General features: G+C 31.4%; 4 protein-coding genes and 3 non-coding genes across 7 annotated transcripts in view; 3 read left to right on the plus strand and 4 right to left on the minus strand.

Moving 5' to 3' along the window:
* Positions 1-4,446: 4,446 nt before the first annotated feature.
* Positions 4,447-4,519, minus strand: Trnar-ccu. Its single transcript has one exon. It is a non-coding gene; the product is annotated as a tRNA-Arg (tRNA).
* A 1,669-nt stretch (positions 4,520-6,188) lies between these two features.
* Positions 6,189-43,222, minus strand: LOC108904104. Its single transcript, XM_018706522.1, has 7 exons — positions 43,121-43,222; positions 30,389-30,634; positions 26,211-26,472; positions 23,595-23,785; positions 17,725-17,978; positions 17,418-17,589; positions 6,189-6,490 (listed from the first exon to the last, which is right to left on the minus strand). Exons 2-7 carry the CDS (start codon positions 30,618-30,620, stop codon positions 6,189-6,191), a joined length of 1,413 nt encoding a protein of 470 aa, XP_018562038.1. The 5' UTR covers positions 30,621-30,634; positions 43,121-43,222.
* Trnav-aac lies at positions 6,669-6,741 on the minus strand. Its single transcript has one exon. It is a non-coding gene; the product is annotated as a tRNA-Val (tRNA).
* Positions 43,223-49,898: 6,676 nt separating the features above from the next.
* Positions 49,899-54,805, minus strand: LOC108904103 (heme transporter hrg1-B-like). Its single transcript, XM_018706521.1, has 3 exons — positions 54,522-54,805; positions 51,617-51,790; positions 49,899-50,277 (listed from the first exon to the last, which is right to left on the minus strand). The coding sequence occupies exons 1-3, from the start codon at positions 54,634-54,636 to the stop codon at positions 50,072-50,074; spliced, it is 495 nt and encodes a 164-aa protein (XP_018562037.1). The 5' UTR covers positions 54,637-54,805; the 3' UTR covers positions 49,899-50,071.
* On the plus strand, positions 54,382-54,454 carry Trnak-cuu. The gene has a single exon. It is a non-coding gene; the product is annotated as a tRNA-Lys (tRNA).
* Positions 54,806-56,439: 1,634 nt separating the features above from the next.
* Positions 56,440-57,648, plus strand: LOC108904101 (proteasome subunit beta type-4). The gene is made up of 4 exons (XM_018706519.1): positions 56,440-56,648; positions 56,722-56,928; positions 57,037-57,172; positions 57,288-57,648. Exons 1-4 carry the CDS (start codon positions 56,533-56,535, stop codon positions 57,591-57,593), a joined length of 765 nt encoding a protein of 254 aa, XP_018562035.1. The 5' UTR covers positions 56,440-56,532; the 3' UTR covers positions 57,594-57,648.
* Positions 57,649-58,218: 570 nt separating this feature from the next.
* LOC108904113 (CLIP-associating protein 1-A) overlaps positions 58,219-72,089 on the plus strand; it is a 100,611-nt gene continuing 86,740 nt past the window's right edge. Inside the window, exons 1-2 of the mRNA XM_018706547.1 lie at positions 58,219-58,363; positions 64,501-64,702. Of these exons, the coding sequence (XP_018562063.1) occupies positions 64,511-64,702 (192 nt within the window). The 5' untranslated portion in view covers positions 58,219-58,363; positions 64,501-64,510. The remainder of the gene's footprint in view (positions 58,364-64,500; positions 64,703-72,089) is intronic.

Here is a 72,089-nt window from a genome sequence, read left to right on the forward strand (position 1 = left end):
CACCCCGTATATTCGTATAATTTATGCTATTTTTCCGTAATTATTTCATCGCTTTGCGACTATCTGCAAAAGTTTTTAATTTACTTGAATTTATTTATGTACCTACATCTTCTTTTTTTGGGTAGGCTGCTTTGACTACTTGGATATACATATTGTATTTTATGGGACATCGGTTCATGATACGTTATCAAAGCGGTCTACGAGCGAGTTACATTTAAAATGGCGCTAGTTTGCAAGAAGAAATATTATTCGATATATTGGACGTTAAAGAAAACGCGTATCTGAAATTAATATCTAGTGAATTATGCTGCCATTAAAACGATAAACGGTGGTGGTAGCTGATGAGGCTATTAGTATCTTTTATTTTTAAATAATTAAAAACCAGATAACACCTTATTAGTATCCTATACTTACCGAAAGATTTACGTCCAATAGTACACAATGTGGTGTGTGCGTACATGTTTAGGTTGATATTTAAAATTCTTGTAACTTACATTTCCCAATTTTTGGAAAACTGGAGCAGAAAACTTCAAAGGTATAAATAATTATAGAATTCACAAAAATATTATGAGAAAACCATGTACATTTTTTAAAAATATTTCTTTGAATAGATAAAGGGCGCTGGAGTTCCGAATAAATTTGGAATTTTTCGAAACACTTCTCAACATCGAGAAGCTTGAAATTTATTATACTGTCGTGGCATCGCATAGGTCTCCTGTTCGCTTGGAAACATAGCCCTACATAGAGCGCCGTATCGCGGATTTACTAAGGTTAGTATTCTTCACTTCTGTCGTGGTACCTCGTTGGGCGCCAGGACGCGAATTTTGCTCTGTTTGGTTAACTCTCGGTTTAGTTGATCTTCCTTCAGCAACATTTCCCAGCGTGACATATATACCATAACACACTAGTATCATAAATAACTATTATTCATTTCGGAAAAAAATATTTTTCTAATTTTCTCGTAATGTATTCCGGTTTTCAGTTTTCCATTTATTATAACATAATGCTGCATGAACAAAAAAAATGTTTTTTAAAGCGTAGAAATTAATTGTTATTCGGAACTTCAGTGCCCTTATCTCTATGAAGAACTTTCGAACAAAATTTTATATGGCTTATCCGCATCATTTCTACCCTGTATGTCCTCAAAGAATGTTTACTTTATATAGAGAACTCATGGATGTCACACTTTTAAAAAATAAATAAGTTCCCACAATTGATACCCTTCAGGTAAACTATCTAAATCCAGTAATAAATCAAATTATACGATACAACCGAAGGTAAAAATTTAAATTTATAATTATTACAATTAGCTCCGTACGACCTTCTACAGAGATACAAAATTTAATAACTGATGTGCCGTTTCCTCCAATTCTTGAGAAGATTACTTATCAATAATTATTTCAATTGATCATCAAAGTCACAGGAAATCGCGCTGAGGTTTTCATTGTTGCGCTCTGGGAATTTTGGAGTTAATGAACCATGTCTCGCAAGTCATTTCAATGCAAATTAGAAGCTAAAATTATAGAACGGGGTCTGGGTGAGAACTCCTTATACTTAAATGGGATTAAACGATAATTAAATACTTCTTTTTATTGGTCATAGGAATACGGTACTATGATATTCAATACTTACTTTATAATATGTAACGGAAAACAAAGAGATATTTGCATTAGTAAAATTTGCACATTGAAGATGCAACCAGTTATATGGCAATTGAAGATATTAAATAATTTTGTAGTACGTGGAATAACTAATATTTCCCAGCAAAAATAAAAGAATAGCAAACTTTTCATGAGATCAGGTCTTGTGACCCATTATACAAGCCACTAGTAGTCAAATTTAAAACAATTTAAAACTCATATCATGAGGTGACAGAAATGTCCTTGGGTAGGTATTTGTGTTCTCGTCTTCCAGCCTGCTCGACAATCCTTATGTTGTTTTTACCAACCATACTGATATTGCTGTTTGTGTCGGTCCATGGACTTTTATAAGAAACCTGATATATCCGCCATTCTTCCGTTTATTGAACTTCGATCCAATTATCATTGGATCATGTTAAATAGCATAACCATAACCATTTCTGCTCCCATAAATTGACTGAGTGCTATCTAGCCAACATGTTGATCATTTTTAATGATACAATGATAAAATAATCTATTTGTCCATCGGTTGTGTGTGTGCGCTGCTTTTGTGTTTAACCTTTCTACTTTGGTTTTGTTCTGGATAATATTACATTTATTAATTGTTACAATGCATCTTCAATATCTTCAACTACGTCTCCAACAGTTTTTGCAATATCCTAGTCCTAGAATCAAATAATAGTAACTTAATTTTAGATCATAGCATGACATTCTAAACTATTCTTATCATGTCTGATGCTATATAGTTATATACTATTGTTGTAATTGTGCTGTCCAGAGGTATCTTGATGTACTTTGCTTGCTGTACTTGAGTTTATACCATAGTTGTGTTGGCCTAAGCTTTTCTGAAGTAGCAAAATACATGAGAAGGAAAGAGGTTTGAGTTGGAATTGTTCCAGTTGTTGTGTTTTAGGACAAAATATTAATGACCTAAGGCTGTTTTTTCAAGCTACAATCCGAATTTTCTGAGTTAGCTTCAATGAGTTTCTGCAGGAATTTGAAGAGAATCAATTAAAAAAATCTAACGTCATATTCCTTAGAGTTTCTGAGGAAAATTCCCGACCAGATAAAATTTCTAGACTTAATAACGAGGAAATTAAAATCTCTAATTTACTCAGGCTAATTTATCCAACTATGAAACTCTCCAAAGAATTTAAAGTATTACGCCTGAAAAAATGTGATGCTTCAAAGGAAAAACCTCGTTCCATCAGTGTTGAAGAAAGAAGTGTTGCTTCGTGATGTAATTCGTAAATATAAAGTAGCTAAATCCGGCAGTAGTTAGCTTTAACAATTTTATGTTTCTTTTGATTGTATACACAAACAATTAAATTATATATAAAGTTAAATCGGAATTAAGGATAAACTTAAAAATTCCCTGAAATCATCTCTTTAAACTAAAACAGTTCAACTGTGCAGTAAACTTGAATTTTCGTTATTCGAAATGCTAGAACCTAAACACTAAATTAGACATGCTAATCTCACTTTGCTTAACCGAAACATTAGTTGACTACTGGTATATCTAGTGTTGAGCTATTCCCTGACAACTTTAACTTTTTGGAGTTCTAATGGAGTTCATGAAGTAGTGGAGTTCTAATTGTTAGTAAAACTAATATTTCTACAACGGCTATTGATTTTTCTGAATTTAGGACAAGTTTTGGTACAGTTGACATTGTTGGTGCCAAGTACTACTTTCATCAGTGTATCTTTTATTTATTTGTATTCTATATTCATTACTCATTATACATATTCAATTATATTCATGTGTTTGAGATGTTTTTGATCAATTTGCACAATGCATTTGTAATTACGATAATTTTATTATTGTGTGAGATTTTAATACACCTGGTATCACGATTTTCTTGGATGATTTCCAAGAGTAGGACTTTGCATAGCTTTATTAACCATTTATCAGTTGAACAATATAACACGGTTGACAATCTACTCAATTCTTGGACCTTGGCTTACGTAGAAAACTTGTAATGTTTCTCGTTGTTGAATATTGTTATCATCCTGCCCTTGTTTTTACAACATACATACATAATTAAATATCAACAACATTGCAGTTAATTCAGGGCCGGATTAAGGGAGGATTAGCCCCGGCCAAACGAGATCGGGAGGCTTTGGCAAGATCTGGCAATTTTTTTTTAGAATCAATTTAGAATCAAACCAAAAAGTGCTTAGGTTTTGAAATTTTATATCGACAAGTTGCTAATTGCGTGGCCTTTTTTTAGAATCAAAGAAAAACCTGTTGAATACTTATCGCTTTTTTTTAAAAAAAAGAGGGCCTGCGTAGAGCTTGTAGCCCCGGTTCTAACCAAAGGTTAATCCAGCCCTGAGTTAATTTATTTACAAAATCTTATAATTTTAGGAAAACATATAATTTTTACTCTCTTTATGATTCAATGATTGTTGTTGATTGGTCATTCTTATAAGCTTTTATACCAAAATATACATTGCAACGCCCGTGTTCCACAATATATACATAAAAAGCATAAATATTCTGTGTGGCATAGCTACGAACGAGATTATGAACTTAATTAATTAAATAAGATATTAAAATGAAAACTATCACAAATCTAAATACAATACCTTCATTCATTGATGCTAACCTGCCCACAATCGATATTAAATACTTATTTAATGAGGAAATAATATGTTCTACTAAGAAATTTAACTTTCTTGTGCCAATCCATTTTTTTAAATTCCTGAATGTACTTTAGATATAAAAATTTCATACTTGTAGAATCAAGAAATAAAATATCCGTCGTAGGAATGGAAAAGAAAGTGTACCGGATTAAAAAAAATGTACCCCTGGTGGGACTCGAACCCACAGTCCCCGGCTTAGGAGGCCGATGCCTTATCCATTAGGCCACAGGGGCTGTTGCTACGTGTTCGCATATTGTTTATAACTCATTAGAATGCTTGTAAAATTAAAAAATGAATGCATGAAAAATAAAATTAGATGTATTTATAAAACGTTTATTTAAAAAAAATAATATCCATATCACAACGCCTACAAAATATAAAAAAATGTCTAATATTCTTATCAATTTATTAAAATATACCTCATTGTAGATATACTTAATAAAAATATTAAACATCTACCATCACCCCCTTGTACCTTCCCCAGTAACAGTAACAGTTATTTAAAATAATTTCGGTTACTTTAAGTTAAAAATATATATAATTAATGTCGATATATTTTTAAAGTGCCCCTAGCAGAAATACTTTCGTAAATTCTCAATGCATGCAAAATATATTGAAAAAATTTTCACAAAATTAAAATGTAATGCTTTAAAAAGGGTACATGTTTTCATGTGGGTATAAACTGTTTTATTTACTTGCATTTAGTTTTCACTAGGCTCTTTAAAAATATATTAGGTCACTTTAGATTAACACTTTTTTTTTAATTTAATACACGATAGAAATATTTCGAGTAGCACTAAATTCAAATAGTGCGTATTCAAATTATATTACTTCGAGATTATTTTACAAGAATAGAGAAAATGAACGATTCTTATAACTTGGCAAAAAGACGATTTATTCTTGGATTGGCATAATGACATGCAAGTGAATAAGAATAGAGTTGTTGTTTTACAAGTGAAATTGAATCATATAGTAACAATCCTGTAACCTATTTCTTTAAATTATCAGAATTTCAAAAAAAGGTGTCGCTCTAAAGTGCCTTTTGAGTATTATTCAGTCTTTTATGGATAAAGAAAATTACACATACAAATAGGTATGTTTTCTTCTACCTTCATGCAATTGATTTTTGCAAAAGTTTTAATTATTGAAGGTTGCAAAAACTTTTTCGCTAGACTCCGATCGAAGTCAAGTAGTATAGTCAAATCAAGTAAAGTATCATCAGTTTCGTTGTGTAAATAATTTTTGAGTACAGTTGAATTCACGTATTTTTGCTTTGCTAAATAATTTCTGTCTAATAACTGTGGGTTCACAAGAAGTACAGACCCATTATTATAATACATTAGCTTCATCAATATCGATCGAGTTTATGATTTTTTAGAATTATCACAAATCTATTACAATACAGGGTATCTCTAAAATATGGTACCAAACTGTAGTAGAATATAGTAAATGCCATTTTCAGCAAAAAAATTCCTATCAATATAAGTCCGCAAAAGTGAACCGCTATTGCAAATTTATGTATAAAAAAAATATGGTGCTAAAATCCTTGGTGTAAGATAAAGTACATATTATATACTTTTTCATTAGCTACTAATTTTTTTTTTAATTGGTATTATGTATAGAAAATGTATTATAATCAATCCATACATATTAATAGAACATATATTGCTTAATTACATTCACTATCTCCTGTTTCGATTTGGCAAAAACTTTATGAAACACCCTGTATGTAAACGACCAATTTCTTAGCTTACATCTTCAGTCGAATTTGAATTTTTCCTCGAATCAAATTTAAATATTAATTGGCCGATAATTATGAACAGTAAGGAAAAGCCTTAGGCACATACTCGAACAACTATCGCATTTTAGGTGAAACTGGTTTCTCGGCGGTTGTGACCACACTCACAAAATTCTTCCATATTGCATCCCCCTTGAAGTAGAAGCCGATTGTCCAAGGCAAGGGCTGTCGTGCAGCAGTAATTTACTTCCAAAGGCCGATCCTCCGCTGCTACTCGAAAACAGGCTTCTGGTGTAGTAAGCCGCATTACTGCCCTGTCTCTTCGATCGCAAAAGAGAGACCGCCGTTACAACGACGGCAATTAAAAAGATTAGGCCAAGAATACAGAACGCTATCGCCATTTTGTCTGGAGATACACAGAACGTTTTGTCGCCGGGGATATTCGAGAACGGGTACATTATCGGATCTGAAACATCATAAAATTTTAAAGGGTAATTTTCTTCATTTGATTTATTATTCAATTGTTTTCATAATAATAAGCATAGTTTAGATTTACAGAGCCTTATTTATTTTTAAAAGAGTGCAAAATCCCCTTTAACAAAAATAAAATTTGTTTTCAAAATTTTTCGAAAATTAAAAAAGAGTGTTTCCGCCCGGGATCGAACCGGGGACCTTCCGCGTGTTAGGCGGATGTGATAACCACTACACCACGGAAACAACTTATGGAATAGTGTCCTCGTATTGTTGCTATACGACATAGGTATAATAAATATATTTAAAAAAGTACGTTCACATTTAGAGAAAAATAATTGCAGTTACATTTATTGCATTTCAAAAGTTGATTCTCAATACAAAAATCGTTGTAGATTGTTATAATTAAAAATTAGAGCGAATATCAAAATCAATGAATTGTCATTTCTACATAATATGTAGTTATTTGAATTATCAGATTTTATTATTTAATTAATTAATTAGATACTAGCACAAAAAATCTGAAATCAAATAATAGTCGAAGTATAAGAATTTGAAATTTTGTACATTTAAGTTTTTCACTCTGTGCTACATTCTCCTAATAACAATTTGTCGTATCTCACTCAAAATGGGCCTTTTTTATATATAAAAAAGAAATATCTCCAAGGCTTATTGAATCCTAAATGGCCATATTTCAAGTTTAACTTGATTCATCTCATATAAGTGTTGTTGCACCTTATCCGGAGATACTTTTTTATAGATACTTATCTAACGATTATTATTGTATAGTATTTTAAGATCACTTTAGAATGTGTATGAATATAGGTAGATGTAATTTGGAGTAATAAAATCATAATGTACTCATGAACGAATAAATTTGAAATGCTGCTAATATTTTGAATTCGTCGTTGAGTAGACAAATACATAGTACACATATTGTATACATATATACATTATGTGTGGATTTTCATGCACAATTAAATCAAAGATTTTGTATTTCATTTCATTTATATATCTTTTTCTCTTTCCGACGCTTTGCTAACCTCTTTTTTCTCATTTTTCTTATTTTTGTTTCAATTGTTTTTTTTTACTAGTAAATTTTCTTACATTCTTGTTATATTCTTATACCACTTAAACTGTTTCTCTTCGATTTTGTAATTAATCTTTTTGGTTCGCCATATTTCTAAAATTTGATCCTGGCTATGTCTCATTCTGTTTTTTCAATTTCTGCCGTTGATAAAATCTGATGATGTAATTGGATACTTTGTCTTTGTTAAATTTTGCATTACTGTTGATAACATTTGTATTTTACCAGCACTTTATTGGAAAGAAGAATTACTACTTCTGACATTATTACTAAAATGCATTAATCGAGGAAAAATGAATGATTGACTCTTTCAGTGGACTTCATCGACATTTAAGCAACAAGTTATATGCACCAATGATGCACATAGTATCGTTCAACTGAAATAGCATTAAACATACGCTATTTGCTCCATACACTACAGTATAACTAAAATGCTTGAGAGTTGATTGATCTCTTTCTGTGAAAAATTCAGCATTAGGCAGAAGTATGCTCGTTATTCTTCTTTTGGAAGCGATTACAAAAATATGGTAAATATAAGTCATCATGTTATCCATTAACATCAAGAAACTCATGTAAAAAGCAGTTTTCGAGGTTTCAAACCGACTTGAGTAGTCGGTGGTTGGAAAACATTGGATTTTGGTAGTTCATTGCACCATATCCCTATAAACTTAAAACCTAATAACCCCGTAATCTATTATTCAAACGATTTTGATCGTAATTCACTGATTGTACAGTCAAAAATGTACTGTTATGATTTTTCGGTGTAGATAGAAAGAGAAAAACAGCTGGGTTTTAAAACAAATCTGTATGCACCAGATCATGGGTCTACATCAGGAGCTTGTATACCATGGGTTAAGGGATTACGGAGGTACAACAAGATTACAGACTCAATTCCTCGGACTTTCGTGGTATACTCGTATATTCTCGAAATCATGAGTTATAAGGTTACGGGATCATGTAGCTACTGGGTTATGCAATGAGTCAGTTTGAAAATCGCGTCAAAAAAATCAATTTAAATTCGGATTCAGCGAATATTGTGCAGTAAAATAGTAAAAACAAATTACACATGAAACTTTTCTCTTTAAATGCAACTTATTAAATTTCTTATGTAAAACACAAAATAAATGATAAAACACATTTCCTAATGGAAAATATAGGAACTATACTCCGCGGCCGAAATTGTAGAGAGTGATTCATACATAATATAGAAACACTATTACCGTAAAGTGTATAAAACTTAAAATGATTTTTATAACGGTTCAATATTATTTGCTCATGTTAAATGATGTGCCGCTCTCTTTGCACATCGATAGGATCTATAACAGTCATAGACTGAGTTACACTGAACGCGATTTATTTCCTATATCTGTCTATCGCACTTATTACAGATAGGGAAATGCTCTTTTTAGTGGGTGTAAACGGACGTACGTAGAATTCGAGTTAGCCGTAGTTAGAAACGTCAAACTATAAGCGCGCGCGAGGGTTTGCATATTCCGTGACTATAGTAAATTTATAAATTAAAAAAATACAATCGGGACGTTTTAAAACGTAGGAATAATAATTAAAATGGATCAAAGTGCCGGTTGTAGCAAACGGTCTGTTGCTCATAAACGCCCTAACCTATGCGATGCGGAATTAATAATGGTAAAAAACGTGTATAAAGGAATTCGGTCGCGAAATTCTAATACAAGTGTAAGTGAAGCTGTTGATATGTGTAGTTCGTTGACAAAAGTATCCGTTGCTACTGTTTATCGTGCCATAAAAAATAGTGTAGAAGTGAATCCAAAGAAGAAAAAAGTGGAAACACGAGGGAGGAAGAAAATAGAAGTCGACGTTGACGTGAAATACTCCATACGTACGAAAATTCATGCTTTAGAAATGAAATACCAACGATAAAGAAAATTCAAGCTGCAATAGCTGAAGATGAGGATATTCCTAATTTCTCTGATAAGGTTCTTAGAAGAATAATGCGTGACATGAATTTTCGATATTTNTATTTGCTTATGTTAAATGATGTGCCGCTCTCTTTGCACATCGATAGGATCTATAACAGTCATAGACTGAGTTACACTGAACGCGATTTATTTCCTATATCTGTCTATCGCAATTATTACAGATAGGGAAATGCTCTTTTTAGTGGGTGTAAACGGACGTACATAGAATTCGAGTTAGCCGTAGTTAGAAACGTCAAACTATAAGCGCGCGCGAGGGTTTGCATATTCCGTGACTATAGTAAATTTATAGATTAAAAAAAATACAATCGAGACATTTTAAAACGTAGGAATAATAATTAAAATGGATCAAAGTGCCGGTTGTAGCAAACGGTATGTTGCTCATAAACGCCCTAACCTATGCGATGCGGAATTAATAATGGTAAAAAACGTGTATAAAGGAATTCGGTCGCGAAATTCTAATACAAGTGTAAGTGAAGCTCTTGATATGTGTAGTTCGTTGACAAAAGTATCCGTTGCTACTGTTTATCGTTTAAAGTGGAAACACGAGGGAGGAAGAAAATAGAAGTCGACGTTGACGTGAAATACTCCATACGTACGAAAATTCATGCTTTAGAAATGAAATACCAACGATAAATTCAATTCAAGTTGCAATAGCTGAAGATGAGGATATTCTCTGATAAGGTTCTTAGAAGAATAATGCGTGACATGAATTTTCGATATTTGAAACGGAATCGAAATGATATGCTCGATGAAAAAGACGAAATTGTGGTATGGCGAAGAGAATACTTAGAAAAAATAAGAGAACTTCATGCAGATGCATGGAGTTCTCTTATTTTGTAAGAAGATATATTACATGGATGAAACATGGGTAAACGAAGGTCATATACTGGATCAAAAGTTTGGCAGGATGGTAATGTTAAGAGTAAGAGACAAGCATTTTTAGATGGATTTTCTACTGAATTAAAGGCACCTTCTGGAAAAGGACGAAGATTGATTATAACACATATTGGAAGCGATACGGGATTTTTAGAAAATGGTTTACATGTATTTGAGTCACGAAAAACGGGAGATTATCACGAAGATATGTACAGAGACGTGTTTGAAAAATGGTTTGAATATGTTTTATCATATCTGGAGCCAGGAGCAGTTGTTGTGATGGATAACGCACCTTATCATGGTAGAAGAGTTGAAATGTTACCGACATCAGCATGGAGAAAAGGAAATATTATGGACTGGTTACAATCGAAAAATATTGAATATACAGAAACCATGCTAAAAGTACAATTATTAAAAATTGTCCAAAGAGAAAAAGGTCAATACATTAAGTATGTAGTGGATGAGATGGCCAAAGATCGAGGAATTCGTGTACTCCGTTTACCGCCATACCACTGTGAATTAAACCCAATTGAGTTGGTTTGGGCACAAATAAAGAATGAAATCGCACGAAAAAACACCACCTTTAAAATAAACGACGTGAAATTATTATTACAGGATGCTATTAATCACGTCACTGCTGAAACATGGTGTAAGTGTATTGGACATGCACAGAAAGAGGAACAACGTATGTGGGATCTTGATACAACGGTAGAAGTGTTCATAGAACCAGTCATTATTCATTTGGGTGAAGATGATTCTAGTGATAGTGATAGCAACAGTGATATGTGAAATATATAATGTGAATAATGTGATATGTAAGTATTTAAATATATTAATAGTGAAGTGATTATGTGGCAGTGAAGTGAAAGTGTGACAGTGATAATATTCGTGAGATAATTATTATAAAATATGTAAGTACCTACTTAAATAAATATATTAATAGTAAACATTACAATATTTTGCGGCGGCGTAAGCCGGGTGGTGGTGGGTTATCGATGCCCAAGAGGGCATCGTTTTATAGAAAACACTTAAAATTTAAAAACAAAATGTTACTAAAATATTTTTGAAGTTTTCTCGATAAAACCTCTAAAAATAATAGATGTTATGTTTTATTATATTTTTTCCATATTTTCTACATCTTGTTGCCTTTTACGTATACACGCCTATGGATTTTCGATCCCCGCACGCCTCGTCCTCCTTACTAGTCCAAGAGCTAGCGATGAACCACTCTCTATATAATTTCAGCCGCGGAGTATAGATATGTTGACATTATCCTGAATTTTATTAGATCAACCCTCAAACACTCAACAAAATTGGCTTGTCAAACGGTGTCACCCAGTATTGAACTAAAATATGGAATAAATTGTTTTATTTATTGAAAATTATTTTAATCATAACAGTAAGTGATACTTTTTCTAGCAAATACACAAAACTTTCTTGACACATTCGCGTAAATAAATTAATTGTTATCATTCAATTTATTGGAAAATCAATCTTCTTGAAATATTCAACTTGACTATTGTCTGCCATCTTGACCTTTTTCTTTTTCTTCTGTTACTTAGAATTATTATTAGGTAACAAATATACAGGCGCTGCAAATATTTCTAAATACTTGCCGTAAATTACTGACACTGCTTTAGCTGCTTCATAGGAATTGGTTTTGTCATATGTTGCAACTAACAACAATACGAATTCGACATTAGGTAAGTCGAAGTAATTCCGGATGATTCGTGGCATGCTACAGAACCTTCCTAATGATTACAAGCCACGTGACCAGTAATTTAGTTTGAACGGTAATTTTATTTCCTTTACGTTGGCAATTAAATTTCAGTACCTTAAATTAAAACAATAAGATCTTATTAAAACACAACATTCTTTTTCACCGGCTGTGACTGGCGAAATTCTTCACAAGATTGTATTCAACCAATCACCGACCGCATTATCTCGAGCGTAGGCATAATGGTTTGTTACTGTTCATTGTAAATTAATCATTAATACTGGTGACGCCGAGATTTAGGATTTTTTCGTTACCAGTTACCGTGCACTGTTGGGTTGCCTAAGCCCGGGGGTCATGTGGCTGTTAAACATTTATGAAACCTCCGTACATATTTTCTAGTGTTGCTTCGTTGAAATTTGGGCATAACATTTTGTCAACAATTTCCTTACAGGTTTTTAGGTAAGTGCAATGTAGGTACATATTAAGGAACTTAGATGCTTATCGTGGATCAATGTGAAATATGTTAAAATGGCAACAAATTAATTTGTAGTGTGTAAAAGTTTCGTATTTTTTTAAGCTTTGTTAATATTTACAGCAACTCCACCCTATTATATACATTCATATACATATTTACTTTCATTTTCTGTTTGCGTGGGAAGCTGGGCATAGGAATGCGAATCCACCTTCTCACGTGCACCACTTTAATAGTCACAATAAAATTGATGGACCCCAACATCTCACTAACAGATTAGCGGTTACTGTAATCGTTCATTAATCACTCACGTGGATTCGCAGGAATCGCCGTCAGAGTGCCACACTAGATGCCCGCGGACAAAACAAATTTTGCGCTTGGTTGATCCCAGACCACCGTGGCTTTGAAAATAATCACGCCGTATTTAATAACACGATATTAGATGTTTATGGGGTGCCACGTGAGTAATTGTGGAGCATTATGAGAAATGGAGCAACAAGAGCGGTACGTTTATTACTTACAAGGCGGTCGCGATAAGACATGAAATTTCTTTAGGTTTCAGTTTTATTCTGGAATTTTATAACAAAGGACTAGAGTCATTAAATGCGGTTTTCAAGACAATTGGAAAAATAAAATGCATGGTTTTCATAGCTTGGGGTCAAACAAACAAAATTTAATCGATTTTAGCCCAAACGGACCCACCCCCTACCATCAACTGCCCTACATACCCCTCCCCCCCAATAACTGGCCCACATTCAATAACTATGACATATAGTAATGGCAAGAAAATGTATTTTACTATATGTCTAGGGCCAGATATTCCGTTGAGTTTGGGCCAAACAGATCCATTGCCCATCTTCTCATACCCAACCCATCCCCATAATAATTCTAATCACATCCAACTATTGTGAAATGCAGGCATACCAGAAAACTTAAACTGAAGCTCAGATATACATATACAAAATAAGGCTCGGACAGGCAAACTCAACCTGAATAACGGACCGATAGAGTGTACTTAAACCATGGAAAACTCAAACCGCACCTCTAATAGGCAAACTAAATCTGAATCTCGGACAGGGAAACTCTAACTGAGGCCAAGGCATAAAATCTGTATTTCAAACAGAAATTCAGGCTCAAACTGCAGTTCAATCAGGTGAACCCAAGCTAAAGCTTGGACAAGGAAACTCAAACTGAAGGTCAGATATGGAAGCTCAAACTCTAAAGGTGCTAGTACATTGTAGATTTATTGTCATAGAGCGAGTCTAGGTAGACCGCCCTAGCTAGACGGAGAGTAATTTGCCGTCTCTACGGAATTCGTAGAATGAAGATAGACCAGTCTAGCTAGAGAAATTTATAAACCCGTGTACACTGTGAAAAGGTGAATAATGTAGATAGAGTTAGGTGTTTAGCAGCTGCAGTGGTTGTGTTTTGTTGAAAAAGAAAAATATTAAGAGAAAAAAGAGACAACGAAGGAATGCACGCTAAATTACTGCAAGAAGACAGTGAATCTACAAGAACTTTTTGAGAATGAACAAAAATGATTATGATTATGTTGAAATGAACACACTGTATTTCAGGACACGACACAGAGTAATGATAGAGAGAAAAGTTTAAAATGTATAACACCAATGTATAAAATTATAACGTAGACTATAATGAAGACATAAATTACTTTTAAAGTAAAATAAAATCCCATTTCATAGTTATATCGTATCAAAATTAAAATATTATCATTCAAAATTTGACTAATACATTTTAATAGAGAAGCATGTCAAAAAGATAAAGTTTAGGATCGAAGTGGAAGCATGAAAGCACAAGAAAAATGCCACAAGAAAGGCCAATTTAACAATTTTACAATTAAATAAACGTTAAATAAATTAGTACAAAAGAAAATTCAAATATTATTATAGTATCAGAAAAATACATAGGCTAGAAGTTTATTATAAAAATTGTCATTCAGAATTCAAAAATTTACTACGCAGTTATAAAATACAAATTACGCCGTAATTTATTAAAAATAAAATGACATCGCAATATGTTGGAGAAAAGTGCGCAGTAAGAAAACAATATCTCATGGATACAAGTGACCAATAAAAAAAGGACAAATCAGAAAATTTACCTTCTAAGGGAAAACAACACAGCATCGTTTCGAAGTAAACAAGTTGGAAGAGAAACTAGTTGGTCCCAGACACAGGTTAGGGGTGCATGTTATCCTGTAGCTCCCCAAATAACCAAGACGCAACCAACTCACAAAAATGATCCACAAGAGACGAGAACAGCTGTTTCACCCACAACTAAAAAGCGAGGTTAGAGTGAATATTGGACATTCCAACGTCGAGAGAATGGAAAATGTAGGTCCAGTTGCCTAAGCATACTCTCCAAAACATAAATTAGATTGTTTACAAATTCGAATTAAAAAACATTTTGTGAAATCAAAAACTGTATTTCAAACCATAGACAATATTAGTGAATAGAAATTAAAATCATATTTTAGAACATTGCATAGTATAAGGGTTAGTTAAGTTTCTGTGTCCTTAATTTAAGTTAATTTGTTTCGTAATACATTTAAAACAATACTAATTGGTTAACCAAATATTTTCAAAATTAGATTAGGTAGGCTTAAGAAAATTTATCAGTTATTTATTCATGTAAAAGTCCATAACATATCTAGTTTTTGTGTTTCTTAAAAATATTGTTCGCATTTTAAAATAAATAGTTAATAAATGTCATATTGTTAAAATCGTTAAAAATTTGCCTTCATTCATTGCTTCCTACTCAAATCTATAGTGATAGTAAGTTTGAATAATATTGAACCGCTTCTCTGAGATAAGAACTCATGCTAGTATTCTTAATAAGTGTTTTTGAGGGACAGTGTATCATTAATCACTAAACGTAAACATTCATATCTACACTGTAATAAAGTGTACACTGTAAATGTTATTTATGCAAGATAAAGCTGCCGGAGAAGAGATAAGCAAAACCAAGGTAAGAAAAGTATAATTCGATGAAATTTGTCATTGTTATTGCTTAACTTTATCCTGAGAACCTGCATCCAATAAAAATTGATTTCAACACACACAAATTACATTCTACACAACAAAAGGCGCCCAAACGAATATTTAATCATTAAACATTACAAAAATTATATACTATACTACATAACAAAAACAAATACAAACACAAATATACTAATACACAAAAATAAAGTAAATATATAAAAATAATAATATTTTGGCAAAAGTTATAAGCAAGAAAGATCCACCTAGAGCACTGAAGTTTATTTAGCCAGACGAATATACTGATATACCTAGGGCACCCTAGTACTGCGTCCACCGTAGACTCGGCTTTCAAATTTTGTCTTCAAGTTTCATTTGTTGTTTTGTTTATTATAGACGTTGTAAATTTAACATACCCTTTTCCACTGCGGCCATATGTTGGTCTTTGTGGACCACCATGATCTTAGAGTTCCACATTTAACTTTCTAATTAAGTTTCCACAGTGTCTACTTTAGATAGCTTCCAGCTTCTGGTTTTTCCCTTCCAGATACTAGATACGGTACCCTTGCAATTCACGGGCTGTGATTTTAAGATTTTCTTAGTTAGTCTATGTCTAGCGGTCTCTGCCACCATTTTTGGGTCTTTTCTTTCAGCTAACAATACCGCAGATGGGTTCAGACACTGAGGTAGTGTAGATGATCCTAATCACTCTATTCTGAGGCTAATCAGCCCTCTCATTGTCTCGGTGAGAATCATGCTCTGTTATCCAAGTCAAGGTCATATCATTTTGACTTCTTTCCTTAGTCTTACCATAAGCTTCGAAACAATCCCAAAACAGCCTGGATTTGATCTGGTGTGAGTCATTACATTTAATTTCACTAACCATTTTTCTAGGTATAATTTTCACAATTTCATTTTTTGTCTTTATCATTACTCTGCCCAACAGTAACAATTATTGAATTAAGTTTTCTTGTTGAGTTTAGCCTCAAGAAGGTCGTACGATGTTACTGCTGCATAAAATCGAATTTTTAAATAAATCGTGAGTTTTGTTGTTTTAATTTTTAATTTCATTTTTTGAATATATTCCATTTTAGTTGTTTATTTGCTGAAAAATTGCATTACCGCTATTTCGCCTTCATATTGTGAAAACTGGAATTTCATAAGTTTATAATATCAATCAAATAAAATGATACGTGCATTGTAGAACTTCATAACGTATTCGTCTGTGATTCAAAATTATAAAAAAAAATATTTTCACTTATATAAAAATTGTATTGGATGAAAGTATATGTATATATTAAGTTTCGTCTGAGTTTTAATAATATGATTTACAAACTTCATCTTCATCATTTATTCAGCGTTCAAAAAATGTCAAACTTCGATGTCTAAAAATAATGTTGATTAGAATGTAATTTGAAATAATATTATGCGTTGCGAAGATTTATATATTTAAGTTAAGTTTTGAAAATAGGTATATATGTACAAGGCATATGCAGCATATTAAGTTATTTCACGTGCTTCAACGTTAACTCTGAGTTAAATACTATAATTAATCTTCAACTATCAAAATATAAAAAATAAAATATTTATTAATTAATTGTTACTAGAAAGACTGATTACTTGAATTTTAAATATTCTACCAACATACCCATTGACAGCCTATAAACAAAGGAATATGTGCAAAGGAAAGAAAAAGAAAAGATATGTGCAAAATATATATTTACATACACAAATATACATGGTATAAGAAACTGTGAAAATGCAGTTTTGGAAGGTGGGGTGTTATATACAAAGTCTTGCCCATTCTTCCTCCACTTACCGCTAGTTGACTGTTTCTCTACTTGCATTAAATCGTCTATTTCAGGAGCTAGCACTGCAACACTATTAAAAACTTCCAATCGATCCAGAATCTCTCCCTCTTCTTTTTTAGGCAAAGTTCTTCCAGTTCTGCTTTCTATCGTGGTGTTTTCATTGTTGATACCGCAGTCAACCTATGAAATAGTACATTTTAACAAATTATTATTATAATTAATATAAGTCAACTTAACAAATTTGTGACGAAATAAAAATACATTAACTGGTCTCATTGGGCTATTTACATTAGTAATTAACTGACAATATCCTACCTTCGGACAAAATCCTCTACAAAGCTGCAATCCGCAGTTCAAATGAAGTCGGTCTCTGTCTGGAAACTTGAAAGCTTGAAACTTGGAAACGGCTTCTTGATGTCTCATTAAAGCTATGGGACGAATTGGTCCATACGTAGGTGTGGGCATTAGAAGGTGGTCCAAGGGACATCCTTGTTCATCCAAAAGTTTCTGTGAAGAATCTCCCAAGCCGTCGTGAGCAACACATTCAACTACTCTCCAGCCAATACCAGCTGGAAAAGGTATGTAACATTATTTCATTGAACCAAAATGTATTACCAAAAATCTTTAACTTTACATAATCAATACAATACTTTTTCAAATATTATTTGATTGCAAGATTTGCAATAGGTGAATATATTACTCTATAAAAAACAGCGACGTTACGACTAACTCTTAGAACCAACTCCTCTCTTTAAAATAAATAATAAATAATTCATTAGGCATCTACGATCTTCAAAGATTAGTCAGAGTTTATGAATTATTGAAAAACCATATAGAATATAGAATATAGATAGAAGATATATACTTTAAATTTGGTACATGTAGTTTCTTTGTAGTAGCTATCTACGTAGCATGTAACTTGAACAAAAACTATTCAGTAGTTCGGAATTGGATAGAGTCTGAGGAGTTTTAAGTGTTAAAAAGAGTCTTGGAGTGAAATGTTCAACATAATCTTCTTTTAAAGAATTGCACAATAAAAAGTAGGTACATAATTATTGAAAAGTTGATTCTATCGGTTCTTTTGTTCAAATAAGTGCGAATTTATGCAAAATTCTTCTTCGAAGAAAACTCGAAAACTTCTAATTTTACATGTAGGATGTAGGTACATAAATATTACTACGACAGCACAATACCAAGTCCTTAGTCATTACAGGCTGTGGAAAACATAGCCGACGCGCCCTGGTACGTAAGAAACTCTGACATATTACGAGACTTACAATACACAAACGCTACACAGACAATAAGACAAAACGCGGAGAAACGGTTTGACGTAGCCGCTAGACATGACAATCCCCTCCTCAGGCAAGCCGTTGACTATGTACCCGACGTGACCGACAAACACAAAAGACCTAGACACCAACTTTTTGACCCTGGGTGACCACCCCAACGACCCCCCCCCCTGCCCGCTAACCTTTTCTGTTTCAGAGACAGCCAGGATCAAGAAACGAAGACAACGACACACACACACACATACACACCCCCCATACCCTCCTTACCCCTCCCCTCCCGCGCTAGCCTAAGGGCCACCTTAGCAAAGCGCATCCCAGGCTGCATAGCCGCACTATCCTACCCAACCATACCACACATAAACATGACACCACCCCCGGGGTTTACACAGACGAGCCGGCGAAGCAAGAAGAGCGCCAGAAGAAAGGGCCCTAGCCGGCGGGGCCCAGCCAGGACAAAAGGAGGTCCCACAAAGCGCCTACACCGACCGCATTTGCGGTCGGGGTAGACGACGGATGGGGCCCACCTACGAAGGCTGTCCAGGCCTACACGAGATGAGGCAGGATAAAGAGATAATCCCCCTCGATCCCAATTCATTGAGGCCAATTTCTAGCCATGGAATAATGGCGGCGGCGTACCAAGTCCGTGTGCGATTTGTATCATCAATGGTACTTTGTAAAAACTGTTTCCAACCTTTGAAGGATCAGAGATCCCTTAGTAAGCGTAAAAAGGTACTACCTATATATTTTTTGATCACTGGAAATATTAACATCAACTTGGTTAACTATGTCGATAACAGTATAATATACATATAAATAGCAATAAAAACAGTAATGGTAAAAATCTAATGATAATTTCCTTAAAAGACAAATCGATAATTATTTTATTTAATTTTGGTGTAATTATAATTATTATGAACCAGAGTGAAATACTATAACAGGTATAATTAAATAGGACATTGGAAATTTACGATAAACTGTAATAGTTCTTTTTAAAAATACTTTTCAGAGATTGTAGTTGTAGTTTTCCAAATAGATTATATCGATATCGTACCTATAATCTATTAAACTATATATCTGCTATTTATTTTTAAAAGTAAACAGAAATGTCATACACATATGTGTTAAATATTTAAACATGGATGTCGGTGCCGTTAATGACTTTTCCGTAATTAACGGTGAATTTAGTGTTTGAGCTAGGTAGAACATATACAACAACCTATTTTGCTTGTAAAAATAATAATCAGATAGCATACACTTTCGGAACTTCAAAAATACCTCAGTTGCTCTGAAAAATATATGTATTGGTTTTTTAATCTTCACTTAACGGAACTGATCAGTTCTTTTTCTTGTTATTAGCGAAGTGGAAGATGAAAGACCAATTTGTTCAACTAAACTGAACTGTAGGTAATTAAAATAATATCATGTATATTGATTTAAATGTTAATTTTTCTTAGATTAGCTAATTTTATACAATATGAAGATATTACAATCGCTTTTTGTCTATTTGGCTACGAATGCTGTAAAATTATGTGCAATGGAAATTTCTGATACAAAATTAATATCCAGATCCACAATGGAAATTTCAATGAATCAGTGTTTGGTGTCATTGATCGGACGGTACTTATCTGACAATGAGACAATTCTAATTGGTTTGGCAAATGGAATTTCTGATGCACTGTTACAAAGTCTTTCAGAAAATTTGAACTGGACGGTACTTGTTGAGAAAATAGAGGATGGAAATACCTTAATTAAGGACTATTTATATTCTCTTAAAAAACCCACTTTTTTTCTTTTGTATATGAAAAATGGCGAAAATATTAGATATAAAATAAGGATATTAAGGCAGTTAAACTCAAAGGCAATATTTCTTATCGTACCACCTAAATCCTCAATACAAATGGTTAAGGAACTATTTGATATATTATGGCAAGAACATATAATAAATGCTGTCATTTTAATAAACGATCCTGAAACCAATCAATGTAATATGTACAAGAGGAAAATTTTTAAAAACTGTGGTCATAGGAACAATGACGGGAAGATTGACTTAGTAGATACATGTTCTTTTGGAATATTTCTTAAAAACGTAAGTTTATTCTTAAATGAAGAACCTGCTTTTAATAAAAATTGTACAGTATTAGTGGGAACTATAAATGTCGAGCCCTTTGTAATGAATATCAAGAACAATGATTTGGGTATTAAAGACGACTACTTATCCAAAAATGGACTGGAGATAAACTTAATGAATTTGGTTGCTAAACTTTTAAAAATTAAAGTATTGTATAAACAATACTTTAAGCCTGATTGGGGTCATGTATACATTAATGGGACCGGATCTGGTAATCTGCGGCTGTTAGTAGAGAGCAAGATAGATATAGCTCTAAGCTCATACGAAGTGTCTTGGGCTAGAGCTTTTTCTTTGGATTTTAGTTATCCTCATTTAGCAGATAGTTTAATATGGTGCGTCCCACATGTTCCTATTTCAAAACAAAAAATGTATCCTATCTTCGATTTGTCATCTTCGATATTGATTTTATTTGTATATTTAACTGTCACTATCTTAATTTGGTACACCACTTTTTATTATAAACACGGAAACAAGCCTTATATGAAGCTAATTGATGTTTTTCAAAAAACATTTTCCATGTTGATTGGGATACCAGGCCTACTACTGTCAAAGACATTCAAATTACGAATTCTTATATTAACTTTAATATTTTTGAGTTTTACCTTGGTCACTATTTATCAAACTTTCCTTACATCTATGCTAGCAAAGTCTGAGTTCGTGGAGAAGTATGATACCATAGAGGACATTTACAAACACAATCTCAAGACATATTTTCAAATGAATTGTGAGCGGTACTTCACAGAACTTTACGATAAAGATCACATTATTTTTAAAAGATGGAAAGTCTGTGATAAACTAAAGAAATGTTTACAATTTGTAGCGTTTCGTAAGGATTCGACTTTTTGTGGTCCGCAATGGTATATCACATACTCTATTGGTAAATTTGTGCCGAAAGATGCTCTATACTGCTTTGGACGTTTAGTTGGTTTCCCTTTAACACTGTTGATGCGGAAAGGGTTTCCTTTACATAAAGACATCGACTTACAGGTGCGTCGAATTATAGATGCAGGTCTTTTGGTAAAATGGAAAAGGGATATTCTACGGACAGGTACTATCATAAACCCAGAAACAGTTAGATCATTCGATACAGATGAAAATGGAAACCATTTTTTGAGGCTTAAAAACCTAGTACTAATATTTAATATACTGTTAGTAGGCTTAGGTTTAGCATCTGTTGTTTTTATAATAGAATTGGTTTATTTTAACAGGAAAAGGCGTTAAACCCTTTTAACCTCGGGTCCACACCGACGCGAATTTTTAAGATTATTAGCTACAGAATATTAGTTTCAAAACCTAATTCTTTCTTCAGAAATTTTAAATATTGCTCACAAAATATGTGAAGCTTTAATTGACAATTTAAAGGATACAGAAAATATGTTTTATTTTTTGGTCTATTTCGTTAAAACTTAACATTACGCGACTTTAACAGTGTCAGGCTACTTCGGATTAATAATAATAATAATTTTCCTAAAGTACGAGTATGTACTCCTCAATTGATCGTAATCGATATTTTTTTCTTTACACTATGCCACCAGTAAGGATTTCTCTTTTTTTTCACTTTCTTTAACTTTTACTTTCAAATTCATTTCGGTATCATATCACAAATCTCATTTGTTTATTGCATGTATATATTCGTTCATCTCAATATTCTACAGGTATCTTGGCTTTCAAATAATTTAATTAGTTTTTGTGTTATAAAATGCTTTTGTAAAAGAAAAAATCCAAAAAAGTACTTAACACAAATTGTAATAACATTTGAAAGTTTATCGCCTACATCGAATTTTGCTAGCGAATAGTCTTGTTGGGATGCATTAGTTGGTATGGTACGATTGTTAGCGAAAATTCGAACCTTGCTAACCTTGTTCGTGAACACTGTTAGCGAACAAAATTACTTAATGTTTGTTCTCGCCAGTGTGGACATGGAATAAAGTGTAAAACAATCCTAATTCATTTTGATACATTTAAACCATATTCTTGACATTTTTTTTTTCAATATCCGTATACCATAGTAGGCAGGTATTATAAAGTTACATCTTTAATTTTACCTACTAGATACTTTTTATATTACATAAAAAACCGGTATGTAAATCATATTCTACTTTTGTAGGTGTATCAAATTTTGAAAGTGACTAAATTATAGTTTATTTAAATTGTCCAACGAGTATGCTTTACAAAAAATAAGGTTATGAATTCATATTAATATAGTATTAATAACTAAAAGTATTTAAAAATATGTACACTAAAGTATATAAATTCGTATATATTGTTTACTTAGCTAAAGTAATTTATCTTCATTTTTAAATAAATATTTTAAGTATATTTATATTTAAAAATTTTATATTCTGTATGTTAGAGGTGTTAAACATTATAGAAAGCACAAGCACACTTTGAGAATGAATAGACTCCATAGAAAAATTTGACACACTTTTATATGTATTGTACTATTATAAATGTGACACTTGTAGAGGAGAAGAGTACATAAATCATACATTTTTTAACATAGTACTTCAATCATAAGAGGAAAAAACATATATAACGTTAATGAATACTAAAGTATTTGTTGGAAATAAGAGAGTTTCATTTTTTGCCATTTTCAATGATATTATACCTTTAGCTATTTGTCAACTTTGCTATTAATTCTATTAAGGACCATCTGGGATATTATTCCGTATCTACAGTTTTCTACGAACTTTTGGACTGATTGTAATCATAGTTTTCGACTCAGCTTATCTCTGATCTACCGATTACATAAATATGTAAGTAAATACCTGGCAATGTAGATTTTATGGTGAGGAGAGCTGTTTCTCCAACTTGCAAGGTATCTGAAGGCCTTTCTTCTGTATTCTCTGCAGTGATTTCCATCCAAGCTCTAGCTGCAGTTAAGGCGTCGTTCAATTCTTCTTCTAGCTGCTTACCTTCAAGTTCTTTTGACCAACCTGCGTCTTTCATTCTTCCAATTCTACAAAGAATAAAACTTTTAGGTACAAGAAGTTCTATAAAGACGATAACACAGCCCCACAAAAATCTGGTATTAAGACCCATGTATTTCCATGTATTTTTTTCCGCTGAATCCGAATCTGCCTTCAGATTTGGCCCAACGGGTCAGAGTTTTCGGGAAAATTCAAAAAACAGGTCAAAATTCACAACAAACGTCATTTACGATCGACGAAAGTTATAATAAATCAAATTATTCTACCAGCTCACTAGACGTATGATTTTTTACTCGTTTAATTCCAATTTATCATCATAGAGTCAGACAAGCTGGTCCAATTTCATTCAAAAACAGAAAATAAATCAAAACGCATAAAAAAGCAATTTTCATGGCAGAATTCGTGTTGGAGAGTTCTGGATCCATCTTTTTATATCCACCCACCCATTTATGAATTCATACATCTTTCGATCTAGTCGTTCATCCATGAATACGCATATTTATTCATCCACCTGTACCTCCTATAAAACCCACCCACCCATCTATCCATCTACTTTTTGTACTGAGAGATGAGATAACACCCTAGAAGATTGAGAATACAATAAAACTTGTTTAATACTCTACTTTCTAAACAAAAGAAGACGATATCTATAAATCATTCTTATTTTTGTTGCTATAACGTGTTCTCTTTTCTTCAAAGGATATATGCAAAGGGTTATGCTTTCGTTTAGTCCCTCTATTTTTCGTTTTTCTTTTTAACAACCAACAAAAATCGTCCATCCTGTTGTGATCCCATCTTTCTTGATATCGCTGTTCTATAACCTTCATATCCTGATGAGATCGTTCGCCTTGTTCTTCGCTATAATCTCTAAGATTTTCAGGAAACCAATCCAGATGCGAATGAAGGAAGTGCAACTTGTAGTCCATCAAACATCCCAGGTCTTGGAAGTCTTTTATCATTTTTGACACAATTTCTTCGTATTTAGGACTCTTGTTGTTTCCTAAAAAATTTGTTGCTACAATTTTGAAACTAGTCCAAGCACTCTTCTCAAAGCTACTCATTGTACTGATGAATGTTACATCCTTGAACAATGTCTGAATCTGAGGTCCATCGAAACACCTTCTTTCAATTTCGCCTCAGAAAAATAGAGGGACTAAACGAAAGCGTAACCCTTTGCATAGATCCTTTGAAGAGAAGAGAATACGTTATAGCAACAAAAATAAGAATGATTTATAGATATCGTCTTCTTTTGTTTAGAAAGTAGAGTTTTCTACAAGTTTTATTGCATTCTCAATCTTCTAGGCTCTTATCTCATCTCTCAGTACAAAAAGTAGATGGATATATGGGTGGATGGGTGGGTTTTATAGGTGGTACAGGTGGATGAATAAATATGCGTATTCATGCATGAACGACTGGATAGAAAGATGTATGAATTCATAAATGGGTGGGTGGATAAAAAGATGGATCCCAGAACTCTGCAACACGAATTATGCCATTAAAATGGCGTTTTTAAGTATTTTAATCTATTTTCTGTTTTTGAATGAAATTGGACCAGCTTGTCTGACTCTATGATGATAAATTGGAATTAAACGAGTGAAAAATCATACGTTTAGTGAGCTGGTAGAATAATTTGATTTTTTATAACTCGTCGATCGTAAATTACGTTTTTTTGTGAATTTTAACCTGTTTTTTTAATTTTCCCGAAAACTCGGATCCGTTGGGCCAAATCAATGGTTGGGCAGATTCGGATTCAGCGGAAAAAAATACATTGAAATACATGCGTCTGAATACCAGATCCGACACTTTCTTTTTGTGGGGCTGTGTAATCATTCGTCAAAGAAAAATCGGATAGCAACTTGATGCTCCCTGTTTTTGATAAATGTATTATGTTCTTTTTCAGTACAAATATTAGATTATTAAAGGTTTGAAAATACTGTGGAAATTTCGATTATAAGAAAATAATGTTAGTGTTATGCTCTTATGATGGACCTTATTATTTGTCCTTATAATTGAAGTTATTTCTTGATTTTTTGACGTTATGAAGTACGCAAATTATTATATTCATGAAATAACGATAAAATTGATTTACAAATCTGTCTGAAGCCAATATTAGAATTAGTATCGATTGATTTTCTTCTTTGTATCTGTTATTGATTTTGTTCATATCACTTATTGTTATTACTGTTATGCATAATTTGATGTTTTTTAATTTATAATTGAAGTGATGACGTGAATCAAATAACAAACTGTTCAGAAAAATGTATTATGATAAAAACTGATTTTTATATTAGCGCCGTTACTGAGGATAATTAAATTTATAGTTGGAAAAAAAATGTTCTTCAAAATCAGATTATTCGGTCACGAGAAAATCAAAGTCAATATTGAAGTTGTAAACAGTGGTAGTAGTATTATTTGTAACACAACACTTCAAGAAATATATCTATCAACTTTTACCTGTGGTTGATTTGTCCTCCTTTTACATCACTCCTCAGGGCGCTCATTAAAGCACTACTCTTAATCAGGAAGGCTTCATCTTTCACAACGCAGCGTATAGTTTTCACCTGATCTGATATTTGCCTCAGGTATCTGTCCTGTTGTATAACTAAGTTTACCGAGTAAAACATCTGAATAGATCCATTTGGATCTTCGAATGTGCTGAGACGCACACCACATCCAGAAGTGGGTAGACTAATCGTTATAGTGTTCGAAAAACTTCCTGCAACATTGAAAATAATTTCAGTCGCTATTAACATGCAAATGTCTTGTAATGTTTATTGTTATTATGCAAGTATTTGAGGCATCACAAATAAAATTTAATAATGAAATTCGTAAGTATTATTTATTGTTAATCAATTACAGTAGAATTAGGCGACATTTTTACTCTACTACATTTTAATTATAAGTAATCTATTTTAATTATTATTAATAAAATATAAACGAAATATATATTTTTATCTGGGAAAATTTTATGAATGACTAGTTTGTTTATGGAAACATTTGTTTAGCATATACATATTTGTTTTCAAAGTTCGTTTCATAGATAGAGAGATGGATAGTTTGATAAATACAAATCATGTCCGTGTTATTATTTTTTTACTTCAACAAAAACTTATTATACAGGGTGTCCCGGAATAACATGTACAACGACAGACCACATATTCGTGGACTCAGCATAGGCAGATTTAGGCTAATTCACCTACATCCGAAATCGCTTCCTTTGGCTGTTAGGTGGTCTCAAAATTGATGAAAATTTTTTGAATTTTGTAAATAACTGGAATACATATTATTCGATTTTGATTATTTTTGGGGTATGGACTTTTGCCTTCAATCTACACATTTTGGTTTGTTTTTTAAAACTTACAACTCCTACAAAATTAATGTATGGTGATAATATCCGTTCATAACTTTTTCCTCTTTCGGGCAATAATGACAACTATTTTTTATTTGATAGGTGATACCATTTGGAAGTTTTTGGGTCTCTTGTAGAATTTTGATTAAATGAGCGGTTTGGGTACATTTTAGTCATTGTACATGCCAATTCTTAATGAATGTTTACTACGATAAGACAAGACACATACGACGAATTATGTAGAGTATTTATAACGTGTCTAGTTTTATTGAAATAATTCGTAAAAACAATCAAATACAATAAAAAATGCTGGAGATAAAAATAACAAAGTTGATGTTATTAAATTTAGTACAACTTATTACAAAAACTGTTCAAAATGACCACCGTTGTTTCTACAACAGAGGTTAATTTGGCGTAGAAAGTTAAAGAACATTTTTTGCAGTTCTTGAGGGCAATTTTTTAAAATATTTATGACATTTAGGATATGCCTTCTCAATTTTTCTTCAGTTCTTTAGATGTGGAAGCATACACTGTTCAGAGTGCCCCAAAGATAATAGTCGCAAGGTGTTAAGTCTGGTGAACGTACAGCTAACAGGAGCATTATCCCTTCTACCGATCCATCGACGAGGGAATCTTTGGTTCAGATACTGCTGGACATTTACAGTGAAATGTGGTGCAGCGCCATCATGAATAAACCACTTGTTAGATCTAAGTGATAATGGCACATTTTCCAGTAACTCGGGTTTTGCAAGAATTCTAAATGAAATTCCCCATTTAGTCTATCGGGTAGAATAATAGGGCCAATAAAAATGCTATCAATGATGTCAAACCAAACATTGATATGAAATTCATGCTGATAATGTTTCACTTTAATAGCATGAGGATTTTCTTGAGCATACATTGTGACTATTTATTATTCCGCTTCTATTATATTTGATTGTTTTCACTAATTGTCTCAATAAAATTAGGTATGTTGTAAATAACTCTAATTCGTCATATACGAGTATGTATCGATATCGAAAAATGAAGTAACATGTGGTATATCTTATCGTAGTAAACATTCATTAAGAAATGTTAGGTACAATGATTTAAAGATCAAACTGAAATTACAGTCAACCTACAAAATCAGAGCCTACTAGCACTTTGTTAAGTATTGTAATATGGGTGGTAAGATAATGTATACATTTAAAAAATGTTTTTTTACCCATACCACCGCTCATGTAATCAAAATTCAAGAGTAGAGAGTATTCAAAGAGAGTATTCAAATTCAAGGCAAGAGGCCCAAAAACTTCCAAATGGTATCACCTATCAAATTAAAAAGTTGTCATTATTGTTCGAAAGAGAAAAAAGTCATGAACGGTTATTATCACCATACATCAATTTTACAGGAGTTGTAAATTTTAAAAAACACTCTGTATAACAGCAAAATGTGTAGATTGAAAGTAAAGGTCCACACCCCAATAATAATCAAATTCAAATAATACGTATTCGAGTTATTTACAAAGTTCAAAAAATGTTCACCAACTTTGAGGCCATCTAGCGGTCAAACGAAGCGATTCCGGATATAGGTGAATTAGCCTAAATCTGCCTATTTTGAGTCCACAAATCTGTGTGTACACGTTATTCCCAGAATAACACCCTGTACAGTTGAATAAATCGGAAATAATTTAATTTTAAAAACTGTATGGATTTTTTATTGCCAATATTATTTTAAATCCAATGTAACCAATAAAAGTCGACTCAACTAAGTGGCACAGAAATTTGCCCCTTACTTTTCTTCAAAAAACACAAAATTTTTGCGCTAGTGGTTTTTTTATTGGTTATTACATTGTCTTTAATTGTATTCGCAACAAAAAATTCCTATACCTACATATTTTTCCTCCAAAAAAATAATTTTTTTGATTTCTTGTTATACTAAAAGTAATAGTTACTCGAAAATTACTCGCTTTATGAATAAAACGGAAGAGATTTTTTTTTTTTTTGAAATGCAATTATGAATTAAGCGAAGTTATAGAATCGCAAAAACACTAAATGACGTAGAAATTTTGATTCAAACTACTTTTAAGATAATAATTAGATATTTCTAATACTCTTCCAAAACATAATAACCCATAATTTATCAATGAAGCAACTTTGGTCTGAATTAAAGTCCAGCCTTTACATAATTATAGTATCAAAATTTTACCAAATAAAAATTATGAGTCAGTGCTAATATATTCCAGGCTGATCCATTCATATTCAAGACACACTTGAAAATTTGCTAGAGCATCTCGGTTATTATTATTAAATATAGGAAGCTGTACATTTTTAGAATGTTGGATATTTCTTTCAAAAAAATCTGCAAATCCAAACAAATTTTCAATATGTGTTTTAGTTTTGTATTTACTGCCAAAAAATCGAAATTTTGGTGGCTATAATCAGATTTTTTTTCTGAAATATTAATACTTTATTTTATAGACTTTTTTACCTGCAATGCAATGGTGTACTTAATTTTGTAATAAGTCTAACGGTATTAGGTTTACAAATCAAAGTTTTTTTTTTAATTGAAAGCATAGTTGGTTATGGCTTAGTTAAAAAGATGCCTTGTTTTTGAAAAAAGTAGTTTGCCGTAAGTATTTATCACAGAAAGTAAAAAATTACTATTATCCCTATTGGCTATATGAATTTGCTTTCCCCCATAACCAACCATATACAACAACGGTATCGGATTTCATTTTTAATCATTTTATCCCTTTGGTTAATTTAGAAAAAAAAAACAGTTATATCTAACTTATGACTTTTTGAGATATTTACGACAAACAATACATTTTCGGAATTGTCAGAAGCTTATTAAGAATTTAACAACGCAAAAAAATCCAAAAGATAGTGTCAACAATTCGGAGTTCATTTTTTACCTGTCCCTACTTCAAAAATGATCCAGCTGGTAATTAATGTTTTTCTAGGTTATTTCTTGAAACCAACTTTTTGAGGAAAACCACTTTAAGGATTTAAAAAAAAACACGTAGCCTCAATCTGAATCATTTAAAACACCAGTATCTCACGTTTATCAATTAATGCAGAATAATTTTTCATGCAGGCTTTAATTTTTAAAATGTTTTTGTTTCAGTTTAAAAATTTGTGTTATTGGAAATGCCTCAAGATGAAAAATTAGTTAACTATTTCATTACTGATTGTAATTGGTACGTAACAGAGTAGTAATGCGCTTATAAATTATTCCCACAACTTTATACAGGACTCAAAATTTTCACAATTTTAGTTCCGAAAGCTCTTTATGTTCGCTTACCGACTATTTTGCACTCCTGTGCAAAATCCTTGGCGAAAAGTAGACCCTTAAATGGACACCTCATCGTTAACGTTGTATTCAAATTTTCTGAGTCACAACTTATTTTTATATCGGTAATTTTGTTTGTAGCCACCGGAAGTGGGTTCCTCACATTGGGAGGAAACGCCGACAAAAGAGGAAGTGCAAAATCACTCAGTATGTAGAGTACGCCTATTAGCCTAAACGTTACCATAATTTCATCCGAGCCTGTAAAAAAGATATTCTTAAAAGAAACTCATTATTATTTTGTTAATTATTAAAACATGTCATGTTTCTATACATACAGGGATGGCCAGAAGTACGGAATAAAATTCATATCATTTGAATGAGTAAATTTTTTTTAAAACGCCGAAACACGTTAACTGATTTTGATTTTTTCCCATCTTTCGGTTATATAGGTAATAATTAATTTTTCCTCAACCCCCTAACCCCCAGCTACCCCTACTTTTTTTTTCAAATGGAAACATAAGGCATGACGGGGCTCGTTGAAAAGCTTATAGAAAACCGAATCCAGCCATACCAAATAAACAAGTTTTATTTTTTCAATAGCAAGGTTTTTAGGGTTGTATAAAACACCTACTTAACAAGTGAAATAAAATTTAATTATCTTCAGTGTTATCCTCCATGAATTTGCACAGAATAAAATAAAGAATTTGAAACTGTACCTATCACTGCTAACGCAAAAAAGATATATTTTTTATGTTGCGTTTTTTTGGCACCACTTACTTGCCAGGCTTTCTGGTTAATTTTTCGCTTTAGTTGTAAATTGGAGTTCGAAACGTTACTATTGTGTCAAAATCAAGTTATTTACTGAATTGCAATGGTATTGTCGGAAAGGCAACGCATCGAAATCTTGATATTGCTTGGATGTGGAGACAAAATAAGAAGTCAGGCTGAAGTGCGCGATTTATTTAATGCGAAATATCCCGAAAACCAAATCTCGCAAGGGACAGTTAGTAAAATATTTCACAAATTTGAGGAACACGGTACAGTACAGACTTTGCCCAAAACTGGACGGGCACGTGCTTTGAATGAAGAAAAGAAATTAGACATTGCATTAGAACTTGTTGAAAATCCTCATACTTCAACTGTTTCATTGGCCCGCAATCACGATGCTTCTCGAACTGCAATTCGAATGTTTCTGAAACAAGAGAAATACCACCCCTATAAGGTATGTCTTGTCCAAGAGCTTTTGGAAGACGATTATGATAGGCGATTACAATTTTGTGAGGAAATGATGAGACGGTGTGACGACAATAATGGTTTTCAACGAGACGTACTTTTTTCGGATGAAGCTACGTTTTATTTAAATGGAGTGGTTAACAGGCACAACTATCGCTTTTGGTCCCAGGAAAATCCACACTGGACATGCGAATCGCATACGCAGCATCCACAAAAAGTTAATGTATGGGCAGGTATCATCAACAACAGAATCTTGGGCCCATTCTTTTTTGAAGAAAATCTTACTGCCGCACGCTACCTGGATTTCCTAACATTTGACCTGATACCTGCTCTAGCTGTGATTTTCCCTCATGAAATTGATCCAGATATACCGAATGAAAGAATTTGGTTCCAACAAGATGGCGCTCCCCCACATTTTGGTATTGATGTTCGAAGATACTTAGATGAAATGTTTCCAAATCGCTGGATTGGTAGACGGGGTACAGTTGAATGGCCGCCAAGATCCCCCGACTTAACACCCCTGGATTATTTTCTTTGGGGATATTTGAAAGAAAGAGTCTACCAGGACAGACCGGATAATATTGAGAATTTAAAGAACAAGATTAGGGCGGAGATGCATAATTTACCAGCTGAAGTCATTCAGAATGCTGTGGACAGCTTTTACTATCGTCTTGGAGAATGCTAAATAGTGAATGGAGGACATTTTCAGCATTTGCGACATTGAGTTTATTTTTGTAAATTATCTAGTTGTTTCAATTTCTAAATGAAAAAAAACTTGCTAATGAAAAAATTAAATTTGTTTATTTAGTATGGCTGGATTCAGTTTTCTATAAGCTTTTCAACGAGCCCCCTCATGCCTTATGTTTCCATTTGAAAAAAAAAAGTAGGGGTAGCTGGGAGTTAGGGGGTTGAGGAAAAATTAATTATCATATAGCCGAAAGATGGGAAAAAATCAAAATCAGTTAACGTGTTTCGGCGTTTTAAAAAAAATTAACTCATTCAAAAGATATGAATTTTATTCCGTACTTCTGGCCATCCCTGTATGTATGTACATATAGGCTGTTAAGAATGGTGTAACAAACTTGGAACGCTGATAGTAGCACTTTTAAAGGGCTCAGCTTCCTTCAGATGCATTTTATAGGTTGTTTTCCTGATTGTTATTATTATCTCGCTACTACAGCCCTCGAACTTTGTCACTTTATTTTTTGATGGTCTGTACACCTATGAGGGGATGAATTGTAGATATATTTAGGAAGTTAATTTAATCATGTGATACACCATATAAGTACAGTCATCTGAAGAAATTTAGGAAATAAAATACGTTCTAAAATAGTGTTATAATGTATCATATTAAAATGTTGCTAAGTTAAAAAAATAATATGGAATGATTTGAAATTAGAAAATTGGTAATGTACGGGAACAACAATTTCATTAAAAAAGAAATCATTTACCACAAGACTTTTCTGTCCAACATACACATTTTTTGCAAGAAGAATTCTTTCAAATTAAAAAATAATCAATTGGTTTAAAGTATTGTCTGAAGTTATTTATTTGTACTTTGCCACCTGTGAAAAAATTATAAATAAATTAGTGAAATAAGCGGAGCCAAAAGGATCAGTCAAGGGTTATTTTTATGAAAAAAAATGAAGGCAAGTACAAAATACAAAAACATCACTTTCTATCTCGTACTTTACAAAGTTGTTAACGTTTCAAAAATCTATCTGTTTTCGTCTTCTGAACTTTTTTGACATTTCATTTTAGTTACTTTTACAGTTTAAATTTATTTGCTTTTGTCTGTTTCAATAGTTAGAGATGTCATATGATGTTTTTTTATTTTTAGTTACGCTTTTCAAAATTTTAGCCGAACTAAATTGAATATTACCACCGGTTTCCTAAGTGTGATCTCAAATTTTAGATTTCTCCAACTCTCGTTTTTTAATATAATTTTTGTGTTCATCTATTCTTATATTGACAGGTTGAGACGTCTCTCCAACGTAATGTTTACAGCATTCACAAGGAATGCTATAAATAAATAAATAACCCTTGGCTGATTGGTTTGGATTTCACTAATTTCTTTCACAGGTGACAAAATACCTACTTAAAAAATTAAAGAAAACGATGATTTAAAGTAATTTAAGGAAATATATAAATATAAATTATTGATACATTAATAATATTTAAACAAATTTATGGATTTGTTAGTTAAACCATTGTGCAAAAGAAGAATAATGGATGATGGGAAAAGAGAAAATATGGTAATGTATCGCTGCTATTAATGTGTGAAAAAAATTGCTACATTTAATATTTGTTTCTTCGGTTGCAAAAGATAATGGAGCCATTTAACATTTTGAAGCCCACATAATTTTTAAATAATTGATATTAACGTACTTTTGTTACTTAATATCACTTTTTGAATTTACAAATCAAGATCATTATTAAAATTGCACAATACATCTATGTTGTTATTTCAGAAGTTAATAAAAGCTCTTCAGAATTTATACCTAATTTTATTTTGTAAAGCATGCATCAAATATAACATCTGGGGTATGAAAGACGTGGTAACACTATACACATTTAACACCCGTAATCAAATGTATACCCATGACTGTAATTATGTGTGTAACCGCTAACATCTTGAGGCAGAGAAGTGAACGCATTCATGGTGTGTGTGTACCGAATGCTAGAAATAGCGGTACAAAGACTTCCATTCAGTGGTGTAGTGTTAAACAAGTATTATTGAATTCATATATTTCAAATTAAATATTTCAAAAACTGAAGGAAAACTTTGGGGTTACAAAAGGATTTGTTTTTGTAGACGTACAAATTAAAATATGCGTAAGAGTTACTACAACAAATTGAACAAATTGCAAAGACGATGGCATAGTTAGATATAACATGACTTACGTACGCCTCTGTTCAAAATCTTTATATTTGAATCGTAAGGTCATTATCATTAACGTCACATAGAGAACAAGCATATGTGAATAATTAGGTAGGTACGTTATTTTATTTTTTTAACAACCATTTCTTTAGGTTACTGTGTAACAGTAATACGACATGACTGTGCTATGTCTCACTAGCCCAAAGACGGAATGGCTGATTTCCTGAGTGGTTGCATGCTGCTTCATTATAATTTGGCGTACTACTTACTACCTCTACACTTCTTATAGTATTCTACATTGGAGATACAGTATTATTTTTTCATATTGCCTTATTTATCAAAGGACGCTTCCGTAAGATATCTGCTAATTTTAATTGATGCTAGTCTGTTATGGTACCCAGACTATGAGGAGATGCTTTTATTAAGTATAACAAACTTTAACAAAAACTGCTAATTTATACCTATTAACTATTTAATATTTCAATGCATAGCTCATTCATGTAGTTAATATGTTATATGTTTTTGCTAAATGCAAATAGTCAAATATATAACAAGTATTATGACATTATGCAAAACCAACTTTTTAATATTGAAAAAAAATCATCTAATTATTTAATTAATAATAATTTATACAGAATTCAGAAAGCCTGATAGTACGACAAAAAATAAGATTTTTTTGTCTTATGAACTATATGTGTATCTCCTCTTGTTTTCGAGATACAGAGCGACAAAGTTAAATTTTTTAAATAGAATTTTTACGAAAATTTCCAAACGGTGCGAAATATTTTTATGAAATTTGGTATTCCGCAGTTTGTAAGGACGCCAAATGCGCTGGTCTAATTATTTTTTGGATGTTTCATAGAGGGCGCTAGTTACGCTACATTCCTATTACATTTTAGGCTCTAATTTTTTTAAGGTTAGGTTTTTACCATTCGGGCTCCAATTTCTAATGTACAATTTTATTTTCTAAAAATAATGTACTCTTGTTAGAACTTTCTAATGTGGACGGTATTCTAGAAAAAAAGGCTTTTAATTGAACTCTTACAATATTACAGTATAGAAAATAAGTGACTTTTCTCAAAGTAGGCTTATGTCAAAACTTATTGATGGATGTCTCATAAAGAACGCATACATTCTCAATAATATTTTAAACTCTAATTAACTTTGTATCAAAATTTTAGTGATTGTTAGTGACTGTAGTTAGTAATGACTAATTACAGTCACTAAAATTTATGAAACTACATCTCAAAGCGAAAAAATGAAAAAAAAAGTTTATAATATTGCAAAGTTACAGATATTTGAAAAGTTTTTACCCAAAATATTCAAATGCACATAACTTCTTAAGGGTTTGAAATAAAAATTTGAAAAAATTCATGAAAGCTACTCTAAATGGGTACTAAATATGTAATACCAAAAAAATCAGTACAATTAAAAATGGTCGGGTCACGACCTCAGTGATTTGGCATGGAATGCCCCCATATACATCAACATATGATACAGCCCTACCCACAAGCGTCTTAAATAAATTGTTGATCAAATCGCTGTCTCTATCAATATGTTGCATCGCTTTGTTGTCTCATATTTCAAACTATACTTCCATTTTATGTAGAGTAACATAAACAGGTTTAATAGTTTCATTAAACATACAGGTCTGGATAGATACATTTTCCTTTATTTACAAGATTTTCAGTGTGTCGAGCATAAAAACCATTAAAACTTTCCTTCGAAATTAACATCAATTAGCTTTAGAGTTGCGCAGAATTCTATTAACTCTTGTCAATAGTAATTCAAGAATCTGTTGAATTACTTTCTTCCACTATTATTTACGATAGCAAGGATTTTCTCATGTCCTAGTCAATCCGAGAGTCATATTTATTATTTCTTAAATCAAAATTCTTAATTAAAACACTAGTATGTGTATGTGTATGTGTATTAAAACACAATTAAAACAAGTAACTAAATTTGTATGAACCTTACGAATTACCTTAATTTCAACTGGCACATACCTTGATATCATTTTATATGTGACAGTTGTGATTTTGAATATAGTAGGTACCTGTATTGTTAATATTATTATTAATGTGTAGCATAACTAAAAAATCATCTGTTCTTTTATAATCGAAAAAATAAAATCTTTTTTATTTCCTATAGTAGTATCGTATAAGAATACAAAAATATATATGAATATTTATTTCAAACCTAATTTTTATTATTAAATTATCACTATTTCATGCTAAAGGCATAAGTATACAGTATATAAGAATTTTTGATTAGGTACATGACTAATAGCATGAGAAAGCTTTGTAGCTCAACCTTACACAAAAAACAGGTTTTTATGTGTAATGTGAACATTTAAGAAAAATTTTAAGTACCTAAGTTGTAACCCACCTCAAATCTAGTTATTTTTACATTGTTATTGTCAACTGTCGTGATACTCCATGTCTTTATTAGGTCTGCCAGTCACTGTATTTGCAGATGAAGAAGAAATATTTTTTATTCATCAGTTTTAAGTTTTAATAACCAATTTCCATATAAAATGAAAACTTTCTGTTCAGAATTTATTTATTTTTTTTTAATAAAACCAACGTTATAAAGATTGGAGTTAGTAAATAGATATAACTTCTTTCAAGATGATCATACAGAATTATGTTTACTAACTCTCTCGTCAAATCTATTTTGTTAGATTCTATTTTCTATAAAACATTGTCAGCCTTTTAAACTCGAACTAACTTCGTGTCGTGGATTAGATCAAAACAATGAAAGCAAGGAAGGAGCAGTTTTAGTTTCATTAGTATTATTTTCTCTAGATGCACTGCTGATTTAAACATAGAATAGCACTTAGGTATACGTAATTTTTTGACTGTGTATTGAGTTTAAACCAAATAAATTATCTATTGATGAAGGGTTTTCACTCGACTACAATACGAAGCACTTATACAGCTATTATTGTAAGAACTCAATAAAGTAATTAAGGAATACATTGCTTTTAAACAAAAGGATTATCTCTCAGCAGTTAATTAAAACAGAGGTTACGACCTATGAAAAATACGTCTACAATTGTTTCTTAGGATTTGTAAAGCTGTGCTAAGTATAGAAAGAAACATTGTTTATAATCGTGGGAATTTCAGGGAAGAAATGAATATCTCTTAATGTCGATTTGCTAGTAAAGATAACTGTATAAATAAAGCAATTATTGGAAAGAAACTTGAATACAAGTTTTTGATCTACTTAAATAAATTTCTCATTTAACATATGGATTTGCCAGAATATTGTTAAGCGCTCCTTCAGTTTAGCGCCCTTAATTGTTTAAATTTGATTAAAGAATTAGGTGATTTTTATTATAAAACATCCTAATTTATTTTTACCATTATTACTATCCAAATCTGAATACATTTTTTTGTTTTATTAATACAGTTGTATTTAAATGTTTTTTTTAAACATTTACGAGTGCAAAATTTGAAAAAGAGATAGGCGTATTGGTGACATGCGGTTGGTAACATTGCGATTCGCATAACCTTTTCTGTAACCACATGTTCTTGGATTGTTGATATCTCATTTAGTTTTTGTGATATTGTTATTTGAGTGAAACCTGTATAAGTGTTAGTGACGATTTTTTAAATGTGTGATTTTCTGAAACAACCGCGCAACGTAAAATTTTGCTTGAAACTGGGGGAAACTTTCACGAAAACGTTTCAACTTTAGAAACAAGCTTACGGAGATGTTGCTCTGCATCGTTCTCAATACTACGAATTGTTTTCACGATTTAAAAGTGGCGGTCAGTCAACTGAAGATGGTCCTCGTCCAGGAAGGTCTTCGAATTCAACTGATGAACTTCCACGTTCAGAAAGTTAAAGATCTGGTGGATGCAAATTGCCGATTGACTGTCAGTCAATTGGGTCATACCATGAATTTTAACTGAAAAATTGACCATGGCTGGAGAACAAGTAATGTCCACATTTAAGTGTGTGCTAGTCGGAGATGGAAATACTGGAAAACCCACATTCGTAAAACGCCATTTGGCTGGTGAATTCGAAAACAACTATGTAGCCACTTTAGGTGTCGAAGTTCGCGCCTTAGTGTTCCACACTAATCGAGGTCCCATTCGTCTCAACGTCTGGGATACTGCTGGTCAAGAGAAATTCGGGGTACTTCGTTATGGAAACTATATTCAGGGATAATGTGCCATCATCATCACATCACTTCTCGTGTGACATATAGAAATGTACCGAACTAGCTCAGAGATCTAGTTCCAGTCTGTGAATATTTCCAAATTGTGCTCTGTCGCAACAAAGTAGACAAAATGACAATGCATCGAGTTGTAGCAAAATTGTTCCTCGTTTGATGACCGAACGACAGAAAGAAAATCGTGTGGACGTTTGTCGGCAACTTCCTGAACAATCCAATGACGATGAAACATTCATTAAAAGGATCATAACGGGAGACGAAAGCTGAGTTACGGCTACGACATTGAGATAAAAGTTCATCACAATGCATTGGCAAAGAATGTCCACGCCCCAAGAAAGCATGTCAGTCTCGATCCAATGATGCTTACTGGTTTTTTCGACTTTAATGGAATTGTGCATTTTGAAATCTTCTGCCTCACCCTCCCTATTTGCCAGGCCTGGCTCATTGAGATGTTTTCTTATTTCCAAAATTAAAAAATCAGTGCTGAAAGACTGTTGATGACATCAAAGAAAATTTGTCACAGACTTTAAAGGAGATTTCAAATGAAGCTATCCAGGACTGCTTCGCGAAATAGAAACACCGCTGGGAATAGTGTGTGAATAGGAGAGGGGAGTACTTTGAAGGAGACAAAGACTAATAATGTATAAAATTAATAATAAAGTTTAAAAAATAAAGTTCGGTTATTTTCTTAACAGGCTTCGTATGTACTTCATGTTGAGATAAGATTTTATTCAGTTCTGCTCTAGCACATGATTAACAGAAAAATATGTCTACTTATAGATGTAAATATTTGCTTTAAAAGAATTTTTAGAAGTAACTGTTTACAATAACAATAAAAACAGCGTTTTAGCACACTATGAATTAAATTCGTAGATTATGTGGTCTTACTATTATGTTATTTTTTCAAATAAATAGAAAATAGTAGAAAATTTGGTACAAAAATCTATCAAGTCTATGTTCCTAGTTTTCAAAAATATTTTGCAAAATTGTAAAGCATATTCAAAGATAAATCACTCTAATATGTATTTATTTTCTATCTTCGTAATTAACAGATATTTAATTAAATCAAAAAGAAGCCAGTACTTTAATTAATGTACCTATAGTTACTTAGTAGTTTTTCCAGTATTGTCACAACATTTAAAATATGAACTTATCCAATTTTTGCACCAAACTCTTCAGTTTTGAAATGATACCACTTCAAAAGGTATTTGGCTCTAGCAATCTATTAGACAAGCAATATGTCTAGGATGTCAAATAATATTTGATGATAATTTCAACTATCTTTGTCAAAATAAAAGACACTTATGCAGAATAATTTTTTTATCACATTTATTAATATAGGCGCCTCATAATGTTTTTGTAAACAATTGCTTTAGCATGTTATATAACGTGTTGTAAAAAGGAAGTGATACCTTGATTAAAAGCAATTAAACAATATAAACACTGCATATGATAATTAAGTAATTTGTAGAACAGCATGCAATTTGTAATTATTATCGAGACGTGCTGATTTCATAATTAATTTAAGCAACTTTATAAATTATTTAAAAAATGTATATAAAAGTGAACGCAACAATCGCTAATTGTAACGAATTGTTAGTTAATTAAAGCGAAAACAAAAAAAGGAAACTTTCTTCATTGTGGTGTTATCTTCACAATTACCGAAGTACATCGTACGTTCGAGTCATTGTAACTTTTTACTGTTTTATTTTCACTTCTTGATGTAATTTAGCTGATTTATCGAATGAATGTGCGCTTCCACGCTCAGGTGGTTTCATTAAAAAATGTTCAATATTGACTTCAGTTTTTTTGTAGTCTGGACAAGTAAATCTGAACAGGTTAAGAAGGAATCTTTTTGTATATAATTCGCCGATTAAATTATTTTAAACGTCCACATATTTTTTTAAAGTTTAATAAAAACTTCATTTTAATCATAAATACGCTTTCATATTTTAATTTATTTATATCTACATTTTCCCATGAAAGCATTAATTATTAATACCAATATCTTTGAGTAAATGAAGGTATTTAAGTACAGTTTGGTTTAGACACGAATAAAAACCTACACTCTTATGTGAAAATATGAGATAATAGAATAATCCTCGATATGACATAACTTACTTAATTTTTGAGAAAATTTGATGTAAAAACTATTGAACATGGATGCATTAAAAAACTGTTTATTATTTCCAGATATTAGGTAGGTAATTTGTTCACAATGTTATTAAAAGATATTTAAATGTAAATACATTAAAATTAAAATTGATAATATAACAACATTAAAAAAATAATAGTTCCCTATTATAAAGGATCTTCGGAAATAGTGGTACTTACTTCCCTTTGAGGGTAGATCTGTCGACTCAAAATAAGACAAAAATTTCATATAAACATGGGTCCGCAAATCCATCCTACGGGAGGTAGACGCGTTTGAAGATGACTTTAAATAAATGGGTTTTTGCCCCAACTGCTTTGAAGAAGAGGGATAAGTTTTGGACGATAAGTTACTACTAAGGAACATGATTATTTGAGGGTATTAGTTGATCCAGGTTATAACCCATGACGTGTAAACTAGGGCGGGTATGACCACATTTTTTTCCATAAATGAAAACTAAGGGAGATATATCCCTTTAAAGGGCATAGTAGATTTTTTGCAATATCTTAAAAGCCCTTTGAGATATCTTATCCACATTTTAAACATAGATTTGGAGCATCTGGATCATACAGTCTTCATAAATGATTACAAGCACGTGACCAGTTGCCAGTTAACTTTAGGAAAGTTATTTTATTTCCTTCATGTTGGCAATTAAATTCCGGTAAAATTAAAAATTATTAAAACAATAAAATCGAGATTACGTTAAAACACAACATTCTATTTCATCGGCTGTGATTGGTGTTTCACGAGGTTCTATTTTTTGCTGCTGTTCACTGTAAATGTAGATATTATTAATATTGGTGATGTCAAGTCGTGTAATGTTGGGTTGCTCGGGGGTCACGTGACTTGTATACATTTATTCAAATTCCCCGTCTTACATAAAGGATAATTTTTTCTGGTGACTCATTATTTTATAAGCAACTTCTTAATTTTAATTAAATTTTTTTAAAGTTTTAAAAATAATGATCTGTTAGAAACAAAATAGTGTTCTTATTTAATTTAGATATTTGTTTTTGTAAAATTTCATAACATCGATCGTATGTGCCCTGAAATTTCGAACAATATATATGAAATAAATATTTTAATTATTGATTGAAGAAAATTTAAAATTTGCACAAAACCAATTTTTTTTTTTACATGGAATTTGGAACTATTGCCCAGACGCTGCAAATTAGAATAAGACATCTCGAAAAACTTTTAAGATATCGCTAAAAACATATTTTCCATTCCGTTTTAAAGGGATATATCTTCCTTATTATTTATTACTATTATTATATATTATTTATTTTTTCTACAAAAGTTTATATAAAAATATAGCTATATTTTTTGATGGACCATCTGCCTTGAAAATATCAAGAGACAATTTAAGACTACTCAACATTTCTAATTCAAAATATGTATGCTGATTTAGTGCCAACTTTATAAATAATCATCTTCCGTGTTTTTGATTTGTATGGTATCAAATAAATAAGAAACCCATAAGAAAATAATTATATTTGAGAAAACTCAAATACAATTTTTTTAGTGTTCTGTACTTATATGGTGTAAATAAATAAATAGAAGTTATGTGTAATATAGCGGTGTCCGGAGAGTTTAAACTTTGTTTGTTTTTTAAGAAAAGCCAAAAAAAATTCAATTAATCGCATTACCACCGATAAATTTAAAAACAAAAAGATGGGAAACAGTTCAAAAGCGAAGTAGCTTTATTTTTAATTTTATAAAAAGTGTTATAGAACAAAATTCTTAATTATTAAAAAATAAATATTGGAATTAAAATTAAAAAATTAAAAACCACTTTTCCTAAAAGAGTCACTGCATACAGTGCGTTCCAAATTCGATATATCAGCAGAGAAAAATTTTACGTTGGTTTCCAATATGTTTCTAAACTTGTTCACTTATAATGTTATTGGTATAATGACTATAATGTAATGTAACATTAATAAAAACCTATAAACAGATAGTAAATAAATTTAAAAATATTACTTTTAAGTTCACTCATTTTCCAACTAAAAACAAATGACGATCTGGAGTTATAAATAGAATTAATAAATTCTTATTAAAATGTAAAGTTTGCAAACGAATATTTATCGTTCTATTCTATGGAAGAAAACAGAAAATGCCAAATTTCAGTTTTCTAGACATATTAAATTTGAAAATATATTTGAAATAAGTAATTGTTGCAATTCTGCAATATTTCCCAGATCTTATAAAAATGTTGAGCTATTGTATTTGAGATACACCCTATATCCGTAGCACAAAAGAAAACAACTAAAATAATATTTTTTTAACTTACCCCAACGGTTTTAATAATCGGTTTAACAGAACCCCAAACGGCACGCTACTAACCCCTAGCAGTCACGAGTTCGAGGACGTCGGTTGCATTTTTTGACGTGCACTCGCGAATGTTTGCCTTCAAATCTCGGATTAATCGAAACTGCGAGCCAGGTGAGCGAACGTAGCGTTACCTGACAAATACAGTTCTTACGGGACCTCCAGTGGCTCACGTCGTATACGCATAAACAATTAGGATGATGATAAGCAGCACCGGAGGTTCGGCTTGTTAATTCTTAATTGCACAATAACAGCTTGCCTATCTGTATCTCAGTTTTGGTAGAGAAATTTTAATTTATGGTCGCCCAAACGGTACACAGAGAATGCCATTGATAGAAAAACTAAAATGTCCAAATAAGGCTAAGGAAATTATTTAAATTTAAATTACTTCCTTTTCAAAGTAACTAAACTTAGATTTTATTAGCAACATACGGGGTCTGTTCAGAAAATAACCGAACTATATATTTTTTAAACTTTATTATTAATTTTATACACTATTGGTCCTTGTCTCTTCTAAAGTACTCCCTGTCCTATTCACACACTTTTCCCAGCGATGTTTCCATTTCATGAAGCAGTCCTGGACAGCTTCATTTGAAATGGCCTTTAAAGTCTATGACGAATTTGCTTTGATGTCATCAATAGTCTGAAAACGGCGTCCTTCAGCATTGATTTTAATTTCGGAAATAATTAAAAATCGCGAGGAGTCAGATCTAGCGAGTGGGGAGGATGACGGAGCACAGTAATCTGCCACAAAACCAACAGATGTTTCGCCACAACTCAGGTCTCTTTTTGCGGATTTTTTTACGTAAACATTGTAAAACGCCTTGATAGTACACACGGTTCACTGTTTCACCTTGAGACAAGAATTCAAAATGTACAATTCCATAAAAGTCGAAAAGTGAGCATCACTTTGAAATAATTTATTACTATCTATTTCGGAAAAAGATGGCATAAGAGGAACTGCACTTAACTGGGTATCAACATTTCTTCGGGGTCGCCAACAGTATATGTCTTTAAAGGTCGAATCTAAACAATATATAGATTTTATGCAATCCAGTTGTTTAAATTCGGATGTAGGTGTACCTCAAGGCCCAATAATGGGACCTATTTTATATGTCAACAATATATCAAATGTCACAAAACATATCGCCTATACAACCTATGCTGATGACTTTTCAGTGGCTTTATCGACAAGGGATTCAGATGCGTTGAGTAGTAGAACCGCAGAGGCAGTAGACAGAGTCTCACAGTACTTTAACAGTATCGATTTGCTTTTGATATTTTAAAAATACATAATACATAATTATCAAAGAACTATCGAAGATATACATATTAAAGTAAATAATAAAATTGTGACTAATGCACATGATGTGTACGTTTTCTAGGTGTTTATTTGGACGAATTCCTGAACTTTAAATTACATTGTGATAAACTTATTATCTGAAGTTTATTTTCTTAAATTTGCAAACGGTGCTGAACCTTTACCAGCTTGTACACGTTTACTAATCCCAAGTAGATTCAAGACTTAGATACGGAATTTGTTTATGGGGAAATTCGACTAATTGAGTTAGTGTTTTTAATTGCTCAAAAAAGAATTATCCGTTGCATGTTAAAAATCTCAGACAGTCATGCAGACAATATTTTAAGGAATTAAACATTTTATCCTTTCCCTGTTTGTTTATATACGAATTGTGTGTTTATGTATTGTGAAGATAGTTTAGGCTTTGCAAAATTGTTTATAAACTTTTGGCGGCCATGATACGGGTGGGGCGCCGGCCGGGCCGGGGACGAGCACGGGAACAGAAAGAGAGAACGACTAGAGACGAGGTGGTGTTGAGATATGTTATCGTTGTTTTTATTCTAAAATCTATTAAAATTATATTTGTGAAAAACTGTGTTTTAACAGTATATAGAAATAAGGAAAGCATTGACATTAACAAAGATTAACTAAAACTAGCCCTGATAGCTCCTTACTGCTTGGGTCCAAAATGTTTTAATTATTACCAAACGATGTTAAATACTGTTCGTCTGTAAATATTTTTAAACGAAAGTTAAAGCTATATTTGCTCGATAAATATTTTTAGTGTCAGTTTTTGATTTTTAAATTGAAGTTTTTTATTTATTTATTTATTTTTGTTAGATTAAGTGTGACGAATCCTATACATGTATACTGTTTTAATGGAAAGTAAATCATTATTATTATTGGATCGAGACAGACGTGCTTCCTTGGGTCGTGGAGATCCTTTGCAAATCTATTGTGACGATTGAGCTTTTGTCTTCCGTTATGATCATTTGAAAGAATGTTTCATCGTAATTAGATTGTTCAAGGCATTGCCGACAAACGTCCACAGGATCTTCTTTCTGTTATTCGGTCATCAACCGAGGAACAAATTTTGCTGCAACTCGATGCATCTTCAATTTTTCAGTCAAAATTTTATGGCATGACCCAATTGAGATGCTAATCTCTTCTGCAGTTTCTTTGACAGTCAATCGGTGATCTGCACGCATAGCATCTTTGACTTTCTGAACGTGGGTTCAGTTGAAGTCGAAGGCATTCCTGGTCGAGGATATCTTCAATTGACTGAGGACCACTTTTAAATCGTGAAAACCATTTGTAACATTGCGTACGGATCACAGCATCATCTCAGTAAATATTGAAACGTTTCTATGAAAGTTTTCGCCAGTTCCATGAAATATTTTACATTACTTCGCTGTTCCAGATCGCACATTTCAAATATCGTCATTACACGTTGTACTCAAATAACAATATCACGAAAACTAAATGAGATGTCAACAATCCAATAAAATGTAGTTACATAGGAGGTTATGCGCAATGCATTGCTGCCAACCCCACATCACTAAATATCCCCATTAGTGCGTAATTAAAAAAATTCGGTTATTTTCGGAACAGACCTCGTATTTCTATGTCTTTACTAATACTTTCTTTTATTTGGTAGAATAATCTCATAACAACCTGAAATATAAATGTTTTAGTTTGTCTACCCCTATTTTAGGGATATTTCGGAATGAAAGTGCCTTGAGGATTTCTACACATATGCTCTTAACCGTATAGAATGATTTATGAAAAAATAAACGTGGATAATCTCATAATAACCTGAGATATAAATATTTTAGTTTTTCAACCCTTGTTTTGGGGATGTCTCGGGGTGGAATTGTACTGATTTCCATTCCAGATATGTATTATGGATACTCAAATTAATCCAAACCCGATAAATAATACAAGAATGAATAATAATAATTCTCAAACGTCCTCGTTTCCAATTTCAGGTTCATGGAAATATTCCACTTTTCAACACTTTGCGTCCTTGATATCTCGAAAACTATTCATTTCTGGACTTTGGGCCTATGAACACTTTTGATCAGGAGGATATCAAACACAACATATCAAAAATTCAGACAAATCGACCGGGAACTCAAACCCATAAGGGTCCTTTAAGGCTATTTTCTCATATCGAGTGTCTCGTAAAAAGCCAAACAAAAATTGGCCTTAATTACTCTAAAAAAGCACTAACAATTAGATATTTTTTTTTCAAAGCGTACCTTAGTGATAAGCAATTGTCATTTTTTAAACGGAACTGAAGGGTGGCTTCTAAAAGGTCTTTGTAAAATCGATTACATGTTTTTCGGATCCAAATAAGTCGATTTACATAAACTGACCTTAGTACAGATATGTTTAGTTTGGGCACTATGCCATTCTGAAGTGTCAGTTTTTAAATTGCTTCTTTGTTATAAATTGTATTAAAATTTGGTAACTTTACGGTATTTTAAAGGTATTGAAGATGTTCTATAGGAGCAAGTGATTGATATAAAAAGTCAAACAACGCTGATTACGGTTAGTACTTGGATACCATCCGGAAAAGGCTCTCGATGCTCGTCTTCTAGTGGTATTCACAGAAGCTATACAAAAGGTGATGTTTGTATAGGACATATCATCCCTTGGAGAGGATGTAAATCTGTTGGTCGTTTGTCCAAACAATGTTAGGCAAGTAAAAAATCTCTACCCCACGACAAAGTGAGGGTTCGACAAAATTTCCAGGTTGAGAGTTGCTCGTCTCTTGGAGTCGGTGTTTAGCCATAGTAGCAGAAATAGGCTAAAACAACCAAAACGCTAAAGCTAACTATGTTCTTTTATCCCAAATATAAAATTATTTAATTCATTTAATTCGTAATTTACAAGTTCTCTACATACATAAAACCAGTTTCATATTGCTGAATGTTTGAAAGAGGATGATAGATAGTGGATTGGATGATCAGGAGTTAGGTTTGAAAGTAGTAAGCTTTGGGAGTAAAATTGTTAGTTTTATGTCTAATCTCCCCTATATTCTATTTTGATCATACCTAATTTTGTTATGTTGATTGTTAACAAAAGTATAATGTATTGTATGCAAATGTGATTTACTTGTGTTCTATAAATGTCCCATACCTTCCGCGATACGTCCATTCCTAGAGGTAGAGACAAAAGAAATATAGACTTTTAAAAATTCAGTCTGTTATATTCAGTAATTTTCTTTTAATTATTGATTTATCGAATCAAACAGATTATCCACCATCAATAAAAAAAGTTTAAAAATAATTAATGATTTACAAGTTATAGTTTTTAGCAGCAAAACGCAAAAATTAAGAATAGAAAAAGTCTAATTGAATATACATACTTTTTTAATTGAAAACTTATTGAGAATCACTTACTTCAATGTTGATTTTACACATAACATAAATCGACTATACAGTGATGCTGATGTTAGGCAGAATTTTTAAACTCTAAAGTATATGAAATAAGAAAAGTAAAAAAAAAATCAGACTGACTTGAAATTGACTTGATTTATATTACTTAAGCCCGGTACTTTGAGTCTCGATTAAGGCTCGAAAATGGAGTTATATAAGTAGGTATATAAAATATTCTTAAATTGTCTCTCCTCAATATATTTTTTAAATTGTTCCAAGTTTAAAAAATGTGCAAAGAAGAAGCACAAAATGAAATGTAAGTTATGTTACGTTTGAAAAGGTTGCAATCACTTTTTTTTAATTTGGACAAAGATGTGAAGCTATAAATAGTGACGTTTTTTTATTATTCATATAAATATGTGCCTTTGAATCTTACAAGTTAACTTTTTTGGGGTACAGGGTATTAAAGCTTTCAAAAAATTGTTACATACCTATCTAACTTCTAGATAAATCAGATATTGAAACAAAACGTGCACAATACATGAATCAAATATTGCACTCAAAAGTTATGTGTTAATTTTAATCAAATTTGATACGTTTAGATGTGTCTCAACATATTTTAATTTTTTTTTTCAAAAGACTAAGTAAGACATAAAACTTGTTTTGAAAGCTTGAACATCATCTATCATTGAATATGTAGTTCCTATGATATGTTTTAGTGAAGTTTCTGCCTAGCAAACCTACATATGCAGTGCTTTCAAAAAGTAACGAATAAATTCATTATTTTTTAAATTGAGAAGTTTTCGAAAAAATCCCCTGGCACGTCGATTTTGTTTTTAAAAAAGGCACTTTTTGACATACGACCCATATTTGTGACGTCATCATTATTCGAGATATGACGTCATCGACAATTTTTTTAAATAGCAACCCACAAATTTGACCATGCCGTTTGAAGGAGCGTGTAATTCTACATACACAGATCATGAAAAATTATGGTGTTACATAACAAAAATTTCAAGAAAATAATGTTTGAAGATTTTAAAATTTAATTTTCACAATACTGAAAATGATAATGATTATGTAAAAATCGACTAAATTAAATGTTCAAATTGTGCACCGTTGGCTGCCTGACAGTAGCCAAGACGATTAATAAATTCTTTTTGGACATTATCAATAACTTCAGGAGGTATACGATGTATCTCGTGACGAATTCTTGCTTTTAAATCTTCTAAATTAACCGGTCTAGTAACGTATACTTTGCTTTTTAAGTATCCCCACAAGAAATAATCTAGGGGTGTCAAATCAGGCGATCTGGCTGGCCACTCAATCGGCCCCCTTCTCCCTATCCAACGATTCGGGAACAGCTCATCTAAATAAGCACGGACAGGTGTTGCATAATGGGGAGGTGCACCATTTAGTCGATTTTTACATAATCATTATCATTTTCAGTATTGTGAAAATTAAATTTTAAAATCTTCAAACATTATTTTCTTGAAATTTTTGTTATGTAACACCATAATTTTTCATGATCTGTGTATGTAGAATGACACGCTCTTTCAAATGGCATGGTCAAAATTGGGGGTTGCTATTTAAAAAAATTGTCGATGACGTCATATCTCGAACAACGATGACGTCACAAATATGGGTCGTATGTCAAAAAGTGCCTTTTTTAAAAACAATATCGACGTGCCAGGGGATTTTTTCGAAAACTTCTCAATTTAAAAAATAATGAATTTATTCGTTACTTTTCGAAACCACTGTATAGTTCGCAATACAAAAGCATTTGCTCGTATTTAACATTGGCAAAAAGTTTAGCAGTTATTTCAAAATTATTTTTTAAAATTACAAATCACGATTTATTTTATAGTTAAAATAAATTGTTTTATCTTTTTTTTTGTTTTCAGAACTGAATGTTTCTAAAGAATTTTGAATGCATTAAATTACACACGAATAATGATCTAAAGCAGTTTCCTTCATCGCTTTAGTAAAAATAAGGGTGCAAATAAGGGTAAATTATTTATATTTTTGCTTTCTTAGTGGAAATGAATTAATGTCAGTGCGTTTTGTAAAGATTTATATTTTAAAAGGAATTACAAACGATAAGTATAACAAATCAGTTGACTTTTATATATGAATATGTATACGTTTATCAAATACAAGATATAACTTAAAATATACGCATTTGTGCGTAAGCTGATGGCACCATCATATGAATTAATGCTGTAATAGTTTAATTGTTATCCGATTCCTGTACCGCTTCTTCTTGTTCTGGAGAGTTTTCTGCATTATTGGTTTCCTCATCCACATTAGTAAGTAACCTTACATCGTCTATATGTTGATACTTAATTGAATAATACATCAAAAAGAGTCCACTTCTCAAAGCTACAATCGACCATACTATCGAAATAACGCTACTGTCTGGTATGGGTAAAATAGCTGAAAAAATAATAATTTATTGACACAAAATGTTTAAGTAATTTTTAGTTTATTTATGTTTCATTTGATATTTATGTACTAAATATGAAAAAAATATTGATATATCGATGTGAAATCATCTCTAAAATTTACTATCTTCGTTTGTCGATTTAGTTTCCGGAGACCCTGTATAAACGTTATTTTTTATTATTATTTGAATTTGAGTACCTGCAACTCATTACAGACTTTAATCAGTGTGTATGAAGTTTATTTAGATCTGAAGATGAACATTACAGCTTTTTTATATTTTTCTTTTGGCAGTAGTCCGTGTTCTTTATTAAAATGTTCAAGCACAATAATTTTGTCATCCCTTTAAGATACAAAGTTGTAACTTGCATTTTTCAACAGAATAGGAAAATGCGACTGCATCGTGTAAATATGATACTTTCCCTCAACTGCTATATCTCTGTAAGGATCCGAGACAATTCCTATATAGTTTATTGTTTGTTTGAACTTTTTGTATTAATAACGCCCTGTATAAGTTTAGGAATAGTATAACGTGTTTTAGTTCTACAATCAGTAGCTATAACTGTGTGTCACTTCCTTGTTAAAAAAATAAAAAGTACAAAGATCCACGTAGGAGTAGGATGTACAATCACAGTAAGGAAGGGGATTTACTCAGGGTATTTACAGACAATTCTATGAAAATAAATGTATGTCCCAACGGTTACAGTAAAATACGTAATCCTAAATGCAAACATATACCGTGTTTTTCATTTTCGCAACACATATTACATTCGTCAAATATAAAATACCAACTTTATGTTTGAGATACTTTTTTACTGATATTTTTAAAAATAATGTACTTAATAAATGTACAAATATGACAAAATAATAAATAAATGAAGCAATAGTCAAAATGTATTTTATCTTTCTAGATGATTAGACTTCTTATAAAATTTTGTGACATTGGTTATATAACTGGAACTGCTTTATTTTTATTACAGTGGCTCTATACAAGATATACTCTTGTATAGTCACTGTAATTTTTATTAAATAAAACTTTCCTAAATAATAAAAACACAAAACGGCGTGAATTTATAGGAGTTGAAAGTTAGCCTATTCTTAATAGTGCATTATTTTTGTAAATAAACCTTTAAATATTTTTTGCAAATAACTGCTAGTAAAGTCTATACTTGTCAAATTCAAAAACATTGCTACTGTTCTGAGAAAATATACCTACATATTACAATATACAAAAAATAACACATATTTTTGCAAGAATTTGAAAACAAATTTAAAATAATTATCTGATTGTCATGGAAGCCTGGATTATCGCAGTGCAGTACATACTACTTACATTTTTTATATATTATTTGAATGGTCGTATGATATCCTAGAGATAATAATCCAACTGTAGCAATTAAGATGCCATATCGGCACATTGTCCGTAAATCTGTGGGTCCATACCATTCTCTCAATGTTCTTTTACGTAACAAATAATGAAGAAAGAATAAAATACTATCTGTAAAACCTATAAGAGAAAAACAGAATTGTAGTAGGTAATAGGTAGTTACATATAATATTATAAAACACAATAAAATACATTTAAAGATTTTTAAATTTTATATTTTTTAGTAACTTTTTTTAATTTTCGGAAACAACACATTAAATCCGATACTTTGAATGAGATCAATAATTCTGACTATAGCTTAATTGAAATGGGAGTACCGCAGGGCTCTGTTCTGGGACCTGTGCTTTTTATATGTCAATTCAATAGAAAATGTTATAGGTAACGAAGCTTTTACCATGTAGGTATGCCGACGATTTATCTTTGGTTATTTTAAGTAACTCGGATAAAAATTTTAATATCGATATTAATAAAACGATTGAAAATATGTGTGCATGGTTTAATCAGAACTATTTATATTTAAATGTAAATAAAACGCAAACGATGAGATTTCATAACAGTCAGAGAAAATGTGACGACCTAAGAATAAAAATTAATAACTGTATCAGTATTATTGAGAATGACGCTTTAGGCAGTGTTAAATTTCCCTTAATTGGAAAGTGCATTGTAATCATCTCGTTTCCACCTTGAGTTCAGTAAATTTTTATTTAAAAACATGAAAACAATTTTAGTCAAAAATCAATTAATTTATGTTACGCTCAAGTAAAATCGTATCCTCGTTATGGTGTCTGTTTCTGGGGCGAATCCACCCTTTCACATTATATTTTTATTTCACAGAAGCGTATTTTTCGCAATATTGCTGGTGCACCCAGTGAATACATCTGTAGATATTTTTAAACAGTACAAAATTTTAACTTTAAGTTCGTTATTTATATTTGATATGTGTATTTATGTTTATAAAAATAGGCAAAAATTTTAATTAAGTATGGACATACATGGTGTAAATACAAGGCATAAAAATAATATTCGGGTACCTTTTTCTAAATTGCCAATTACCAAATTATTTGGGGCTTAAAAGTTTTAATAAATTACCTATCCTATTGAATTAAGACAAGATAATGTATATTTTTATCAATTTAAAGTAAAGTTAAAATTATATTTAGTGACGAAATTCCTTGGGTGAGTTTTCTGCTTCCTAAGTTAAGTTGCATTTGTTTTTACTATAAATATCTGCTATACGCACAACTGACTATTGTTATACAATTTGTAATTGTCTCAAAACAAAATAAAACATTTAATCTAATCTAATCATCTAATCTAAATCAGTTTAAAGATCCTACGGAGAAAAAAAGTGAAAATATAGAAAATAACTACATAAAAGAAATTCTGTGAATGCCAATAATATAGAATAACTAAAATATTAAAAATGTTAATGAATTATATCAAATATTAAAAAAATAATAAGGAACTATGGTAGTTGTTCATGAAAAGAACAAATGGAAAATGATGGAAGTTTTTCATCTCTAATACTTTTATAACATCCGGTTTTTAATAAAATCCTTTAATCTTAATGTTTGCTTGTTATAAGGAAACAAGTAAAAAAGAATTAATAAAAATAAATTTATTAAATTGGCTTAGAATATATTGTTGCTGAAAATTATTGCCTTTCAATAAAAGGAGCACATTCAATGCTATATGACCATTTTTACCTATCCTATCTTCTTTATATTTATCTTAAATACATTTTAATGTTTATAATATAGTCGAAAAGTCATGTACTTATTAATTTAATTCTAAATGGTGTAAAATAGAAAAATACGTTACTGACACTATTAACCAATTGTCTATTCATAAGGCTTATTATTATTGAAACAGGAAGGTAAATCATTAATGAATCATGTATATTTGAACTTTAATGACATTTATCTGTAATGAAATAAAAATGAAAAATACACTCACCGACAATCTATGCAAATTTCGATCAAGTTTAATGAACGATAAATAATTTTTTTGTGTGTAGTAAATAAAATTATCAATTTTTAAATCCACGGTTTGAGTCTTGAAACAGGAATTTACAATTTGCAGCTTACAGAAAAATTAAATGTTCTCATTTTTTTCCTCAGCTGCAAAACACTGTAGTTAGAATTCTGTAGTGTTAAATTTACTAATTGTAAATAAGCTTAAATAATAATAATTAAAAAACGTTTTCTTTTAATATTGTTATCTGTACTCGTTCAAGACATTCGGAATTTGATATTTTAAAGAAAATATTAAAAAAGTCTCATATAATTTTAAGTCAAACTGCTGCAGTCACCATTTTGAAATATATATTCAACATCTGCAAAATTTTCTTCAAAAAACCCAATTTTCGTGAACGAATGAAGATAACAAAGAAATGAATCACACCTTTTAATGAAGCTTGGTTGGTAAAATTAACCCCACAGGATTATTTGACAGAGAGCTAAAGTTTCTCCCCCTTGTGTAATTTTTTTATACAGAACTGAGAGCAGATAAAATTATCTACGATTTGCAAAAAATAATCAGATTCAGAAATCAGAAAATATATTATCGCACATGAAATTTAATCGAAATTTCGCAAGGATCGTATTTTAAGACGGTAAATATTTTATCCAAAATAATTATATAAAATAAAAATATTGTTTAGTAAAATACATTGGATTGTGTTTTACGTACAAAGAAAATATTTCATACAAGCCCGGCTAGCTCAGTCGGTAGAGCATGAGACTCTTAATCTCAGGGTCGTGGGTTCGAGCCCCACGTTGGGCGATTTTTTTTTATTTCAGTTACTAAAATATTGAAAATATGTAATTGTATCAGAAAAGAAAAAAATCACCTGAAATTAATCCTAAAACAGCTGAAGGATAATTTTTCAAAACGATAAATGCAAAAAACGCTGAATAACCGAAAAAGGCACATATTCCTGAATGAATTAACCGAATAGTTGTCATTTTTTAAATACACTTTGTAAGTTGTCACATACAGATTTCATATTAATCTGCTGTAGAAAGTTTATACTTTACTCACTAATAACGATAACAAATGTAAACACATCACAGCATGGATCATTTTTTATCAAATTAAACACTGTAGTCGCAGACACTCTGGTGATTTTACTGATTTTACAGTTCTCGTTCTCGAGTAAATAATTTTCTGGTCCGTAACAAGAGAATTGCAGGTTTGAAGTATTTCTTATCTAAAGATAGGGCGGGCATAACTTAATTTGTAAAATAATATTAATTTTTCAGTTAAATAATTTATTTTACCTTATTACTAGTTTAATTTCTGAGATGTCAACAGTGCAATTAATCACAAATAACAATAAACACTAGGTATCCAAATAAAAATTACAACATTTTTCTTCGAGTTAAAAACAATTATATGTACATATATAAAATTGTACGGTTTTTAACACAAAATGTATAATAAAGTTCCTAACTCATTTTTGTTTAGAATCTAAAGCTGAGTGCAAATGTAAACGTCATACTCTTGTTTTTGTACCCTTCCATCTATCGTTGACATATTTATTAAAATTAATTAAAGTTCGTTTCCGCAGATATCAGTTGAACCCACCTGAGAGATATTAATGGGCATTCAGATAGATTGATATAATAAATATAGAGTCTTTATAAATAATTACAAGCCACGTTACCAGAATTTTAATTCCATCTTCTAATTCTTTAAATCAAATATTATTAAAACAAAAAGGTCGAGGTTACAATAAAACACAATATTCTATTTCACCGGCTGATGATTGGTGTAATTTTTCATGACATTTTATCCAACCAACTGGCGATCGCATTAAATCGAACGTAGACTCAACAGTTCGTTAATCATTGTAAACGAATCACTAACATTAATGACGCTAAGATTTAGGGATTTTTTCCAATCGTGCTATGTTGGTTGCCAAGCGGCGGTCACGTAGCTTGTAACCATTTATGAAAACTCTGTAGAAAACAGTTTCCTCTATATTAAAAAGTAGAAACCTGAGCCTAATAACGTTGATATTCAGTAATAAAGGCGTTAGTGCAGTTGAGAGTACAAATTACATAAAACACTTTTTTACGAGCTCAACCTGTTGTAGAATATTATTCCTAATTCAACTCGCCCTCTGGCAGAAATAGCTTGCACTTAATGAAGGCAAATATAAACAAATCTTGAGTATTATGCAAAATTATAGCGCATTTAAAGTTAATTATTTTTGTGAAGATGAAATTTGAGTAATTTAACCAATGAATAATCCTTTAAATGACACATATCATATATATTCCTACATACATGTGCCTCGGATGTAAATTAGAATTACATGATGTAATTCTAAAGGTATTAGAAATTTTACAATTTGTTAATAATGAGACTGCCGATAGTGTAAGCCCTAGTATATTCTGACAGCGATGAAAGTCGGCATAAAGTCTTAAAAACCATAGCTTTATGTTTTATTTCTTTTACCACACACAAATAGCACTAGGTAACTATATTTTTATTTTATCACAAATAATAAAAATATGAAATATAAAAGTAAATAAAATTCATAAATAACTTAAACGTATCAATGAAATATAAAAGTAACATGATTAGTTTGTCAATTTTGTATCTTTATTAATCAAATATACACCTTTGATTTCCATTAAATTATATGAAAGTGTAAAAGTCTAAGTACGGTTCTGTATTCGTCATTACCAACTTAATTTTAAACTTGATATTTGTCATTTTCGACTATTGGTAGCGCTGTTAAAATAACTTCACAACACAACACAACTGTATTTTGCCGTCAAGTTTTGGTGACAGAAGTTAGTGTTAATCACAGCGTTAATTTTGTTGCAATTAAATTCTTTAAATAATTAAGCATGTTCGGTTTTACATCACCGGCTCCCCCATTGTGGTCAAATGGACCCACACCAGGATCATTCTACAATTTCCCTGATTTGCAAACTAGGCCTGATGATTTTGTCAGTCATTCTCAGTAAGTTAACCTATCTATAATGATGACCTGCAAATTTTTACTCAAAAACTTATTAAAAATGCGTTATTTGTAGGGCTCCAGTGACAACAGCTACTTCAATTGTGGCAGTAGCCTATAATAATGGAGTAATCATAGCTGGTGATCTTTTGGGTTCCTATGGATCCTTGGCCCGTTACAGAAATTGTCCAAGAATTTTGAAAATTAATGAAAACATTATTTTAGGAGCAGGAGGAGATTATGGTGATTTCCAGTACATCAAAGACTTTGTTGAACAAAAAATGTAAGTTCAAAATGTCACTGTAATTTCTAATTTAAAACGGGTATTATAAACTATGTTTTCGATTCTTATAAATTCTATAAATAACTGCCAATTTGATTTTTCTTGCAGTATAACAGAGGACTGTGTAGATGATGGGGTGAAGCTTAAACCAAGATCTTTATATTGTTGGTTAACAAGAGTTATGTACCACCGTAGAAGTAAATTTGATCCTTTTTGGAATAATATTGTTGTTGGAGGAATACAGGTAAAAGTTTGCAAAGCCGGCTATAATAAATATACAGCTAATATAAAACTGTTTAGTCCATTAATTTTTTTTTTAATTTCAATACGGAAATAAAATCCACTATAAATATTTGCAGGATGGAGAAATCTTTCTTGGAACAGTGGATAAACTGGGCACGGCATATACAGATAAAATCATCTGTACAGGTTACGGAGCCCACATTGCTACTCCCATGCTTAGGGATTATTTGGACAGGAATCCCAATCCTTCGCAGGCAGAGGCCAGGCAGCTGGTTGAAAAAGCAATGGAAGTTCTATTTTACAGAGATGCCAGAAGTTACAATAAATATTTATTAGGAATTATTGACAAAGATGATGGAATTAAAGTAGAAGGCCCTCTTGAGATCCAAACTAATTGGGAAATAGCAAACTACAAAAATTAAAAATTTAATATTTTTTTGTAAGATTTATATCTATAATAAAAACATTTTTCTGATATAGGTATATTTTTTATCATTAGCAGTTACGAAAATTAACTTGTGCATTCTTTAATCCATAAAAATAAAAAGGACAGATAGTAAGTAATCAAAGCACTTTGTGTCAATTTTCACAAACTCCTAACCCATTTATCATTGACTATTGATTAACATTTTGTACTAAACATAACCTATAATTAGAATTTTGCAATTTTGCATATAGAATCGGTATGGTAATAAAGTTTTCTGTTAAATGTGGATACCTGCATCCTGCACCATCTTTTATTGAGTCCCTGCATCGTTTGCAAAAGAAAGTTTATATGTTTTCCTAACCCTATTGTAAAGTGAAGAATTTAGCAATATATTATTTTTAAGTTTCTAATAATAAAATAATACCAGTTACAATCATCGACATGGATGCACATCACATGACTGATAAATGATATTTAGAAATTAGAGTAGAGCCGTGCTCCTGCAATGCAATTTTTCAATTTCAACTTTAACCGTTAGATGGCAGAAGCATTGAAAGCCTTTATTATCGGTAAAAGCACAAACGAATTTATTGGTCTCTTCCCAAATGGTTGTGCGGCAAACTGACGTGTTGTGACAAGAACATGGCTGCGTGAATTTTGTCAAAAATAGTTATTAGTGTAAAAAATTAACAATAATATACTGTTGTTTAGTGTAAGTGGTAAATTTGGTGAAGTGTGGTCCATGATAGTTTTTATTATATAAACGTGAGTATAATTTGTTATGCTGTTCTTAGTCTTCCTATTTTGGCAAATACTGTGCAAATTGTGTCAATTACTTCTTGCATTTTCTGTTTTCTCTTCAATTATATACTTCAACCTGATAAATGTCTTATATTCTTTTTAATATTTTAAGTAGAGATTAAACATCAGCTGACGAATGTTACAGAATTTATAACTAATCTTAAGTTCTATTCTTTTTGAAGGACAGTCCTTATATGCAAAGTTGGGATTAAAATGTTTTCAGTTTGTAAAGTTGCTTTTTTTACAAAATGATGGGAATGTGAGTATAAATGATAATTTTGTTAAATGTGATTTGCAACTTTATATTATATTATTGGCAGTTAAAGTCTTACAGGAATCTTGGTCTTGATAATGCATAAAAATATCTACTTAGTTATATTAAAATGTTTATATATTTAATGTCTTATCGGTATCAGTTATACCTTGTAATGTGCCTAGGTACTTAATTCTAAATTGAGTTGCAGGTAACAGAATTATATCAATAATAGTTACAAGGTAAAACAAAATCGTGATACTTACTCATAAATTTATGATTAAAAGTAGTTAGGTAGGTACCTATCACAGGATAATAATATTGTTAAGACTAATGATAAAAATTTCTTAAATTTTGATACATGTACCACTCTTATTCTATCATCTTTGTTAGCAAAGGATTCCAGGAATATTATGTACTTATGTGGCTAGGTAGTACCTAGTAATATGTGGTAGTCCACATATTACTAACTAATATGTGATACTACCTACTAGCGTTGAGTGGGAAATAGTATACTCAACGCTACTAGTAAAACGCAGTTATCTTAAGGTTTTCATTAAGTGATCTTGCTTATTTCATTATTATTCAATATACTTATAGTATTTACTCAGTTATTTATTAATCTACTTTACATTTCTTTGCAAAATACCTTGCGGAAAGTCGCCCAGTTTTTTAGGGTCTCCTGAATTGAAACAGTACTTTCAGAAGTGCTTGAGTTGTAATGAACAACAATGTTTAGAATATTATCTAAATAATAAATTGAAGAATATTTTGCTTGATAGTCATGCACATTACCTACTATTTCAGAGAAATTCAGGATATTATTAAAAAAGTCTTAGAATCTACTATAAATTAGATACGTGCGAAGGCAGTGTGTTATTGCGAATTTGATTGAAAAGAAATAATGACGAAGCTTGTTTTACAAAATAATGGCGATTACTTGAGATGTAACGAACAAAAATGTTTAGAATATTATCTAAATAATAAATTCAAGAATAAATTATTATTATACTAGAAATACGCAGTTAACAGTATATTAATGTTCTTTAATTTTAATAAATATTTTGTTTGTTTTTTTTTGTTACAATTTTCCTCCAGTTAACTTTTTCATCGGTTTATGCGTTTTCTTTTCTCATGAATAGTAACAAGCTCACTAGGTAACAAATAATAAGTAATATAGCGTGCCTGTAAACGAAGGTCAAAACCGAGTAATGTTTTTGAGAAAATCTGGAATCCTTTAATTATTGTGATTGCCTATTTTTCATATACATAATATGTAATTTCATTTCTACAGAGCGATCTGTATTAGAGCTGTGATGATTTTTTTAAATGGAAAGTTATCGTTTTTATACTGTTTCCTAAGAGCCTACTTAAAGAAGTTTTCAACTAACCTACACATTAAACTTTCTCCTTTAGATCTTTTTTAAACTATTCCAGTAAATCAGATCATCCTCCTGTATACATAGAATCATTAAAAAATAGAAAATTAAAAATAAAAATTGACGTGTGAGAATTTTTTCCAGTAAGATATCTGACTTTTTGTTAAATGCACAAATATGTATAATAAATTACAGACATTTTTGGAATCAAGTTTTTTCCTTCACTTAATTTTTTAAGTACCTTATACATTTGATTAATTAAATATTGCATTAATATTGATAGGTAGTGAATTAAAATTCATTTCAGAATTTGGACATAGTACATAAATTCAAGACACATAAAAAAAGAGGTGCCTGAAAATAGAAGTTAACTCTTTTATACAGGGTGTTACGAAATTCGCGGACACGGACTCTCGGATCATGTTAAGGTCATAAAAAAATTTGTCTCTTATCATTTTTCAATCAGACCGATATTTTTCGAGATACGGCAGTTTTAAATATCCAAAAATAATAAAAATTTTCAATTTTTACTCATTTGATAAACAATTATGGCAATCGAATTGTTCAAAATTTCCACCACCTGCTGCTAAATATGCTTCAGCACATTGTGTACTTACCATCTCTGGCGTTATTTGTTGTATTGTTTGAAACATACAGCTTTATAACAATGAATGACAATTCAGAAAGCATTTATCAATATATAGGTACTTTGACATCGTTAGAGTACAGTAAAAGTACCTGTCAATACAAACTGCAAAATAATAGGCCACAATTATTCAAATCGTGAATAGTATGATATGCTGATGATCTAATGATTTAAAATTGAAATTTATAAATATATATTTTTATTATTTTTGGATATTTGATACTGCTATATCTCGAAAAATACTGGTCTGATTGAAAAATCATAAAGACACTTTTTTATCACCTTATCTGGCTAAATATGATTCCACAGTCTGTGTCCGCGAATTTTGTAACAACCTGTATATATTTTTAATTGCTATTTATTTATAGTTAATGGAATTATATAGTAGATTAAAACAATATCATATCATTAACAAAATAACTGTAATCTTTTTGCATAAAGATTTACTAAAGTCTTTGTCAATCCTACCAATTAACCAATTTATAATCATACTATAGTTAGAATGAAATAAAAAAAAGTAAAATGTTAATGTTGGTATTATACATAGTAGTGTTTGAAGTTTCTACCACTGATTTACTGAAATATGACTGTAACATTGATGAGATAATGGCTACATTATTTTACTTTAAATTTAACTTTAAAGTAAAATATATAGGTAAATGAATGCATCTCTACCACCAATAGAAAAATAATCGATGTTATAATTTGTGATTAGAATATCTCGAGGAATATCTGCATAATAGAATGTAGGTAAGTACATATATGAAAAATTCTCGGAAAAATTAAATTCATTTTTCATACCTGTGAAAATAAATATATAGGTGTTAACGGGTTCTTGTTGCTTTTGTAAAAGTAGGTAATTTTTTTAAATAATATTGTTTTCCCACGCGTTTTCCGTTAAATTACCAATATACTGGTCAATAAATAATACTGTTATATGTTAAGGGAGAAGTACCCATGGGAAAATCCATAGAAGTCATTTTATATTATTGTTATGTGTATGTAAAGAACAAATTTAATGTTTAGTAAAATATGATATTGTAAAATAAGGTGAATGTGGGTTTAATATTCTTGGAGAATAAATAAACAAGATTTACTTAATAAAATACATTTGAATTGATATCTGAATCATTTCTAGCTGTGGGTATACAGGCTGTTACAAATTCGCTTCTCTCTACAGCGATCTCGAAAACGGTAAAAGATACGAAGTAGCTTTATGCCATTCGATAGAGGGTAAAAAGTTGCCATGAGAAAGTGTTCTTTTTTTCAATATCACCTCAAACAAGACTGAAATGAAACAAAAACGGATTACCAAAATTTCGGTTTTTTTCAAATATTTCGAAAATCATGATTGATTTTTTAGAGGCATAATGTTGGTCTCCTGATTATGCAACTTTTCTCCCATTTAAACTACTTCGTATCTCTTACCGTTTCCGAGATCCCTGTAGTGAGAATCGAATTTGTAACAGCCTGTATAATGTTTTCTTGTTTATATTTTACATTTTTTTCGTTACCTACATTAATATGTAATTTCTTTTCACTTTGCTCGCTTTAATAATTTAAAATTCCTTGTTTTACATTAGGTATTGAAAATTATGATTACGTTAAAATGGTTTAAATGTATTTCATTTGTTCAATTCTATTAGTAGATATCTTGACAGAATCGTATTCCGGCGCGGCGCTGTCACCGGAAAATATAATATATAAGGCGCTAGCTGTGACGTGATTTCGATGGACAAGTGATAGGGATTTTCTATACGAATTTCTGTTTCGCTTTGTCGTGTTACAATTAGCAATGGAACTATAAATAGAACTATATTTTACACAAGTAAGTTTTTAAAATGGCTTTCCACACAGCACGTATATTTTACTTGATAGTTATGCATTTCGAAAAAATTCAGGACTCGATTCAGGACATTCAAGAAGTCGTAGAATCTACTACTTGGGGTAGTGTGTTATTGTGAATTTGATTGAAAAGAAATGACAAAGCTCGTTTTATAAAATAATATTTTATTATTTTTAATTCAATTTCAATTGCTGTTAAAATGGCGACGAGTAATTTTACATTACAGAAGCTAAACTCGAAACGCTTTGTGCGCTTTCTTTGAGCTCACGGATTTAGAAGATTTTTGCAGAAAGACACATCGAGTTAGTAGATTAATTTTAAAATTTTGACTAGGTGCTCGTTTGCGTTGAATTTGACATTTTACTGTGAAACTGTCTTTTGTTGCGCTTATATTTTAAAAAAGTGAGGAGTGGATTCCTAACTTTACTTATATAAAAAGGGAACATTTGCGATCACGCTTAAAAATTTTCCACGCTAATATATTTTTTTTTAAAATTGGGGTTGTTGGCATCTTAATTTTATATAAAAACGAATGACGAAAACTGTTTTCTTGCCGCTCTTATATTTTTTTCATTCAAATTTTTTTGTCACGCTTATTATTATTTTTTTAAATAGGGATGGTTTGGCAACATAAATTTAGCGAACCATTCCGTCTAAAAACAAACTTTATTCCATTTTTACTGAAAGTACTAAATTTCACCACTACATTCTGAAAGTAAAATTAGAGACAATTCATATCAAAATTTGTGGACAGACGTTTCGTTTCCAACAAGGTGTCAAAGTAAAAAAAAAATAAACTTAATTTTTCATATCTCGGAAACTTACTATTGAATAAGATTCAAAAATTATTATTTTTATAATCCTCAGATACTTTACCGCTATTGTACGTTGTTTCGTATTCATAAAATGTAAAATTTATTAGAAAACTAATAGTAAAAAAATATACATATAAAAACAGCAGAAAGATTATTTTCATTTCAAATTTACAGAAATCTGCTGCAAGTTATGACAATTAAAATTTTAAAGTTGGTCTACTGTCTTTTCTGATTTAATGCTTGTCACGTATACTACATTTGGTTTACCATCGTCAGGCAAATAAACACTGGTTAGATAAAAATGTATAATTTAATTTCACTTAAAAATTAGCTTAAGGGCTTTTCGGAAACTGAATCAATTGGATCGCTGCTTTGTCGTTGGAAAAATAAATCAATTTATATTAAGAACTGTTTGGGAAAAATATTAGTAACAAAATTTTAATACATATGTTAAATTTTAGTACGTTTCGTCTACATCTACCATAGCATTCAAAAACAGTTGTCGGGAATTAGATACTTATATTTATTTTAAATCGAAAAACACCCTTTGAAATCAGAAAACAACTGTTAGGGCTCTTACACACTAGCGTTGTTTTACCGATCGGCAGCCGGTAAGTTTAATTGCCAGCATGAAGGTAATAAAATTACTGTTCCAAACAAAATTACAGGTCAAGTGGCTTGTAATCATTTATGAAAGCTCTGTAAATGCGGATTTATAACTACGATAGAACTAATCGAAACTCGAATCGAAATTGTTAATCATCAATGGAACGAGAAAAGAAATCGATCAGGATTAAAATACACAAAGAATCAGCGCAAGTTGAGGCTCTTTGTTATGATACAGAAGTGGCAACTACACAGTTTTGACGTCACGAGGATAGTCGCTACTGTTTAAGTTAATCAAGTAAATAAATTTAGACCCTTCTGTATTTACTATGTTTGTATTTCCAAAGAAGACAGCACGGCACAACCAAATCCATCATACGTGGTATTACCAGAATTCCATCACTCGCTTATACATAATATGTAGGTATGTATGTGTAAGACAAAAATAAACAGTGCGTTTTCGAAGTTCGATTGCAGCGGTGTCAATTGTTTAGGATATTTTTTCCATAATAAAAATGTCTTTAATGTATCGTGATTCTCTTCTTTTTTTTTTCAGTTGAGCCAGAATGGCGTACACTTGCCCCAGGGACCTAGATGGGTTTATGCCTCATTTGTCGAAGGCGGACACCCGCTTCCGCCAGCAAGTAGGGGCAGACCTTCTGACGTTCTTGGCTGAGCCATCCAACCCCATCGTTTGTCAGGATATCGGACAGTTCATTGACGGGCTCTTACCGTGGATACAGAGCAGTAATTATAAGGTGAGCATTAATAATTCAGTTGGACAAAGCTATGCACTTCAGTCATGAATAATTTATGTTCCTCTAACGTAACTTTTTTTGTAATTGGATTTTGTCATTAACATTTTATTTATGGTGCAAGTTCAAAAGTTGGAGAACATTTTGTTTGCAAATGTATTGGTGTAAATTGAAATAATGTCTGTGACCATAATATTAAAGTTGTATTGGAATCATGGGGGTCCCAGAATCCAAGACGGGGGCGGGGGAGCGGGAAAAAAATAAAAAAAATTACCGTTGTACCCGAAGGATGAGTCAAGGATTGGTCTTACGACCAAATGTAAATAAATAAAGAATATACATTACTAAATTCAATTATTAATTAACTTTCGAAAATCAATCTGTTTTGGTTTTTGAAACTAGAAATGACATTTTTTTCTTGATGGTTATTGAAAAAGAATTGTCTTTCCTAATTTTGAAAACGAAAACAGATTCATTTTCGAAAAATAACTAACTGAAGTGTGTGAGCTATCTTTTATCTTTTTTTCAGAGTTAGTATATTAATTTGATTTAAAAAAGTTTTATAAAAACAAACTTGACTCATTCTTTTTGGCGTTTATTTGATTATTTTTTGGAGTTGTAGTTTTATCTATATTTGAAAATGCAATCAATTCTATTTCAGAAATTTTTAGGCGTTTTAAAAGTAATATCAAAATTTTAACTATTATGATCATATACAATATACAGGGTGTTTCTGATATAAGTGCGTTCCTTGAAAAAGGTGATAGAGGGTACGAAAATAAGTAACTTTTATTAAGCAACTGATGATCTAAAATATTACCTTTTAAATTGAAAAAAAATTCACATGAAGGTTTAAACAAAATTAAGGCCGTCTCTGGTACGACAGCCAGCTGTAATGATGTCCAAGCTGCCGCGCGCCGTAATGCGAAAGCGCTGATGGCGGTTTTAACAGTTTAAATTTTGTGTTCAAAAATGCTGAAATTTATTCAATAATTGTTTAAAAGTAACAGAAAAATTAAAGGAATAAACTAATAGACGATTTGCTCTACAAAGGTTGTTCAAAGTTGTTTCCGTGTGCTAATAAACATGGTTCTAAACGACGGTCAAAATTGTGTTACAAAAACATCACACCGAAAATCCGGATCTTGTCCTATTTGATGCCGAAACGGGGCTGAAAAAATCATTGTTATTTAATGCCTGAACCCTTGGTACGTGATAGGGTTGTTATAATTGTTTCCGTAGTACACGTCACACGGTGCTATTAGATACATCCACTTCTTCGCAAATGTGGCGAATACTGCGCCTCGAATCTTCGCCAACGAGGTTTATGATGTTTTCTTCGTTGTCGAAAACACCTTGCGGCCTTCATATGTCAGGTGGACATTCCCGGTATCCTGTAACCTTTGAACTGCCTTTTGCACTGTTCTACTGTTAAATTTCCGTCTGTTACAGTAACGGACTGCATACAAACGACAAGTCTAATTTAAATTGTACTGACATTCTCCGTACATTAACACCGTATCTGCTAGTTCTTGATCAGAAAACATTTTATACGCCGGCTAAGTAATACTATACAGCAACACATGACGCACGTGCACAAGATGCATAGGGGCGGCTCACATGTATGATTAATTTTCTTAATTAATATTCTCGAATACAGAAGCATTTAGTTTAGACCATCAGTTGCTTGATAAAAGTTGCTCATTTTCATGCCCTCTATCACCCTTTTCAAGGAACGCACTTATTTCAGAAACACCCTGTGTATTAAATATCCGGTCTTAACCAGTAGTCACATCATATCCATCGAGTAAGACATTAATTTATTGCATATCCAAGTCAGGACAGGTCGGTTCAACACTCGGTGCGAAATGTGATAAACTGACACTTTAAGTGTCGGTTCTAAAAACGCCTCCTAGATATTTATATGTCTGTAGTATCTTCTGACAGTGTAGTGAAATCTGTCGAAGAGAGCTGCAGCTACGAAACTAATCCCCGCCCAGGATTCGAGGGTGCTGAATCCGAATTTGAGGTGCGTTGAATTTCTAACCCTGCGCATCTCCCACAATTGCCCAAAAAACCACCCTTTTTTTATTTTGGGCTTCAGCGATGAACTCCCTACGTTTTAGAAGCTTAATTATATGGCCAGGAATATGATGATCATTAACCTCTTCCGCTCCCGCAACCCTCTCGAACGGCCCAAAACTACCCTTAACTTTCGTTCTGACCCGTTTTCTAAAGTGCTGATCTTTTCGATGGTGTTTAACCACGAATATAATATTCTAACCATCTTATTCGTGATCAGTATCCTCGAAAATGAGGGGGTAAGGTAACAGTTCCCAAAATAAGCCATATTTTGCATTCTTTCACTATACCTACTATGAATGGTATAATCTGTTTCGACATTGTATTCGACATTTAGAAGTTGAGAGTGTAATTCGAGAGACCTGCCATTTTTTCTCACAGTTTACTGTGTAACCTTACTGTTGACGCTGACATAACTGATTTCAAATTTTATATATATGTCCTTTCTTAGTACAGATTTTGTATAAGCCATCTGTTCTCAAGAAAATTAAATTACTGAGTCGGGTTTACCTCCATGAATATTAAGTAAGCTAATAGTCCGTTAATGATCGATTTAATATTATTGATTTGTTGCTCCAAACTGTAGATGATATCGTTCTCGTAACTAGTAATCCATTCCTTTTTGTTGAAAGCATGGCACCTTTCAATAAGAATCAAATAACTCATCTGGTTGTACGTGATTTTTGGTAGCCTCAATTAGGTTTACATATACAGGATGTCTGAAAATTAAAAATTACGAGTCCTTGGACGAAAATAAACCGATTTGAATTAATTTAAACTAATTAATTTAAAATAATCAGCTGTATTCTGTATCTTATAGGGTAAAATTAACCATCCCATTAAAATATTAATTTTAACCCTACCGCTAAAAATAATAACTCCAACTGGTATTCTGTATACGTTATTTTAAAGGCCCAGTTAAAATAATGTTATTAACAGTACGTTAATTTTTCACTGTTAGTGAAGTTAGCAGTAAGGTAAAAGCATAGAATAAATTTATATTTTTCTATGGGTAAAAGGCGTCGATTTTTGATAATATAAATTCGATTGATGGATTAGTACTAATAAAGTAAACAATTTATGAGATTCTTGTGATTTAGCTGAGTTATGGGGGATGAAAAAAAGAAACACGACAAAAAAACAAATCCAGTTGTTGACTTTTTGGAAGTCACAATATTTTACAACAGTTTGCAGCCACATTAAATTGTGGTTGCAAATAAAGCTTCAATGATTTAATTTGTAGGGTCATTTTAACGTTTATAAATAATAGAGATCAATTATACCATTTGTCAAGCCAGGTTAAATTTCAATAACATCTATTGTGGTCCCGCTAAATTTTAATATATAATTTTAATATTGGTTAAAATAAACCCATTAAAATTTTTACAGAATACAGTATCGGGTTAAACAATGGGAGGTTAAAATTTTAACTGTGGCCTTGACGTTAAAATTTTACCAAAAGCGTTACAGAATAGACCCGTATGGGCCTTTAGAATATACAGAAGTTTTAAAAAATGTTAATTTATTTATGTCATTAAATGGAAAACTTGACAGTCCATACCTGTTGTCACAAATATATAAATACTGTATTCGTTAAACCCAAATAATTTTTAACTAATACCTACTACTTTTGTATGTAATATATTTGAATTTTTAATATACAGATAAATGTAATATCTGTAGACATCGTTGATATTTCATTAGTAAAGGTTAACAAAGTGATCAGTAATATGCAGGGTGTTTCACAATTATTGTGCCAAACCGACAGGGGTTGCAGAGGGTATGAAAATAAGCAAGTTTGTGTTATAAACCCCTGTCCGGAAATTTACCGTTTATTACGCAAACTTGCTTATTTTTATGCCCTCTACAACCTCTATCGATGTGGCACAACAATTGTGAAACAGGCTGTAGGTATATTTTTCTTGATATCAATATATTCACTAGTCTGACTTCTAAGTAAGTTAAACCTAAATACTAATACTATTTACACAACTGCTTCCCCCACAGCATTTTTTTAATTTTTATTTTTTTTAATCTAAATGTCTATGTTAGATGAGAGTAATTATACATATTTATTTTTTTAAGTTCTTTTAAAATGAAATAAAAACCTCTTCTAGAAAGTCATGTTTAATCTTTCGTTATTAATTAATAACGACATGTTATAGGTATAAACTGGGAGTTGAAAGTGGATCAGTGAAAGTCATTGTAATTAACAGTTATTATTTTACAACAAAATCTATATAATGCATGAGAGACAGGTCATATATGTATGTTATTGTACCAATTTATTATTTATACTTATTTATTTCATTATCTGGTACACTACTATCATTTGTACTTGGCACAATTTTGCATCGTATTTTTATCATTATTTTTCACTTACATGACATAACACTTTAAAAATAGTCTCGACTCGGTAAGTAGTGTTATAAATATGATAAATTGCGTAAAACTTTATTTATACTTTTATCATTCTTTGATTTCTCAAGCTATAAAGAAAAAAAATCTCGGTTGTATTCAACAGTTTACAAAATACTTATTTTGTTTTTTTTTATTATGTGTCTCTTTAAGTCGAACTAGATCAAATCGCTAGGTTTCTACTTACATATTTGTTTTATTAATTAGGTAGTATCGCATCCTTTGTAGATAACAAGTGGTAACTTTTAGAAAAAATGTGTTTAGGTTCCGATTAGATTAATTACGGTACCTACGTAATTTTTATTTATATTTCTGGATGGCTTTATACACTAAATACCGGGCAGAACATTTTTCAATTAATATAAAACATTGCGGAATCCCACATGCGTTGAAAGTTTACATTCATTTTACTTATTGGAAACATTATCTTCGTGTATTTGGATGAATTGATATTTTTCTAAAATTAACTTTCTTACATTTTTCCTTTGCTTCAGAACATGTGCCAATAGGTTTTAACTAATAAATTTTTAAATGGTAAAGTAATGAATATTTAAAAATTGAGCTTTGTTTCAGATCGGTATTATGCAAAATGTATGAATTTTGGAAGCGACAATTTCTTCTGTCTGTGTCTCTTTGTCCTTACAAGGTGTTAATATTTAAATATAGGTATTTAGAACTAACGATCAATATCACTCAGGGTTGTATTATTCTGTAACACAGGTTATGGTATAGAGAAGTAGTGTAACATTAACAAAAATATTAATTAAGTTCAACTGTGCAGGGTATCCGGAAATTAGGAGCAAATATTTTAGAGGGTGATTCTACGGCAAAAAATAGAACGAAAATTTCATATAACCATAGATAGACAAGTGGGCCATAAGGGAGCTAGAGTCTCTAAAAGGGTCGGCCTTGAAGCTGACTTGTTCAATATTATCAAAACGGTTCGAGGTAAAGTAATGAAACACTTAATCAGCATGTATTATTTAGTCTATTTTACTCGGAAACGGTGCATTTTATAAAAAAAAAATATTTTTAATGTAAAAAGCATTAGATTTTGAATTTCTGTGGTCCAATTATAAAAATAATTTCTACCAAAAAAGTTAGGGCTAAAAATATCCTCCTCTTTAACACAGTCCTGAATAAAATGGATAAATTTCGTGTACATTTTCGAATTCATCATAAAAAGTTGATTAAGTGTTCAAAATTTCATTACTTTAAATACTTTACCTCTAAGCGTTTTGATGATGTTGAACGAAAGTCATTTTCAGGGCTGACCCTGTAAGAGGCTCTAGCTCTCTTAGAGTCCACTTGTCGAACTATGTTTATATGAAGTCTTCATCCTATTTTTTGACGTAGAATCACCTGAAATATTTGCTCCTAATTTCCGGACACCTCGTTTTTCAATAAATTTAGTTTATTTAGTACAACTGTAATTTAACAGTATTTACAGAGCATATTTTTCGGCAAAACATGTATATTGATTAAGGAAGAGCTTTCTAAAAATATTTAGAAAAAAAAAACTTATTGTCTAGATTGTATCTACACAACCTTCCCATCTTCAAATATTTTAAATTATAGATAATGATGAAACAAGCCAGTTTCAAATTATTTTTTCTGCGTATATTTTGAAGAATTTTAAAATCACTGACGATTTTTTTTTTATAATAAACTGATTTCTTCTTTAAGCAATAAATTATGCAGTTAACGAGAATACAACCTCATCTCGCAGGACAATTTCAGTTAACACTATTCGAAAGCAATTAACCCTGCCTGACGGCGTGTCGTGCCCTTTGACCTACAAGTTGACATTGTTTCTCAGCCTTAATTAAGAATCATCTGAGACGTATGAAAAATTTTGAGCTGGGTTCTGTTAATTAAATTGCTACACACTATGGTACTATTCCGATTTAAAAAAAGGCTAATGCAACAGCGGGAGTAGTTTATGGAAAAAAGGGGGATGGTTGTATATGAAAATGGCACTTCATTTATATCTACAACTGAATGTATATAGGGTGATTCAGTCATAATTTCATTAATTATGGTAACTGACATTTTAAAAAGTCTTCCGATCTCAATTGAAGAACCAAGAGGTTGGCAGTATGTACCAGGTTCGGTCGCTGACGCAGCAACTCGACATTGAAATATTTGAAAAACTTGTTCCCATATTTATTTAGCCATACCCATATACAGGTCTGGTCGAACTAAACGTGGAGGTGGTAAAAATGTATACGTCCAGTTGAAAAATGCGTGCGCGGGCAAACGGCGTATGACACAGTCGCACTGGGCGACTGGGCAATAAATCTCAGTTGTTGACAAGTGGTTGACAAATTACCTAGCAGTGCAGTGCAGTAATGCGGAATTTGGTGTGATTTAATTTATAATAGGCACCTTCTATTAATCATTCATATTACAATTGCGAAAGGGAGAAATAAGAGGGATATTATAATATGTTATTGGTCAAATGAACATATAATAGAAATTTTCTACACATTATATACAAATTATTATAATTTTTTACCTTTAGCAGAAACACTTTTAGGGACGCCTATGACACTCATTAAATAATTAACGCAAGATACGTTTTTTTGTGTAAATATGTGAAATAATAGAATGAAGAAACATGGGGCAATACTTTACGTAGGCCACCTGTTATTGAATTGTTCTAGTCCAAATCTCTTAAAAAGGACAAAAACGTGAAATAACGGTATACATTTAATCCGATTACTTTCGAACGTTTTGAATAAATTCAAGGAACCATTTTCAGCATTTTTAATTTTAACAACTAATATCTCGCAAACTAAATATTTCCTGACCACTTTTTTCTTACTTTGAGGCGTTCTTGTTTTAGGGACGCCTATGATACTCATTAAATTTCATTGCTAGGCGTTTT

The sequence above is a fragment of the Anoplophora glabripennis genome, unplaced genomic scaffold (assembly GCF_000390285.2).
Source record: "Anoplophora glabripennis isolate ALB-LARVAE unplaced genomic scaffold, Agla_2.0 scaffold106, whole genome shotgun sequence".
Taxonomy (NCBI): Eukaryota; Metazoa; Arthropoda; class Insecta; order Coleoptera; family Cerambycidae; genus Anoplophora; species Anoplophora glabripennis.

Excerpts from the sequence above, each read along its gene's own strand:
- LOC108904104 (XM_018706522.1), bottom strand. The coding sequence starts at position 30,620 with ATGGTAACGTTTAGGCTAATAGGCGTACTCTACATACTGAGTGATTTT. Across the intron at positions 26,473-30,388 it reads ACAGGAGTGCAAAATAGTCG|GAAGTTTTTCGAACACTATA; the intron begins GTAAGCGAACAT and ends TCAATGTTGCAG. Across the intron at positions 23,786-26,210 it reads GGAGGACAAATCAACCACAG|AATTGGAAGAATGAAAGACG; the intron begins GTAAAAGTTGAT and ends TATTCTTTGTAG.
- LOC108904103 (XM_018706521.1), bottom strand. The coding sequence starts at position 54,636 with ATGACAACTATTCGGTTAATTCATTCAGGAATATGTGCCTTTTTCGGT. Across the intron at positions 51,791-54,521 it reads TGTTTTAGGATTAATTTCAG|GTTTTACAGATAGTATTTTA; the intron begins GTGATTTTTTTC and ends TTTCTCTTATAG. Across the intron at positions 50,278-51,616 it reads TCAAATAATATATAAAAAAT|CTATTTTACCCATACCAGAC; the intron begins GTAAGTAGTATG and ends TTATTTTTTCAG.
- LOC108904101 (XM_018706519.1), top strand. The coding sequence starts at position 56,533 with ATGTTCGGTTTTACATCACCGGCTCCCCCATTGTGGTCAAATGGACCC. Across the intron at positions 56,929-57,036 it reads GACTTTGTTGAACAAAAAAT|TATAACAGAGGACTGTGTAG; the intron begins GTAAGTTCAAAA and ends TTTTTCTTGCAG. Across the intron at positions 57,173-57,287 it reads TTGTTGTTGGAGGAATACAG|GATGGAGAAATCTTTCTTGG; the intron begins GTAAAAGTTTGC and ends AAATATTTGCAG.